This window comes from Silene latifolia, chromosome 11, assembly GCF_048544455.1.
Source record: "Silene latifolia isolate original U9 population chromosome 11, ASM4854445v1, whole genome shotgun sequence".
NCBI classification, from domain to species: domain Eukaryota; kingdom Viridiplantae; phylum Streptophyta; class Magnoliopsida; order Caryophyllales; family Caryophyllaceae; genus Silene; species Silene latifolia.
This window is the reverse complement of record NC_133536.1, coordinates 4,098,800-4,149,669: the sequence shown is the minus strand read 5'-3', so window position 1 is coordinate 4,149,669 and position 50,870 is coordinate 4,098,800. Positions and strand designations below refer to the sequence as shown.

General features: G+C 37.8%; 2 long non-coding RNA genes across 2 annotated transcripts; one reads left to right on the top strand and one right to left on the bottom strand.

Moving 5' to 3' along the window:
- The first annotated feature begins 25,767 nt into the window (after window positions 1-25,767).
- On the top strand, window positions 25,768-27,822 carry LOC141612640 (uncharacterized). Its single transcript, XR_012529126.1, has 3 exons — window positions 25,768-25,926; window positions 26,572-26,641; window positions 27,481-27,822. It is a non-coding gene; the product is annotated as an uncharacterized LOC141612640 (long non-coding RNA).
- A 22,523-nt stretch (window positions 27,823-50,345) lies between these two features.
- LOC141612639 (uncharacterized) lies at window positions 50,346-50,766 on the bottom strand. The gene is made up of 2 exons (XR_012529125.1): window positions 50,684-50,766; window positions 50,346-50,536 (listed from the first exon to the last, which is right to left on the bottom strand). It is a non-coding gene; the product is annotated as an uncharacterized LOC141612639 (long non-coding RNA).
- Between the last annotated feature and the right edge of the window lie 104 nt (window positions 50,767-50,870).

Below are 50,870 nucleotides of genomic sequence, written 5' to 3'. Positions count from 1 at the left end.
TTAATTTTAAGCCTAATTAATTAATTAATTATTTGATGACCTACCTCATTACAATCATGCACTTGTTGATGAAATATACGTTCCTCCATTTTTCTCATTTCTTTACATTTAGATCATGTTTGGTAATCATCAAATTACTTTTAACATAAACAATTTGTAAAAGCATATAGCAAATTATAAATGACACATTTATAACGATAGATTTAACTGTCATATTTTAGTTAGCTGAATTTGTCAGGGTGTTTGATATTCAGTAGATTATTAAGGGATCGTTTGGTTTAACAAGTCGGAATAAAATGGAATAGAGTTTGATAATATGATGGTATGAGGTTCTAAATCCATACTTATTACCTAATATTGTTTGGTTCACCACAACTTATAGAAGGGGGAAATGAAGTTTGAATCCAAGGGGGAGGTGGGTATGGGATTTCAAAGGGTTGTGGTGGAGTTAGAATCCATTGGATATCAATGGATTCTAACTCCATTCCAAAATCACCTAACCAAACACTTGAATGGATTCAATCCGATCCATTCCAAAGTAGCCAACCAACATCGTCTAAGATTAATCGGTCGTTCTCTTTATTAGTAAAAAACTAGTTTTACCCCTTAAGATAGTGGGGCTAATTTGTTTTTAGATTCCCTTAAATGCAGCATCCAATAAGAAGTTAAGAAAAGAATTCCCTTTTATACTATGTAAATGATGTAATTTTTTCTTTTTTTGAATATGTCAACGAATATGGGGGTAAAAGTAGCATGTTGTAAAACAACATATTAAATTTAAATGTGTTGTTTCATTATGATTATTCAAAATTAGGTTAAGTTTGCTTCCTGGTTACCGAGTATTAGTTTGTGATTTATGTGTTTTCTAATTTTTGGTTGATAAAGTAGTTATATATTGTGATTCCTGTAGCTTAGTTAGGACTAACCATGATTCGAGATCATGAGATAGTTTACGAGCAAAACTTCTCCATATATTTTACTATCTTCTCATCTTTTAATCTATCAGCTACTTGGATTATTATTATACTTGCTTTATAGCAAAGTTACCGCGTATATTAAAAATTGAACGGAGGGAGCACTGATAACCATTTTTATTCTCATTTCCATCCGCACATTAAAACAACAATTGAAAAAAAAAAAGCAAACTAGAAACAAAAGTAAAAAGCTGGAAAATAAAGTGAAATCAAAGTATATATAAAGAGCAGTAGTAGGTAGGGCAAGGTACTTAGTACTCCCTCCGTACCACACCAAAGGTAACACTTACTATAAACGGACGTACCACATCAAAGGTAACATTCCTTATTTGGCCCACAACATTACCAAATTATCCTTATACCCATTTGATATTTATACAAAATGTCATTACATACCCCACCTACCAACCCACAATTAAACCCACAATTACATACCCCACCTATTTTTCCCCTCTTTACCCTTACTTTTTCCACCTTTTCTTAAATACTCCATTTTTCCCTACGTTACCTTTGGTGTGGTACGGAGGGAGTATTTTGGTACGTAGTTTAGGTTTAAGGTTTAGGTTTCGAAGGAGCAGGGTCTCCGAAAGGCAAAAGGTTGAGGAAGGAAAAAGGAAAGGAGTTTAAGGGGTTTTGATTAACTCCTACGGATGCTGATCCCTGGAATGAGTTGCCCTGTTGAATCGCAACCAGCGTCCTTTTGGGCAAGGGCTGGTTGGCGATAACGCCTCCAGGATTGTTGATGGGGTCGACGACAATGTCTGCTGGTTGCTGAACTATTACGGTCGCTGATGAATCACGTTTCCCAAAAATGGTGGCAAACATATCAAAGCATTCGGAAGCAGCAGTTGCGAATGCAAGAATTAGCATTGTTGCCAATACTGCACCCTTTGTTGTTCTCATCATCATCATTGTCGTCGTCGTCGTCTTCTTCTTTTTCGCTTTTGTTTTTGTTTTGTTTTAGGTTGTATTTATTTTTTTTATATTTTTTTTGCAAGCAAGGGAAATGACTTCCTTTCAAACCTTATTGGATCCGCCTAGTCAGAACTATGACGAGTGTCGTTACACCAGAGATCATAAGGAGAGTCCGGCGAGCCCAAACCTCGGGAATACGCGACAGCACGGCAAGTCGGCACCCCGTTTAACAGACCCAAAGGGCCACCGTGCAAATACCTCAGTACTCCCGTCTAGGGCGTCGAACCCGGAATCTCAAGGATTGAGGTGTTGGTACCTTACGGTACCCCCGGGACACCACTAGACCCAAGCCACTTCGGTTGTATTTATTGTTTATACGTTCATGTGTATATACTACAAATATACCCTTTTGACCAACTCTATGGACATTTTAATTATTTTCTTTTTTTTAAAAAAATTAGATTATTATTATTATCTCGAATTAATATTTGCCACCCAATATTTGATCTCAATTGATTTTAAGCGTTATTAATTAACTAGTTTTAAACCCGTGCAAAATTGCACGGGCATGCTTTATCTAAATTGTGATTTTATTTAGTTTTTTAACAAAATTGTTATTACTCTGTATATATTAAGATTTATATAATTCACTACGTAAAAGAGTGAAGTATGATGGTAACTGATTATCAATCACCCTTCTTTTTTGTCAGAAAATATTGTATTATTTAATATTTTTCGTAAATGTTGTGCAAAATAAAATGGGAATATAAAAAAATGAAGGAAATAGTAAATTGTACTTCTTTCATTACAATCATTTCTATACATTTGTCGAATATATGTGAGTTATATTTTAATCAAATGTATAGAATTGATTGGAATAGAGGAAATAAAAGATAACAAACTCTATTATACGACTACAATTGGTTCCCTTAGGACGACGGGTATATCCGTCTTAAAAGTAAACAGGGAAAATATTACATCACTTACCTAGATAAGATAATTATTCTGCTAGTATCTATGAACTTTTCTTTTGTTTTATGCTAATTATTTGACCCGTCTTAAACTTAAGACAGATTGACCCGTCTTAAATGAAAATTTGTGCAAACACACACCTCCTCACAAATTAATAGAGCCACGTCATAACGTCCATGGACCATAGGTCCATCATTATTTCACTTGAAGTACTTAGCTCTGGCCCATACCTCTCGCCTACTTCTTCTTTCAGTCTTTTTTTTTATCACTTTCGCTTCCCTTATCTCGGCTCTTCATATCCATCCTTCTCCCTTTACCCATCATCTAAATCCCTAAATTCATAGCCATCTTTCCCATTTATTTATCTTTTAGTTTTTGAAATCGAGTAACCTAATACAAAAAGGAGATTGTGTTTGTATGGCTCAGAAGTTTAATTTTTGGTTTGTAATAATAAATTTAGATTTAGTTTACAATTGTTTTTACTATAAATGGTATTGGTATAATTTCTATACAAATTATTTATTGATATTTGTAATCTACAACATTTTTACGTAATTCACTATATTTACGATTATACTTCTAAAAATTTAAATATTTTTTAAATCTCATATTTTTTAAATTATTTTATAATGTTGCTCCTTTAAAATTCAAATTGTTCCTTTGTTATTTTATATAATGTTGATAATGTTGATTAACGTTTCATAGCATCTAAACATTAATTAAACATGAAGGTTAATTTTTCAGAAATTAAATAAAGATAAATTTATTTGGGTCCCAGGTCAAATGATGATGTGGGTTAATGAGGAGGGGTTAAATGTTTTTGTATTTATAAAGATAAGATTATTTGATGACATACCTCATTATTGCAATTTTTATTCTTAGGACGTGGATACAATTACTTATCATGTTTTTTCCATTTTGAATTGCATTGGGTCGCGTTTGATGAGGAAATTTACATTCCTTCGTTCCTATCATTTCCTTACATTTAGGTGGCGTTTGATAATCGACAGACTACTTTTTAGCATATAAACAGTTTGTATAACGATAAATTTATAACGATAAATTTGACGATAAAAATCCCATCCCGTATCATTTTGCGACCTACATTTAATTAGTATATATAGTAAAGGGCAAAATTATAACGATAAATTTAACCAGCATATTTTAGCCAGCTGGATTTTTTTTTTAGGTTTTTGATAATCAGTAGAGAAGATTGATCGATCATTCTCTTCACTACTACAGATACAGGCTATAACAACGGTCAAAAACCGTTGTTATATAAAAAAGCGGACGTTGTTAAAGCGTCCGTTGTAGAAGGTTTTAACAACGGTTAGTTTTCTTACGGAAACCGTTGTTAAAACTATTAACAACGGTTTTAAATATAAAAACCCGTTGTGGAAAGTGTGACTCAATTTTGGGGGGAAAGTTATAACAACGGGTTTTAATATACAAAACTGTTGTTATAACTAAAGACAACGGGTTGTTTGTAAATAACCGTTGTTGTTTGTTCTTAAAAAATAATAAAAAATTAAATTAAATATTACTAGCTATAAATATTAAAGCATCCTTTACCAACATATTAAAGCATCCTTTACTAACATTCATTAATTGAAACAACATGGCAATGAACCCTAATTTTATCAACAACGAAGAATGGCTTACACAAACGATTGAAGATGATGGGAAGGTTCTCGTAGGGCTTCCGCCGATCAACACCCATTAATCAAAGCATCCCTTGAACATCAACGGAATTATTGGATTAAGAGGCGTGAAGCGGTCCGGCTTGTCAACAAAGCCTCATCATCATCATCATCTTCATACCCTAGTCGACTGTTTGCAACTTGGTCGCAGCCAGAGATATGTTGAGTTGTACTCTTCCAACCTTATCTCCACATGCAAGTCGTGTCCTTGCATATATTCAATCTGTTATTGCAAAATATGAAGCGCGGTATACCAGAGTGGCGTGATTGGTGGCAGGTTGAGAAGCGCTTTTTACGCTTAACCGGGGTTGTTCCGGCTTATTATACATCTTTTGATTTCTGATAATTGCTGTAATGTATTTGGTTTAAAATTAAATGAAATGATCATTTTCAAAGTGTTGAGTTATGCTTGTTTGATTTGCTTCCATTTTTTCAATTCCATAGATCTATCAGTCATCATCAAGATCTGATTATGGCACAACTTCCTAACATATATGGCACAACTTCCTAACATATATATTAATTAAAAAACAACTCAACCCACACATTAGTATAAATACATTGCATTATCTCAACTAACATGCATTTCCATTATCTCAATATATTCTCCAAACCCTAATCGCTAAAACATGCTCGATCCGTATCAAGGACGCCAAAGAAGATGGAAATGAAATAATTAGAAACACATACATGGAAATGAAATAATTAGCAGATCTTTGAACGGAACCTAATGGTCGATAAAAACACATACATTGAAATGAAATAATTAGAACAATAAAATAATGACGATGAAACAAAACGATAATTACGAACGTACGTAAAGAGACGATGAAATCAACGGTGACGGCGAGAAGATAAAGCGGCGATGAGAAAGAGAGAAAGAGACGATGAGAAAGTGTGTGTTTTGTGTTTGTGTTTGGCTGTTGGGTTTGTGTTTGTGTATTAAGGTTTGTGTTTTGTGGCTGCAGCAGACTTGTGTTTGTGTGGTTTATAGTATGGAAGGTATTGACAACGGTTATTAAACAACAACCGTTGTGAAATATGTTTTAACAACGGTTGTAGAAAACACCCGTTGTCAAATATGTTTTAACAACGGGTTTCAAAAGTAACCGTTGTGATTACTTTACACTAACTTTGCGCCAATTTTGCGCCAAATTATTAACAACGGTTGTTCATGTGTGACCCGTTGTTAAAACGAATAACAACGGTTTTTATAACCATACCCGTTGTAATTGATTTTAGTAAAATTCGCGCCATACATTCTACAACGTCTATTGTGATTTTCGTGAATAATCGTTGTTAAAGGGGCGTTGTAGTTGCCTGGATTTGTAGTAGTGCTTGTTTGCAAAATGAAATAAATTTTCCTCTTTATAATATGTCAATGTCAAAGAATAATATGCTAGCTGTAAATAATATATTGAACTGAAATATGTTGTTTCATTATCCAGTTTACCAACCAGTCAAAATGTAATACTTCGTATTAATTAGTCAAACATGTCGAAAATCTTGTATGCCAAAAATTCCCTGGGCCTGATATTTCCGCACTATGTTCAGGATACACTTCTATCCTGGCCTGACAATTGAGATGAAAGTGTCAGAGTAGCTCTAGGCTGGCACCATGCAGGAGAGGGCAACGATCAAGTAAGAAGATATTATTTGGCCAAGATAATTATGGAGAATATTCCGGCGGCTTTATTACACCAATTAAGAGACAATTATAGAGATTATGTCATAAAGGTCAAACATTAATCCGGGTAATGAAGAGCATTGAAGGTGAAATTAATGGCGTCATTAAGAGGAAATATTACGCCTTAATTGTGGAGATTATTCAGCAAATACGAAACTACTATATAAGGAGGAGCCAAGATCATTCCAACAGACATACTATCACTTTACAAGCAACACAACTACAATCCTTAGACAAAATACTCTATATTGTATCTACTTACGTTACTATTCTCCATACACATAGTGAAACTCTCCTGGCTTGGTGTCCGTGGTTTTTTTTCCCAATTAAAGAGTTTTCCACGTACAAAATCTATTGTCTTACTTGCTTATTTTATTTACTTTATTTTACATACATTTTAAGGTTTATCCTGCCCTACAGTTTTAAACAAGGTAGCCGAGCTAGTTAACCCTGCAATAAACTCTACCCTGGCCCGATTCAGCCTTGCGCAGAATCCACCCAAAACATTTTCCAAAACATGTTGTTTACCAAACAAGACCTTACGTCTCGTTTTACCAAGGCAAAAAAGATGAGAGAGAGATGCTATAAGAACCTCAAATTTGTTAGCTTCTAATATTAGCTGATGCAAAATTTCGAATATTTTTTAATGTACCAAGTGTTGGGAAAAACTCATATTTCCCTCTTTGTGTAATTACGGGGAAAATAAATAAATAGTGAATAAAATAATTAGACAAAGACACAATATAATTTTTGGTTACGCGGAAAAACCAATTAGGTAAACAACCGCGGGACGAGTACTCCAATTCTTCCACTATAATATTGTAGTAGGCGTACAAGTCGTCACCTTAATTAGATGGATATCTCTCACTATTAATAGTGGCTTTCTTCTCTCTCAAATGAGGATAACTCTCACAATAATAATACTAATTATTGTGGATTAATAATATATGTTTTTGTACCGAAGATGTCTTAGTCTAGTGGTTAAGACGGAGGTATCCTGGACAATAGGTCTCAGGTTCGATTCCCCCTCCCCCTATTATAATGCGACTAAGTGCGCGCTTCGTTGAACCAAAAAAAAAAAAAATATATGTTTTTGTATTTATAGCTGATGATGGAGAGTAACTTCTACCTCCTTAAAAGCCAAAAGTGAATGTTTCTCATACATTCATTTAGTGGAGGAGTTTTTATTAGCAATTGATAAATTGAACGCATCTTGCCATTCAATGAATGAGTAACATCTTGAGTTTACTTAATGTGTATTCCTTCAAAGCAACAACTAACATCAATTAACAATATAAATTCACAGTAGACATTTTACGTACATTTAGGAATAATAAACACCAATTATTATGGCCTTTAGTTTGGGCGCACACATTAAGGCAACAACTGGAAAAAAAAAAACATCTTGAAAACGAAGTACATAGCTTGAAAAGTGAAATCAAATTATAAAGAGCAGTAGTAGCTAGGGTAAGGTACGTCGTAGTTTGGTACGTACGTATTAGTTTAGGGTTTAGGGTTTAGAAGAAGCGGGGTCAACGGCTACACGGCCATGTTGATAGTAGAGGTCGACGACAAACGGCTCAAGGATATTAGGGGTCGACAACAACGGCTCCAGGATAGCCTCCAGGATAGACGACTCCAGGATAGACGACTCCAGGATAGCCTCCAGGATAGCCCTGATAGTAAGGGTCGGCGACGACAACGGCTCCAGAATAGGCAACTTGGGGCTGCTGCTGAACTTTTACGGGCGCTGGATTATCACGTCTCCCAAAAATAGAGTCCAAAATACCTCCGATAAAGCATTCGGATGGAGTAGTTGTGAAAGCAAGAATTAGCATTGTTGCCAATACTGCACCCTTTGTTGTTCTCGTCATCATCATCTTCTTCTTCTTCTTCTTCGCTTTTGTTTTTGTTTTGTTTTAGGTTGTATTTATTGTTTATACGTTCATGTGTATATATACTACAAATATACCCTTTCCACCAACTCTACGGACATTTTTATTATGTTCCTTTTTTTTAAAAAAAAAAAAATTAGATTATTATTATTATTATCTCGAATTAATATTTGCCACCCAATTTGATCTGAATTTATTGATTTTAAGCGTTATTAATTATTTGATGACATACCTCATTATTGCAATTTTTATTCTTAGGACATGGATACAATTACTTGTCATGATCTTTCCAGTTTGAATTGCATTGAATTGGGTTAGTAGTTTTGTCAAACAAAGGAAAAAATAAATCTCATCCCGTATCATCTTGCAACCTACTTGGCACTTGATGATGAAATATACATTCCTTCGTTCTTATCATTTCCTTACATTAAGGTCGCGCGCGTTTGATAATTAATCGACAGACTATTTTTAGCATAAACAGTTTGTAAAACGATAAATTCGATGATAAAAATCCCATCCCGTATCATTTTGCGACCTACATTTAGCATATATAGTAAAGGGCAAAATTATAACGATAAATTTAACCAGCATATTTTAGCCAGGTGGATTTTTTTGGGTTTTTGTTAAACGATATAATTGTGTGTGTTATTGATTACTAGCCTTAACACGGCTTATATAGAATACAACGATGATATGGGTTGGGCCTCATAATACAATCCAATAGTATATTCCTAATACCCCCTCAAGCTGGAGCATGAAGGTCGAGAATGCCCAGCTTGCGGAGAAGATAAGCAAATTGTGGAACACCCAAAGCTTTTGTAAAAATATCAGCCAGCTGCTCGGTAGTGGACACATGTTCTGGACGTATCAAGCCATCAGTGATCGCGTCCCGAATGAAGTGACAATCAATCTCGATATGTTTCGTGCGCTCATGAAAAACTGGATTGCGCGCCAAATCTAACGCGGATTTGCTGTCCGAGAAAACAGAAATGGGTGCCACGAAGGAGACGCCGAGGCTAGTAAGAAGGCCTTTGAGCCATTTCAACTCACAAACTAATTGAGCCATAGAGCGATATTCTGCCTCAGCTGAGGAGAGAGATACCGTCTGCTGTTTTTTGGTTTTCCATGATATGGGAGAATCTCCAAGTGTCACAAACCAGCCTGTAATGGACCGTCTGGAGGTAGGACATCCTCCCCAATCAGAATCACACCACCCACGAAGAGATAACACGCTATCAGCCCTGAGCAAAATTCCTTGCCCCGGACTACCCTTTAGATAACGAACAACACGATGGGCGGCCTGCATGTGTTCACGGCGTGGATCACTTAAGAAGCGGGATAAGATGTGCACAGCATAGGATAAATCAGGGCGTGTCACTGCAAGATAAACTAGGCGACCAATGAGCCGTCTATAAGACTCGGCGTCATCACATGGAGGGCCAGAAGCCAAGCCAAGGCGATGGTTCTGCTCGATTGGGGTGGCCACGGGCTTAGAGCCTAGAAGACCCGTTTCAGCAATAATATCGAGTGCATATTTTCTTTGACTAAGGAAGATACCGGCTTTGCTGCGGGAGACCTCTAAACCGAGAAAATACTTGAGTTTACCGAGGTCCTTCATATGAAAACACGCACCCAAATAAGATTTGAATTTGGCAATTTCAGCTGTATCATTACCCGCAATAACGAGATCGTCGACATAAATGAGCACGAATAAACGGACCGAACCACGGGAAAAAGAGAATAAAGAGTAGTCAGAGTAAGAGTGAACGAACCCAAAATTCTTCAAGGCCGTGGTTAATTCCTTGATTCGTTTTATATTCTAACACTCCCCCTCACACGAAGGCCCTTTTTTTCTTTTTGGGCTTGAAGTGTGGGTGCAGGCGGGATTCCCTGGCCTGTTCTGATTATCCACTTTAGAATAGAGGGGGTGGGATTCGAACCCGTGACCTTTTGGTCACCAGGCTCTGATACCATGTTAAACGATATAATTGTGTGTGTTATTGAATACTAGCCTTAACACGGCTTATATAGAATACAACGATGATATGGGTTGGGCCTCATAATACAATCCAATAGTATATTCCTAATAGTTTTTGATAATCAATAGAGAAGATTGATCGATCATTCTCTTGTTTGTAAAATTATGTAAATTTTCCTTTTATTATAATATGTCAATGTCAAAGAATAAATGTTGGTAAAAGCAATATGTTGTAAATCATATGTTTGTACTCTCTTAACTTTGTTGCTTTAATTTAATTTAATGTCCCACTTTTGCCCAAAAAAAAGTAAATAATATAATGACCTGAAATATGTTGTTTCATTATGCAATAGTCTACCAATCAGTCAAAACGTAATACTTCGTATTAATTAGTAAAATATGTCGAAAATTTTGTGTTGAGTTTATTGATCCGGTACTTAAGAGGGGGAGGGGGTGAATTAAGTACCCTTTTTAAAAATTAAAGCGAAATTAAAGCAAAAGGTCGTTCACGAATTTCCTTCGGAAACAAATACGAAGCTAATTGAGAAGTTTGGTGATTTGTTCAAACAATCGAGTTGTCTTTGTATTGTTCGTTTGAGTGAATGCGTGAATTAAAAAGGAAAAACAAATAAAAACAAAAGCAAACGAGATAAAGAAAGCAAGAGACACGCGATTTTTAACGTGGTTCGACCTACTCTCTAAAGGTCTACGTCCACCCTCTCTCTTATTATTATTTCCTTTATAACCAAACTCGATTACAAAGAAAACCCCCACAATCAACCCCGATCGTGCGACTCGAGTACAACCCCGTACCCCAAAAACACTCTCTCACAAAAGAAAGATTACAACTTGCTTTGTCTCCTTATATGGTTCAACAATTTAGAACGATGGAGAACAAATATAGTCTTATGAATGTAAGAACTTAAGCACACAAGGATGGTTCACAAGACACACAAATTATTTTGCAAAAAGGATTTTGTCAAAAAGGCACGTGAAAATTATTTTGCAAAAAGCTGTAGATGTCAAATGTCAAGCTCTCAATTTCGGTGGTTACCAATGACTGATTCGCTGGAAATTATATAGGAGATTGGTTTGGTAACAAACCCTATATTTTTGGTAAAGAGATAAAGCAAATAAAATCTTTTAGAATAAAATATTTCCAAAAAACAATTTGACTTTTCTTGCAAGATAAATATTCCAACTGATTTCAAAAGATAAATTTTCTCTTCAAAGCAACCAGAAGGTTCTTAAAATATCTTAGCCAAATTTTGTTGTAAAACATTTTATTCGAAATCCTTCTTTGCCAAATAAAATCAATCACGTGTTCTTCATTCAGTGTTGTGAACCATTTCGAATCGAGCAGATGCACAGAATCGTTCGAGAACATACGAGTGAGCTTAAGAACCACAACCTTACATTAATGCTAGACAAAGACGGACATATGAACTTGATAGCTTCCATCATCTTTGATCAACATAGTCCAGACCTGCAACATCAAAAATCTTGCCAAAACAATAGTTGAGAAGAAGCAAAGGATTGGGAACTTGTCATCATCAAGAACAATAGCTCAACAAATTCCCCCTTTGATGATGGCAAGTTCCTTAAAAGAAATTTCCCCCTCAACAAAAGCATAAAAACATTTGACAGTACAAGACAAAGTAGAATTAGAGAACATTCACAGGAAAAGCATAAAGAGATCAGTCTAACATAAACCATAAACCATAAGTCTAGAAAAGCATAAAGAGATCCTCACACATAGAGCAAGGTCTAATTCTAAGCAGCTACTAGTGCAAAATGTCCCTAAATCTTTCCCCCTCTTGACATCATCAAAAGGAGAAAGAGGCGCAAAAAGTAGTGACAACATAACTACAGTCAGAGAAACCTAGGGCAGCTACCGGACACAGTCCAAAGACATCATGATAACAAGTACAGACCATCTAAGAGAGCATCAAAACGTATCCAGCAAGAAAAGATGACAAAATGGATAAGGCAAAGGGTAAGCAAGGCGCGGCTAGGGGTTGAGCAAGGCGAGGATCTTGTCAAGTTTGGCATGAATGGAGGCATGGCTAGCTTCCAATTTAGTGACCCGGGCATCAATAGCAGCAAGACCACCGTCAACCTTCTCTGAGTGACTAACCACTGCATCCGTGAGAGTATTGACACGGGAATTCACAACCTCAAGACCCCGTACAAGACAAAGATCGTTAACATCAACGTCCGCCGGATACCCTCCAATGGCAACCAAGTGATCACCAACTTCCTTCAACTGCATTTGTCTTAACAGACCATTTTTCATTTCATCTCTTATATCCACCCCAAAACTATGTTCAGTTAACAGACCCATTTCTTGAAAGACATACGAAAGCCACATCCCATATGGTAGTGGATGCGGCTCCGTGGTGGTTTGCACGGACTCAGCAACAGACCGAATATGATGAAACATGATAGACGGAAGGTTTAAAGGTAATTGCAGAAACAAGTGATACATGATCAGCAGATCCGAGAGCAAGCAATCGCCGCGGGACTCATTTCGAGGGGTAATGGTGCGGCGGACACGATTGAACACAAATTTACGCTCAACGGACAAATTGCGGGGATGGATTCGGCATTATCGAGGTGACACTTTTATCAAAAAATTGCGGGACTTCGGTTTAGAGACATAATCAAGTCCAGGCCAAGTATTTTTTTATCAATCGACCAAATCCCGGTTCCCAACGTGGAACATGTTAGCTAGATCTTTAGTGTGAAGAATCAAAGTTTGACCATTAATAGTGGCAGTAAGCATTTTACAAGACGAGTTAAGCGCCGCATGACATCGATAAAATTGAAGAATTTCAGGAATATAGACAGGACAAGTCATACCAAATAGGGGAACCCAATTCTGAATTTCAAGAGCAGCGAGAAAGAACCCGACGGACGCCTTGTCAGTTAACCAATCAGTAGGGTAGTACCGTCCAGACATGATCGGATAAGTAAACAGACGGTGACAAATAGCTGCTTCATCCTCCTCGAGCCCGAGAGAATCAATAACCCTAGAAATGCGGTCACGATTGATAGTGGAAAACACGGATACATTAAGACTCGAACTCGGCTCATCGGTCCCCATATCACCATCGACATCCGCACCGGCCCGTTTCCGCTTTAGGGTCCCTTTAACACCAGCAACTTTGCCCTGAGAATAGAACCGTATCTTTTCCATCTCTTTATCATGCACGCCTTCCCAAGTATCTTCCGATTGCTCTCCATCGTGTTCAATAATCGGACTTGGGGATGGAACAACACTTTTCCGGCCCTTTCTAATCAAAACCCCTTTTCCCTTTCGAGTTGTAGCAGCAGAGACAACAGCCGTGTCGTCCAACACGCTCGCAGCAGCGAGTAGGTCCTCAGAGACGGTTGCATGTGATTTTGTAGACCGGGTTGGAATGGATTTGGGTGGAAGCAAGGGTTTAGATTTGACATTGGGTGATTTTGTGGTGGTTTTGGGAGAGGTATCGGGTGATAGGGTTGTTTCCGGCGAGGGTTCGGGTTCGGGTTCGGTTTCTTTGTGGCGGGTTTTTGATCGGGTGGTGGTGGAAGCTGGGACGATGGGTTTGGGATCGGCCTTTTCAATGGTGGCCGAGTGCTTGGGTTTGGTGGGTTTTTTCGCCATTGAGGAGATGAAGGTGGGTGGTTGTTTGGAGGATTGATGAAGGGAGGTGGTTGTTTATTGATGGAAGGTGGAGGAGTTAGGATGGGAATTAATTGAGGGTTTTGTGTTTTAGGAGTTAGGTGGGGTACGGTTTGAGGGTTTTATGTGGACGGGGTTGGATAGTGGGTGGGCTGGACTTTTTTTTTGTTTGATCGTGGGAAGTGGGTGGGCTTTTAGTTGTGGTTTAAATTTTGCCATAAACTGCTTGCATGAATACGAATAATAGCATCTCAGAAATAGATCAACTTATTACTAGTCTAGATGAAAACACCAACTAGAGTAAGTAGACTGCACTAAGTTCAATAACTGTAAGATACATTGTCAAAACAAAACGCCTGAATCTCAATTCTAGTCAATCATTTAGGGGATCAATTTACGGACCATAGAGACTATGAGCTACTATTCAAGAGACCCAATTCTAATCGGATTTTCTCAAATTGTTCTCTAGCCAAAGGTTTAGTGAAAATATCCGACAACTGATCTTCTGTTTTACAAAATTTTAAGCTTATGTTCCCTTTTTCCACATTATCGCGAAGAAAATGATGATGAATGTCAATATGTTTTGTCTTGGAGTGCTGGACGGGATTTTTGGAAATATTAATAGCGCTAGTGTTATCACAAAGAATGGGTACACAATTAATGAACATACCGTAATCCCGCAGCTGTTGTCTTACCCATAGTATTTGAGCACAACATTGAGCAAAGCGTGACAACATATTCACTCTCGGTACCGTAGATAGAGCAACCGTATTTTGTTTCTTGGAAGCCCAAGAGATAAGACACGGTCCTACAAAGGTGGCAATACCAGATGTGCTCTTTCTTTCTACTGAGCAACCTGCATAATCTGCATCTGAATAACCCGTGAGAGTGAAATTGCAGTCCATAGGATACCATAAGTATAAGTCCTGGGTACCAATCAAATACCGAAGAATGCGTTTACCAATTTTGTTAGGTGTGATTCTTTGGGATTTGATTGAAACCGGGCACACAAGCATACACTATAAAGAATATCCGGACGACTAGCTGTGAGATATAAAAGAGAGCCTATCATACCTCGATACACCTTTTCATCTACACTTTTACCTTTTTCATCTCTGTCAAGTTTGAGTGTAGAACACATAGGTGTAGGAAATGGATTAGCTGTAGTCATACCAAATTTCTTTAGCATCTCCTTGATGTACTTTCTTTGATGGATCATTATGCCATGTGTGGTTTGCTTTATCTGAAGACCCAAAAAGAATCCTAGCTCGCCCATCATGCTCATCTCGAACTCCGATTGCATAAGATTGGAAAAATATGCACATAAAACATCATTAGTTGCTCCAAAAATGATATCATCTACATAAATTTGAACAACTAATAAGTCCTCCTTCATAGGTTTTAAAAATAGTGTTTTGTCAACTGAACCTCTTTGAAAACCATTTTCAATAAGGAACTTTGATAGTCTATCATACCAAGACCTAGGTGCTTGTTTAAGACCATAAAGTGCCTTATCTAATTTATAAACATGATTAGGAAAATTACTATCTAAAAAACCGGGAGGTTGTTCAACATACACTTCCTCTTGCAAATAGCCATTAAGAAACGCGGTCTTAACGTCCATTTGAAAGAGTTTGATACCCATATGAGCGGCAAAAGCAATAAGAAGACGAATGGCTTCAAGTCTCGCCACTGGAGCAAATGTTTCATCGTAATCAATCCCCTCCTGTTGATTGTATCCTTGCACGACAAGTCTAGCCTTGTTTCTCACAATCACACCTGCATCATCCAATTTGTTTCAAAATACCCATTTCGTTCCTATGACGGAACGATCTCTTGGACGTGGTTCCAAGTGCCACACCTTGCTTCGTTCAAATTGGTTAAGCTCCTCCTGCATAGCAATAACCCAATCAGGATCAGTTAAAGCAACATTTATGTTAGATGGTTCTAATTCTGATAAAAATGAATAATGGGCACAAAAATTTCTTAAAGAAGATCTAGTTTTGACTCCCTCATGAATGTCAGTCAAAATGTTATCCATTGGATGTGAACTTTGATGCTTCCAACGTCGAGGAACAAATGTTTCTGTTTCTGGTGTAGATTGAACAGTACTGGGTTCTGTTTGATTTTGCTCGTCATACGTAGCTTCAGATTGAACGGTACTGGGTCCTGTTCGATTCTGCTCAACATTTGTATTTGTCTTTCTCGGCGTATTTGAGCTACTGGATGCCTGATTTGTCTCATTAGACCGTGCAATTGTCTGTTCAGAGACGCCTGAACTTGGTGATTTTCCAGGACTGGACAGTTCTGTGTTCTGTTCATTTCCCCCTGGATTCGTGGATTGTTCTGCACCTGTTCCTTCCAACGACGAGGGATTCTCCTCTAGTTCAGGTGGATCATCTCTTATAAATCCAATCTCAAAGTCATCATCATCCTGCAATTCAGCGTTAAGCACATTAGTTTCATCGAAAATTACATGTACACTTTCCTCAAAACACATAGTTCTTTTATTGTAGACTTTATAGGCCTTGCTTTCGTTTGAATATCCAATGAAAACCGCCTCATCGCTTCTTGGATCAAATTTACCCAAATTATTTTTGCCATTGTTGTGAACATAACATTTTGATCCAAAACAGCGGAAGTGTGAAATGTTTGGCTTTCGCCCATATAGAAGCTCATAAGGCGTTTTCTTGTGGATAGATCTAATAGCAACACGATTACGAATATAACAAGCTGTGTTCACAGCTTCGGCCCAAAAGTTTCTAGGCAGCTCGCTACAAAGTAACATGGATCTTGTCATATCCTCCAAAGTTCTATTCATTCTTTCCACTACACCATTTTGTTGCGGTGTTCTAGGAGCAGAAAAGTTATGATCAATGCCATGTTCCCTGCAAAAGGATATAAACGAATCATTCTCAAATTCTCTTCCATGATCGGTTCTAATGGAGATCAGTTTGTGACCGAGTTTGTTTTGGAGTTTCTTAATCAAAACTTGGAATTCTTCAAAAGTTTCACTTTTAGCATGCAAAAATAAAGTCCAAACAAACCGTGAATAATCATCCACTAGAACACATACATAAAGACTTCCACCTCGGCTTCTAATCCTCATCGGACCACACAAATCCATGTGAATGAGTTCTAGAGGCTGGGTGGTGCTAACAACCCTTTTAGATTTGAAAGAACTTCGGACATGTTTGCATCGAGCACAAACATCACAGACTCCATCAATTTCAAACTTCATCGAAGGTAGACCTTCCACTAAATCGAGTTTGCAAAGTTTGTTTAGAGATGAGAAGCCAACATGTCCAAACCTCTTATGCCATAAATTAGGATCATTTTGCAGTACCGACAAACATTTAATGGTTTCTCTAGGAATGCTTCCTAAATCAGCCACATAAATGTTATTAACTCTCTTACCTTGAAGAACAATTTCATTCGTACTTTCTTTGATTACATAACAAAGGTTTGCATGAAATTCAACTTTATTTCCTTTGTCACATAATTGAGAAATACTAATCAAATTGTGTTTGAGACCCTTTACAAGCAGCACATCATCAATGGAATGTGAAAGAGACTTACCGACTTTACCAATACCAATTACTTCACCTTTTTTGTTGTCTCCAAATGTCACATTTCCACCGTCGTAGGCCGATAATGAGAGGAATTGGTTTCTATTACCTGTCATGTGTCGTGAACATCCGCTATCAAGATACCAACGGCTGCCTCCTCTCATATGGCCCTGCAAAGAAGAATTAGTTAGATGATTTAGGAACCCAAACAAGTTTGGGTCCCTTCTTATGACGACGATATCCAAAACATCTTTTCTAATCCACATTTTCTTAACGACTCTTATGTTTCGATCCAAATGACCTAAGCGTTTTTTACACGCATTAAATACGTGACCTGTGTGTCCACAAAATTTGCAAATAGTGTATTCAGGTAGACCCACGTACTTAGGTTTGCGAAAGTCTCTCTCGATGGGTTTAGATCTTTTAATCTCAACAGTACTGGCGTCAGTCTGAATTGAACAGTCGGGAGGAGTGTTTACTTTCTGTTCAGGGATCCAGACAGTGCGATATTGAGAACCGCCCTGTCTTAAATCAGAACGTGAGTCATAGCCTAATCCAAGTTTATTGTTGTTCTTAGATTGATTGACTAGAAAATCTAGGACGGTAGTACTACCTTCCCATTTAGCAACTACATTTCTTGCATTACTTAAATCAATTTCAAGATTGTTGTGACTACGAGCAAATTTTTATTCTTAGCAAGAAGAGAATTATAGTCGTTATTAAGTCTATCAAACTTAGAACAAATTTCAGAGTAAGAGGTTGAACTAGTAGTATGCAATTTTTTAATCTCATCTAGTTCATTTGTTAAGACGTGGATTTTGTTAACAAGAGACTCATTTTTGAGTGAGATCGATTGAAACGATCGATCGATTGTCATTTCGTATATTCTTCAGATTTTGTCTTAGCTCTATATTCTCCTCCGCAATACTTTCAATTTCAGATTGTATGGCCTCAAGACGCTTGTTTTGTTCATAACTTGTATCCAAAGTCTCATCTAATAATTTTATAATTTGATTTCTAGACAAGGTCCTAATTTGAACTTTAAGATTTGAAAGACTTACCTCATCATCTGATTCACTATCTGATGCTTCTGAATTAGCCATTAGACATCTTAGAGAGTCGTCGTCTCTTCTTCGTTGTGATCTAGGCTTGTAGGTAGATCGTAGGCAGAATTTCTCTTCTTTCTCATTTTCAGAGGGTTCCTCGTCCTCTGAGTCGGACTCACCCCATACAGCAGCTATCATTGCACGTTTGTACTCCTGCTTAGACTTTTCACGCTTATCCTTAGCTTTTTCTTCTTCCCATTTAGGGCAATTTCGGATCTGATGATCCCGTTCACCGCACTTGAAACATCCCATTCTAGAAGTAGAACGAGATGAGGAAGATGAGGAAACAGATTTATTTGGTTTATAACTTTCGAACTTTCCTTGATTTTGCTTTCTAATGATTTTGGCAATTCGTTTAGAGCAAAGAAGGCAACTTCCTCCTCAAGATCATTTTCATTATCACTTGAGACGGCATTCAAGGCCAGACCCTTAGCTTTGGGTTTCTCTTCGGCATCATTGTCAAGTGTTATTTCGTGTGCCATAAGAGATCCCATTAGAGCTTCATAGGTAAGAGTGGCTAAGTCTCTACACTCTTCAATGGCCGTGACTTTTTGTCGCCATTTCCTGGTAAGACTTCTTAAAATTTTACGGACAATGTCCTCAGTTTCGAATTGTCTACCAAGATTTGAAAGTTCGTTAGTTATACTTGAAAAACGTGAAGACATGCTTTTTATGGGTTCATCCTCGTGCATTCTAAAGTTTTCATATTGTTGCATTAAGAGATCAATACGTTGTTTCTTTACTTGCACGGTCCCCTCATAGGCTAATGATAGGCTATCCCAAATTTGTTTAGCCGTTTTACATCCCGCATTCGGTTTCGTTTGATTCACCAATTCCGGATTGCGGGAGTGATATAGCCCTAGCATTCTTCTCCGCCTTTTTGTAATCATCGGATGTGTAGTCCTTGGGCGCTTTTACACTAGACACACCATTTGCATTGGTGGTAGTGATAGCTAGGGGACCATTTTCGATGATTACCCAACATTCATAATCTGTTCCTTGTATGAAATGCATCATACGATTTTTCCACCAGCCATAGTCCGTGCCATCAAAGACGGGACATTTGATGATTTGGAATTCATGATAAAATAAAGTACAAAAGAATAAACTCAAAAAGGATCAAACTCTTTCTTTGTAAGGCAATCAAGAGCACGAGGCTCGATACCAATTGTTGAGTTTATTGATCCGGTACTTAAGAGGGGAGGGGGTGAATTAAGTACCCTTTTTAAAAATTAAAGCGAAATTAAAGCAAAAGGTCGTTCACGAATTTCCTTCGGAAACAATACACAAAGCTAATTGAAGCAGTCTCGGTGGATTGTTCAAACAATCAGTTGTCTTTGTATTGTTCGTTTGAGTGAATGCGTGAATTAAAAGGAAAAACAAATAAAAACAAAAGCAAACGAGATAAAGAAAGCAAGAGACACGCGATTTTTAACGTGGTTCGACCTACTCTCTAAAGGTCTACGTCCACCCTCTCTCTTATTATTATTTCCTTTATAACCAAACTCGATTACAAAGAAAACCCCACGATCAACCCCGATCGTGCGACTCGAGTACAACCCCGTACCCCAAAAACACTCTCTCACAAAAGAAAGATTACAACTTGCTTTGTCTCCTTATATGGTTCAACAATTTAGAACGATGGAGAACAAATATAGTCTTATGAATGTAAGAACTTAAGCACACAAGGATGGTTCACAAGACACACAAATTATTTTGCAAAAAGGATTTTGTCAAAAAGGTACGTGAAAATTATTTTGCAAAAAGCTGTAGATGTCAAATGTCAAGCTCTCAATTTCGGTGGTTACCAAATGATCGATTCGCTGAAATTATATAGGAGATTGGTTTGGTAACAAACCCTATATTTTTGGTAAAGAGATAAAGCAAATAAAATCTTTTAGAATAAAATATTTCCAAAAAACAATTTGACTTTTCTTGCAAGATAAATATTCCAACTGATTTCAAAAGATAAATTTTCTCTTCAAAGCAACCAGAAGGTTCTTAAAATATCTTAGCCAAATTTTGTTCAGAAAACATTTTATTCGAAATCCTTCTTTGCCAAATAAAATCAGTCACGTGTTCTTCATTCGATGTTGTGAACCATTACAATCGAACGATCTGCAGAATCGCTCGGAACATACGAGTGAGCTTAAGAACCACAACCTTACATTAATGCTAGACAAAGACGGACATATGAACTTGATAGCTTCCATCATCTTTGATCAACATAGTCCAGACCTGCAACATCAAAAATCTTGCCAAAACAATAGTTGAGAAGAAACAAAGGATTGGGAACTTGTCATCATCAAGAACAATAGCTCAACATTTTGTATGCTAAAAATTCTCCAAAACATGTTGTTTACCAAACAAGACCTTTCGTCTCGTACCAAGGCAAAAAAGATGAGAGAGAGATGCTATAAGAAACTCAAATTTGTTAGCTTCTAATATTAGCTGATGCAAAATTTCGAATATTTTTTAATGTACCAAGCAACAACTATAAATTCACCGTAGACATTATTTTACGTATGTGAATTATGGTTCGAAGAAGCATGGAAGCCTTATATTAACCTTGGAAGCTCATCACTGACTTTTAAATGGATCAACATGCTAATCTTTGTGTAATTGTGTCGTCCATACACAATTAAATTAATTAGTTTTATGCAATGGAAATTGTTATTCAACCATACAACGAAAGCATGATTATTTTACGTAGGATTTTCATAGAGGTACCGAGATTGGACAAACGGGCCGGTTGAGTGAAGTGCAGGTCAGGTCATTTCGAGTTTACAAGAAATGGGACGGATAGGGGGGTTGTTAATGCTTCGATGTGCGACCATAAAAGAAAAGATAGGTGGAAGAATGAGATGAAGTTGTGCTGAATGTGTGCTCCACATTATTATTATCTCTCAAAATTTGCCGCCCAATTTATATGATACGGAGTATGATTTTAATTTTTAAACCTTAATTATTAATTCGATGACGACGACCTACATTATTGTTGGGTTGTTGCCATCTAATTAAAACGACGTGAGTCCAATTACTTATATATCCTGCTCCTTCCATTTTGAATGGTTGTGAATTTTGTTGATGAGACACAGTATTGTATCATCCTGTTCCTTACAAAATTACGGCCTTATTTGGTAAACAGCGGATTAATTTCAACATAAGCATATTGTAAAAGCAGATTATAAATGGCAGATTTTATCAGAAGGTTTGACTAGCATATTATAATTAGCAGAATTAATGTGAGTGTTTGGTAATTGGCAAATTACGATTAGTAGATTGTTAGTTTTCTTTGTAAAATGGAGAAAATTTTCCTATTTTACAATATACTAACCAATATGCTGGGGGTAAGCAGCATATTGTAAAACAGCATACTGACCCCAAATATGTTGTTTCAATATGCTATTTACCAAACATTAAAATTAGCATATTGATTGGTCAAACATGCTAAAACCCTTGAATATGCTAAAAATTGGCCAATATGCCGTTTACCAAACAGCGCCATAACCTACCGAAAATGTCTTAATTTAGTTGTTAAGACAGACCATAGAAAGAAGGATGCGGAAATTAGAAATAAGGAAAATTCAAGGGAAGCAAAGTAAATTATTACTCCGTATTTACTCGTATATATTTAAGCCGTTGCATATCTTCATCAAACATGGCAACAATCTAAAGTTTCCATCCTTGTTTATTTTACAGCTGTTGCTCTTGATTTATTCCGTAAACATGTTATAGCCTTAGGCTTGTTTGGTTGCCCATTAAAATCATGGGATCTTAAACTTCCTAGGAAATGTAAAACCATGATGTTGTTTGGTTGCCAAAATCATGGGAAGTAGAACTTCCCACATGAATCTACTTCCTCCATTATGTGGGAAGTCACTCACCAAGCCCCCCTTGGTCATTGGAACTTCCCACATGAATTAACTTCCCACATGCAAACCAAACACTTTTTGGAATTCACATGAATTGGAAATTCATGTGAACTTGAAGTTCCCGGGAACTTGAAGTTCCCGGGAACTTTAGTTCCCTTATGTCAACCAAACAAGTCCAGTACTGTGTATATAAACTCATACATCCGATGTAATTAGACACAGTTTCGACTTTCAATAATACAATATACGATTTACTCTATATACGTTTTCTAATATATTTCGACCTTACATTTGCATCAGGTTTCACTAAATTTCTCACATGATAACGAGTTTGATTTGTAATCCAAAGATGAGATTTCAGTTATTCCATCTTTTATTTCTCATGCTTAATATAATTGTTACTCAGTATATGTATACTATATTATTCATGTAAACTATTTATTATTAGGATAGAGGGAGTAGTATCAAAGCTCATGACTGACTTTAAATCAACATGCTGATCTTTGTGAATTGTGATGTTACGTAGTATTTTTCATAGAGGTATCTAGTCCGGGCCAAATAGGTAAAGTTCGGGTCAGGTAATTTAACTATAATATATCTTAGAGATATATTTGATACTCCGTGACTAATCACAATATTTTTCATTTTGTGATTCTTAATCAAGTAATCATGCATATATGTTGAGAATTGTAAAACCATCATTTTATTTTCTAAAACATTCCAATTGCTATCAAAAAGTTATCGAAAAAGACACGGCCTGCCGTGTATATTAAAAGTAAAATAAAAGGAGTACTATAACGACTTTTATTGAGTTACGGCCATTAATCAATTGGGCGCGCACATTAAGAGAACTAAAAAAAAAGAAAAAAAAAAAAAAAAAAACCTTGAAAACGAAAGTTTGGTACGTCGTAGTTTGGTACGTACGTATTAGTTTAGGGTTTAGGGTTTAAAAGAAGCGGGCTCAACGGCTACACGGCCATGTTGAATTGTTGATAGTAGGGGTTGACAACAAACGGCTCCAGGATATTAGGGGTTGACAACAACGGCTCCAGGATAGTAAGGGTCGGCGATAGTAGCTCCAGGATAGGCGACGGCTCCAGGATAGGCGACGACTCCAGGATAGCCTCCAGGATAGGCGACGGCTGCAGAATAGGCAACTTGGGGCTGCTGCTGAACGATTACGGACGCTGGACTATCACGTCTCTCCGATAAAGCATTCAGAAGGAGCAGTTGCGAAAGCAAGAATTAGCATTGTTGCTAATACTGCACCCTTTGTTGTTCTCGTCATCATCATCGTCTTCTTCTTCTTCTTCGCTTTTGTTTTTGTTTTCGTTTTATTTTAGCTTGTATTTATGATTTATGCATACACTTACCTTGTACGTTCATGCGTATATATACACTTTAATTATGTTTTTTTTTTTAAATTAGATTAGTAGTTAAATTAGTTGGTGTAGTGCTCAATTTGTGCTCCAAATTATTATCTCTAATTATTATTATTTGCTACCTAATTTGATCTGAATTAATTTTAAGCTTTACTAATTTTGATGACCTACCTCATTGCAGTTTTATTCCAAGGAGGTGGGTACAATTACTTATCATGTTCTTTCCATCTTGAGTTGCATTGTGGGTTAATTATTAGTTTTGTCAACGAAAACAAAAACCTCATCCCTTAGTAATATACCTTCCTTCAGTCTTATTCCAAAAATAATTAACTTATTGCATAATATCGATATGATTCCGATTCCAACATCCCCTCAAACTCATGGTAATTTGTCAAAATTTTCATGGGTTTGCACATGAGAGATCGGTTTTCGTCGAACGGGAACGTCGCAACTTTTTGGACCAGTCAAAATTCAAAGGAAACGAGAACGTCGATTTTTTTCGAATTCGTTGAATGTCGTTGTCGGGAACGTCACAGTTTTTCGAACCTGACCCAAATTATCAATCGGTAGAGAACGTCATTCTTTTCGAACTTTTCAAAATTCTATAAAACACAACCTAAACGAGAACGTCGCATCTTTTCGAACTCGTTAAGGTTTTCCGGACCCATCAAAATATCAAACGATGATCAATATTTCCGAATTCGTTGAATTTGCATTGTCAAGAACGTTGCAATTTTTCGAACCTGACAAATTAAAATCATTCGGTGGACAACGTATTTGGAGAATCTCCAATGAAACAGTAGAACATAAAAAGATCATGTTCTGCCTCAGAATTTACAAATCGGGGAAAAATAAAGAAAAGTATACAAGACCCACGTAAGGTCTTGATACGAATGGATAGCAACATCGAAACGGCACCAAATTAAGTACCATGAAAGCTGCTCAAACATCTACCATCAGAAAGTTCGATTTTTTTTTCTTTTTTTTTAAAAAAAATTTTCGGCTAAAGAAAATTGTATAATCGATAATGGAATCCCGCCGGTGGACATATAGATTTAACGTCCACCGGCGGGTTAGCGGAAATTATGTTGGCCTCAAGAACCGAGAGGCTCTCTGATACATACCATATTAGAAATAGAGAGGGGAGAAAGCATAAAGCTAATCGTAGTATTATTGATGATAATCGTTCTTGTCCCCAACCATTACAATGGTTTGCATTTTATAGTACTTCTAAGATCTGAACATAATAGTATCTTTTAATAATGGTAAAGATAATTAACTTATGACATAATATTGATATGATTTCGATTATGCTATAATGCAATATACCGTAATATTCTCCAACAATTACTCCCTTAAAATGCACTTTTCTCAAAAATTGCTTCAAAACACCAACTTAATTTACTTATCCCGTCATTTTATGAACTTATTTCGTTTGTGTCTTAGTCAATTTATACTTTGATACGTATAACAATGGAGAATAAGTTCAAAAACAAACATAATAATAAGTCAACCTAAATTGGAGTTTTGAAGCAATTTTGGATAAAAGTACATATTAAAGGAGTAATTTTATTCCCTCTGTCCCGATCATTTGTTGTTCTTTTCCATATTAGGGTGTCTTAGTGAGTTGTTGTCCTTTCTATTTTAAGAATGAACTTGATAAGCAATTTGACCATTCACACTCAATTTGTTCCACTTATTATTTAGTAATTGGGCAATTTTCTCTTTCCTTGGTCTTTGTACCAAAATCAAAGGATCCACTACAAGAATATGGGGCAAAAGCATCATCAATAAGAAACCATCTAAGTATCTAAATGGTTTCTTTACTCAAAAAAACCATTCAATAAAGAAAAATGGTCTCTTTAAAATAACAAAGAAATCATTGTAGTATAGAAATGGTTTCTTATATTAAAATAAGCATTAAAAAAACTTCCAGCATGTTTCTACTCACTTCCCTCTCAAAATAAATATCTCAACAACTCTATTTAAAAAAAAATAAAAAAGTAAAACATATACCCAGAATAGAACTAAGAGCCATAACCTAAAATTCTCATCTTCTTTCATCAATTTAGATCTAAATCCTTCTCACACAATCTCTCACCACCACGGCCCTGCTAGGACAACTCCACAGTCCTTCTAGGACAACGCCACATCCCTGCTACGATAATGCCACAGCTCTCCGCCAGTGAAATCTCTAGCATAAGAGGTATTTTCTTTCTCTTATCTTATTCGAACTAATTGTATATGAAATTATTGTTGTTGGTTACATTTTGATTGATATGGGTAAGTAACAAAAAAATCTAAAGTAAGCAGGTGTCTTTTGGAATTAGGGTTCATATATAATTGGGGCTTTTGTATGAAAAAAGATTATGGTAATGTGTTGTTCTGTTTATTTGATTTTCTTAGGTATGAATGATGTTAAATTGAGGGATTTATGAAGTTGTCAATTTAAAAGGTTCTGAAAATTAGCCAGAATATAGTTCCTTCAAGTAAAGTAGCTACCATTCTAAGCTAATGATTACTATGTACCTCTACCATGTACAATATACAATTAAGTTATTAACTAATTTAAGAATCTGTACAGACTACAGACCTGAGTTTGTATAAGGGGATTTTATCAAACACTACCTACTGTATACCTTAGTTTTAGAAATACTTGTTAACATCTTGTTCATTGCATTTTACTTTCTAAATTTATCAAAATTTTGTCACACTACCAAAATGCTAACTTCTGACCAATTTGGTCAATATTCTTGCACAGACTTGCCAGAATAACTTTTAGGCCTGATTACTACGTCACTCTTTTGGGAGTGAGGATTTACTCCATGAAATGATTGTGGTGTTTTTTTAGGTTAGGATCTGTTTTAAGGAGGAAGAAGAAGGTTAAGAGGAGTAATGGTCAGATCCTCGCTACCAATGAGGTAATCTATATTTGTTTTATGTTACCGGTTTGTTCGCATCTTACTTGGAAATGAAAGTGATTGGTACTTATAACTCACGGGTCATGACTTGCTGGTTATATCCCTAAAAATCACTCTCAAGTAAGGTAACTCAGATGTACGTTCACTTTCAGATTTTCGAGTAGTTATGAGTAACTAGGTTGGTCACTAGAGAGTCTCATTCAAGAATTTGGCATAATAGATGAGGATATGGGTTACTGACTTTTTGCTTAGTAACTTACAATCTTACATAGAACAACTGATGTCGACTTGATTCTAAAACCATCAAAATTTGTTTCCTTGTTCGTTAACCATTTCACTTGTATGTGCATGTCCCATGACTTCTGCTGCAAGTAGTAAAGGCGGTTTTTTGTTCGCTTAGCCCTTAGTTCTTTATATTGGGTTTGGGTGTTTTAAATCGGGTTATTAAAGGATTTACCAAGTTCATCAGAACTATGGCTGCGTAATGTCATTTTAAGATTCGAGTTGTTCTGAGCGGGGCCAATATAATATTGTTTCTCAACCAGCTAGCAACTACCGACTCTGGTGAGGCCATTTTGCCATGTCTAGCTGATCTTTTTATGAAGAAGGGTGAATAATGAATTTGGTAAATTGTGAGTTCTATGCTTTAACTTTCTCAACCAGCAAGTACTGTAATGGGTAGGAGGGGAAAAGTCTCTTAGTTCAATGCGTAATATACTAAGTTTGAGTTTTCACCCTTTGACTATGTTTTTTGCATACTTTCCGAAGTTCATAAATGTTACTCATATGTCACATTATATCTATTATTGAGATCATTTTGGTGGTGTACTTTTAAACAGTTCAGCGGGCTATAGAGAGACATGGAGTTCATGTTTTAGATATTGTGTCGTGACATCCGGTAAGCCCCTTCTCTTTTGCTCCCCACCCTCACCTAGATATTGTTTTTGTAATAATGTCCTGGACAATCACTTGACTCGTTAGATTGTAGATTTTATGTTTGTTGTTGTATGCTTGAAACAATTGCAAACAATTCCGGACGAGGTATTACTTCTAACTTGCATCTTTGCTTTAACTACACTCTGTCCAAGGTAAATAAATATTTAGTAATGGGTTGCTTTAGTTATGGGTTGTTTGTAACCCCAAAAAAAAAGTTACGGGCTGTTGTAGTTGTGCTTGTGGTAATGTGTTGTATTAGTTATACTATGATTGTTGTGCGGGTGAAGTGCTCAGATTGTTGTGCGGGTGTAGTGCTCAGATTGTTGTTGTGGGAGCAGATCATATATATATATATATATATATATATATATATATATATATATATATATATATATATATATATATATATATATATATATATATATATATATATATATTGATGTTGCATTATGTTTCATTAGAGTTGATTTGAAACCGTTATTTTTGGGTAGAAGCGGTGTCAATTTCAAAGTATCTTACAAAGAGATTGATTTGTGTTCAATGACTAGGTACGCTTTGTGAGGTCCTTTGGTATCAGGCGTAAGGGAAAGATCGCCTTCTGCCTGCTACGTGACTGTAGGAGGCGAAAAGGCTATGCAGCTCCTTAATGTGGTTTGAAGGTCAAGGAGTATGAGCTACTTAGAAGGAACTTCAGTGACACTGGCTGCTTTGGTTTTGGTATCCAAAGTGATTTTTTTTTGGTAAATTAGTCATATTTTTTTTGTATTAATGACACAAAATATTGTTTGCTTTAAGCGATTGTAAAAACGAATACACTTTTTATTATTATATATATGTATTTTTTTTAAAATCAGCTTTGGTATGTGTGCCATGTTCAACGAAACACGAGTATACGATACGGCCAATCAACTCATTATGGCCCCATAAATAACAATGACCTGTAAGCAGCTCAATCAAAAAAAATATAATAATAAAAAAATCAAAGAAACCATACTTCTCTAATTCTTGGTTTTAGGAAAGAAACCATCTATCTTTGTTGTTTCATTTGTAATTGTGAAGTAAGAAACCATTTTTATCACTTTAATGGTCTCTTTTTCAGTGGACAAAGAAACCATTTATTTAGAAAAGATGATTTCTAACTTTTTTTCAAAGAAACCATTTTTTTTTTGCATGGTCTCTTACCCTAAGAGACCTTTGTCTCTTTGCCATTTATTCTAGTAGTGGGACAACAAATGACCGGGACAGAGGGAGTATATAAGGGGTAATTTTAAAAAACTAGATTTTAAAAGAGAGTAATTTTCTTCTTTATATACAAGTATCGGACCATAGGCAAGGGTGATCTAATCTAATATGGTTTCTTTATATACAAGTATCTAAAAGTCTAAAACCTTTCAACTATTCTATTGACCAAGCTAATTATTATGTTGCCTATTATCTATTACGTATACTTCATAATTAACTACTTTAATAATAACTCCATATATTCGTGAATGCCGTCTAATTAGTATGTAATCTTTTGAGTCGGAATAATTATTACTTGTTCGCAGTGTCGAGCCAGGATTTAAACCTTTCAACATTAATTTGGGAATCAAACTGGAAAAAAAAATATCTAAAACGAAAGTAAATAGCTGGAAAAGTGAAATCAAAGTATAAAGAGCGATAGTAGCTAGGGCAAGAGTAGCTAGGGCAAGCTACTTAGTATTATGGTACATACAACATACGTATGTAGTTTAGGGTTTAAGGTTTAAGGTTTAGGTTTAGTAGAAGCAGCAGGGTCAACCACTACGCCAGGATAGTAGGGGTCGGCGACTACAACGGCTCCAGGATAGTTAGGGTCGAAGGCAACGCCTCCAGGATAGCTGGGGTTGACGTTAACGGCTGGTGGCTGCTGCTGAACTATTACGGGCCCTGGTGGATCACGTCTCCTAAAAACAGCGTCATAAACATTTCCGATAAAGCATTCAGAAGGAGCAGTTGCGAATGCAAGAATTAGCATTGTTGCTAATACTACACCCTTTGTTGTTCTTGTCATCGTCATCATCATCATCATTCATCATCATCGTCTTCTTCTTCTTCTTGGTCGCTTTGTTTTTGTTTTATTTCAGGTTGTATTTATGGTTTATGCATACACTTACCTTGTACGTTCATGTATATATACACTTTAATTATATTCCTTTTTTGGGTTTTTAAATTATATTAGGAAAATGCGTTTTTGGAGTTTTCCCCCACAGAATTAGTTAATTGGAGTAGTGCTCAATTTGTGCTCCAAATTATTATCTCTAATTATTTGCTATCTAATTTAATCAGTATTAATTGAAAAATGAGTTACCGTCACCAGATGGCATCCAATGTCAGTGTCACCCTCTCACATTCAATAAATGAAAATCCCCAAAATAATAGATACATCCCATAGAATAAGTGAGGACCCTAATAATAAGGAGTGCATGTGAGAGGGTGGCGCCGCGCCACCCGGTGATATGCCTTATTAAATTGATGACCTACCTACCTTATTGCAATCTTATTCTAAATTTCTAAGGACGTGGATACAATCATACAATCACTTCTCATGTTCTTTACATTTTGAATTGCATTGGTTTAATTATTAGTTTTGTCAAAGAAAATAAAAACTTCATTTCGTATAATCTTGCGACCTACTTGTCACTTGCCGATGAAATATACCCTCCTTCATTCTTATCATTTCTTAAGATTTAGGTCGTGTTTAATAATCCGTGCTTCGGTAGATCACTTTTAACAAGTTTGTAAAAACATATAGGGAGTATTAAACAAATTATAACGACAGATTTGAGCAGCAAATTTCAATAAGCTCAATTAGTTAGGGTGTTTGATAATCAACAGATAGATTAATCGATCGTTCTCTTTATTTGTAAAATGATGTAAATTTTTCTTTTTTGTTTAGGATGTGATGTGTGTGATGGAATGAAGATCCTATTGTTTGGGAGTCATGAGGAAGAAAGGGAATGTTTGAACTTTGAAGGGTTTAAGAGAGCAAGAGTAGGATGGTTGGTTAAGGCTTTAAGGGTATTTAAAGGACTATTTTCGTTTTACTAATCACGGTTGTCGACATTGAATACCTCGTTTACACCCAAAAAGAATACTTCCTATTTATATTGATTTATTAGGATTAAGTGGTGTATAATTTAGGATAATAATAATAATAATAATAATAACAATCATGAATTGGGTCTAGTTTGAACAGCACATCTTTGGGTCATATCATATCGTGGTTCTAATTTCATACAATTTGTTTACCTTGACACGTTAAATAAAACTAGTTTTGGTAGTTTCATAATGATTTGTCGTGTTATCAAGAATAGCTTCGTGTCAATCAAGGACAATTAGAACGAAGAGAATAAATGTCTCTTATCAAAATGATTTAACAATAAACTTATATTAAAAGAAAATTATTGGTATCACTTCATACGTAAAGGATTAAGTAAAACAATTCGTTCTACACAAGTTTTTGTGTAGAACGAATTGAAAGTACTCTTAGAACAGGATTAAGTAAAACAATTCATCCCTACCCCCTAACGCCCTAATATCAAATCATGTCTCCGCCAATAAGGATCTCCCAAAACAAAATCGATCACCTCTACTTTCATCCATATATATGTTGAGAATTGTAAAACCATCATTTTATTTTCTAAAACATTCCACATAAACATTACACAGGAGTTTTCAATAACAAGCTTAACCTTTGAGAATTAATAGAGTAATAATAAGTACGTATGTCGTGTTGTTCAATCATTTATTGTCAATTTTGGGGATTTTGGCTTTAGACTATTGATCTACCAAAATGATGTATACTTTAATATCTTCATATGTACGTGATGCCGTCCAATTTGCTATAAAAAAGTTATCAAAAAAGATACGGCTTATAGCAAAGTTACCGCGTATATTAAAAGTAAAATGGAGGAAATACTATAACGACATTTATTCGATTTATGGCCATTAATCAATTGGGTGTGCACATTAAGACAACTGGAAAAAAAAAAAAAAAAAAAAAAAAATTGAAAACGAAAGTAAATAGCTTATAGCTGGAAAAGTGAAATCAAATTATAAAGTACGTCGTACTTTGGTACGTACGTATTAGTTTAGGGTTTAGAAGAAGCGGGGTCAACGGCTACACGGCCATGTTGAATTGTTGATAGTAGGGGTCGACGACAAACGGCTCCAGGATATTAGGGGTTGACAACAACGGCTCCAGGATAGCCTCCAGGATAGACGACTCCAGGATAGCCTCCAGGATAGCCCTGATAGTAAGGGTCGGCGACGACAACGGCTCCAGAATAGGCAACTTGGGGCTGCTGCTGAACTTTTACGGGCGCTGGATTATCACGTCTCCCAAAAATAGAGTCCAAAATACCTCCGATAGCCAATTAGAAATGACTAGAGAGAGGATGAGTGAGTTTCTAGAGAAATAAACACAAAATAAACACAAAAATGAGTGATAAACATAAAACCACCTTTGCAATAGCGGACCACCACATACCACCATCAACGCAACCGGATCACCACAAACACCTGAAATCCTTTCCCCCACTTGCCGCCACTCCCACCATCAACACCTCTTCTGGAAGCTCTTCGCACAATGGCCTCCCCCACAAATCCACCCCATTTAACGACCCTAACCCGCAAACCCACCCAATCACCAACCAAAATCTAGATAAAACCGCCCCCTCCTCATCATCTACCACCCGGACCTCTTATAGATCCGCCCTTACCAACTCCCTCCTTGATCCCCAAATCAATCAAACACCTTCACAAAAATTCCCCATCTTCTCACCCACTCCGGGCAAGACTACCATCAGACGTGAACCCGCCATCGATCTACCACCTCAAGTTCTAACATCAATCCGCGCCAAATGGGAAAACACCCTAATCATCAAATTGACCGGGAAATCTATCGATTCTTCACACCTTGCTACTTCTATCAGAAATCTCTGGAACTGCAAGAGTAAGTTACATTTAATTGGGCTCGGGAAAGGGTTTTACTCGTGTAAGATCGAATCGGTCTCTGACCTTACCCGAATCAAGGAGAATGGACCTTGGTTTGTTCAAGGTAATTACCTCCATGTCCAACCATGGACTCCAAACTTCCAACCTTCAACGGCATCCATTACCTCTATACCCACTTGGTTAATTCTGCCCGAATTACCTATCGAGTACCACCGCGCTGATATTCTTAAAGCCATCGGAAATTCAATTGGAACTTTCATTAAGCATGATCCAAATGGCCTGTTCAGGAATAACGCGCGGTTTGCCAGGATTTCTGTCCATTTGGATCAGTCCAAGCCGATACCGGATTCCGTCTGGCTGGGTAAGTTCAGGCAAGATATTAAACTGGCGGACAAACAAATCTACTGCCAAATTTGTCATGGGTTTTGCAAAGGACTCTGTCTGAGTACTGCAGAAAATGGAAACGTCCCTCTTTCCCCAAAGTCCGGGACTCACGTGACACCTAAGGCTACTTCTGCATTTGATTGTGACGGGCCACTGTCCTGTTCTGAAAGTTGGAGCATAGTACCATACAAAGTCCAAGGTATGGCCCCTTTATCCAGTACTTTACCTCCCCTTGCCCCCACTTTTTCAAAACTTTGCCCTCCCTTTGACAAGGTCCCCTCTGACCTCAATAAAAGTATTCCTTTTCCCAACCCAAAACTGTACATTGACCAAATTTTTAAACTACCTCCTATATCTTCCCTCCTTTCCCAGACCATCCCCCTCTTCCCCACTGTTAAAAAACCTCAACCAGAGCCTCAACCCCTCGAAAATGACAAATCAAATCTCCACTCCTCACCAAAACACACCATACCTAGCCATAACCATCCCCTCCTCCTATCTCCCACCAGCCCCGCTTTTCCAACTCGGTCATCACCAAACCCGAACCTCCCTAAAACTCCTCCTTTTTCCCCTGGATGCGACACCCGAGGCCTACTTCCAACCCCCAACTCTCACGTTACCCGAACTCGAAATCAACAACAACACCTACACCCAAGAACATCGCCTCGTCTCGCCTCAAGCAACCGTCCCCAATCTTCGAGCCATACTCGTAAACCCGCTAAACCCTCCTCTGTCTTGCCTCAACATTTGCCTCATCAACACCAACTCAATGTCGGGTTGCCTCCATCCGGCTCATCTCCTGGACCTCTCGGACCTACCAACCTTACCACCGGTCCTGATTTGCTACCTGACATGGTTCCTCAAGGAGTGGCATACACTCTACCCCGGTCTGGTGGTACCGCCGGAGCTGCAATTCCTCTTGGACCCTACACCCATTTTGCCTCGATTGAGGAAAATCTATCTATTGAGTTCAACCTCGAAGGACCTTCGAACTGCGAGCTTTTCGAATTCTGTAGTGGGATTTCGAACAGCAACTCGTCTGCTTGCTCTGGACGTGTGGGTCAGCTGGGATTGTGTCCCGGGGAGGAATTATCGCAAGCTTCTCCTGACCATTTCCGGAGTGATTCCCAGTCTGCCCAACAACAACCAAAACCTCGTGCCAGGCGTGGCAGAGGCCGAGGGTCCTCAACCCGGCTTGGGTAATCTGGCCACCCCTTTCCTCCTCCCATCCCAAATGAATATTTTATATTGGAATTGCCGCGGCATTGCTCGACCTTCCTTCCGGACGCATTTATCCTACCTTATCAATGCTCACAACCCGACTGTTGTTATCCTTTCTGAGACCCGAGTTCGCTCACCCAACTCCCTGGTCATTGTGCGTAGGCTTCCTTTTGACTCTTTTGAAATCTTGGACCCGGTGGGGTTCACTGGCGGCATCATCATCCTTTGGAATGCGGGAAAGGCTAACGTCTCTCTCCTAAATAAAACTGACCAACTGATCAATGTGGTGGTCCAGGTACCTATTACTTCCTTTACTTTCTTATTATCTGCAATCTATGCTAGTCCAAAATTTAGACTCCGGAAAATTTTGTGGCTGGATCTCATAAGTTCTTCGACCAACCTTGACCTCCCCTGGGTTTGCTTAGGTGATTTCAACGAAGTTACTAGTAGTGCTGATAAAGTCGGGGGCCGGGGTGTTAAGATGAACAGAGTTAACCTCTTCAAGTCTTCACTTGATTCGTGCAATCTGATAGACATTGGCTTTTCGGGACCGAAATTCACTTGGACTAATAGACGTCGTACTAATCCCATTCTTGAGCGCCTGGACCGGGTTTGGGTTAACCAGGGTTGGTTGGATCAGTACCCGAACTCCCATAACTATCACCTGACCCGCCTTTCCTCTGATCACTGCCCCATCTTGCTTAAGACAACTCTTCCCCCTCACCCTACTTTTAAAGCCTTCAAATTTGAGACTTTTTGGACGTGTGAACCGTCCTTTTACCCCCTCGTTGCCAACACCTGGCCCTCTCTCTCGGAGGGCATTCCTGCCAAACTCTCTAACCTGAGTCTAACCATCTCTGACTGGGCTAATGCGATCTTTGGAAACCCTCCTAATAGAAAACGTAGACTCTCCTCCCGTCTCCTCGGGGTCCAGCGCAGCCTGTGCACCAACCCATCTTCGGACTTCCTCCTAAACCTTAATGATTCCCTCACCAAAGAACTTGACTGCATCCTCGACCTCGAACACTTTTATTGGAAAGACCGCTCCCGAATCAACTGGTTAACCGACGGTGACCGCAATACTTCTTTCTTTCAAAAATCTGTCACCATTAGAAGAAGCTACAACCGCATCCTCTCTCTTACTGATTCTGTTGGCCATGTTATCTCAGGACACGATGCTTTGAATTCTCACATCACCAACTACTTCCTTAATCTCTTCTCTTCTGGCAAAGATGTTGTCTATCTTACTCACCCTGATCACCAATCCCATCCTGGCCCCCCCTTCATCACTAGCTTCCATGCCCCTTCTGTGGAAGAAATCCGTTCTGCTCTGTTTTCCCTTGGTTCCAGTAAGGCCCCTGGGCCTGATGGTTTCCATGCTGGCTTTTTCAAGAGATGCTGGGACATTATCAAAGCTGACCTTATCACCTTCATCCAAAACATCTTCAACTCTAAAACCATTCCCGCTGCCATTAACTTGACTTCCATCTCCCTCATCCCTAAGATTCCCTCCCCTCAATCTATTACCAACTTCCGACCCATCAGCCTCTGCAACACCACTTACAAGATTGTTACGAAGATCATTGTTAACCGGATCAAGCCCTTCTTACACTCTCTGATTTCTCCTAATCAAGGGAGCTCCATTCCCGGGAGAGGAACCGATTCTAACTTCATCATTGCCTCTGAGATCCTTCACTCCATGCATGTTTCTAAAAGTAAGATTGGTTGGTTTGCTCTTAAGCTTGATCTTGAGAAAGCTTTTGACAGACTTGAGTGGGATTTCGTCCGTGCCTGCCTTATCTCTGTCAACATCGACCCTGAAACTATCTCTCTCATTATGAGTTGCATTTCCACGACCTCTGCCTTTGTGACCTTTAATGGCACACCCCTTGATACCTTCTCCCCCTCTCGAGGTATTAGGCAAGGTGACCCTCTCTCCCCTTACCTCTTTATTATTTGCATGGAAGCCCTTTCGCGTCTCATTCACCAAGCCTGCAATGACAATGAGTGGACCCCGTTTCCCCTAGGGAAAGGTGGTGTCTCCTTCTCGCATCTCCTCTTTGCCGATGATATCCTGGTCTTCGGTAGAACTTCCGAAAGAAATTTGTGCTCTCTCCAAGACACCATCCTCTCTTTCTGTTCTAACTCGGGTCAAAAGATCAACTGCACTAAAAGTAAAATCATTTTCTCGAAGCACACTCCCCCTTCTGAGGCTGCCTTATTCGAGAACGCTCTTGATATTAAGAGAACTAACAACCTTGGCACCTATCTTGGTTTTCCTCTCCTGGGTAGGAAACCTAAGCGTTCTGACCTTCAGTTCATCTTGGATAACATCCAGTCGAAACTTGCCACTTGGAAATCTAGGTTTCTTTCTAGAGCTGGTAGGTTATGTTTGATAAAATCCACCATTAATGCTATCCCCAATCATGCGATGCAATGCATTCGCCTCCCTTCCTCCATCCTCCGTGACATTGATAAGATCACTAGGAGTTTCCTCTGGTCGAGCCAGTCTGCAAATAAACTCCATCTTGCAAATTGGGACCTTGTCACCCTCCCCCTCTCCCTTGGTGGCCTCGGAATCAAAGCCGCTGAGCCTCTTAATGATGCCCTCTCAACTAAACTTTGTTCTAATATACTCCTAAACCGCTCCTCCCCTGCTGCTCAAGCCATCCACAGTAAATACTGCACCCCCACCCGCCGCTCCTTCTCTAATGGCTCCCACATCTGGAAGAACATTGGCAAGGGGTGGAGTTTTCTTAAAGGCCATCTCACTTGGTCAATTGGAGACGGCTCCACCATCAGACTTTGGGATGACCCGTGGCTTGACCTCGGTCCCCTAAGGGGTCTCGTTCTGGGCCCCCTTGGCTCTTCCTCTACTAACGCCAAACTCTGTTCCATTATCACCAATGGAGCCTGGGACCTTACCTCCTTGGACTTCGTCCTCCCTGATCACATCAAGATCAGCATTCTTTCCACCCCCATCCCAGTTACCACTAGGCTGGATACCCTCTCCACCTCCCTTGCCCCCAAAGGCAAGTTCTCTATCAGTGACGCTTATGCCTCCCTCTGCCACCCTCCTCTCGCCCCCACCCTTTCCCCTCCCTTCCCTGACAACCTCATCTGGCTTTGGGATCTCCCTACCCAACCTCGCATTAAAGTCTTCCTCTGGCTTTTGTGGTGGAACAAACTACCACACAAAGCTTCCCTTTTCGGGAAAAACATTTTACCCTCTTCTTCCTGCTCCTTGTGTCCTAACCCTTCTATCCCTGAGACCTCTATTCATGCTCTTCGAGATTGTAGTTTTGCCTCTCACTCTTGGTCTACCCTTAATGCCCCTGATTCCTTCTTCACTGCCGACCTCCATTCTTTGGATTTATGATAACCGCACCTCCAAACCCCGTAGTTGGATTACCCTTTTCACTTTCGTCCTTTGGCGCCTTTGGTTGCGCCGCTGCGAGTTAACCTTCTCCCCCTCCGCCTCTACCCCCTCCTCCCCATCCTCCTTCTGCGCCTTGGTTGCTTCCCAATCCTTTGCCTGGACCTGTGCCTCTAACCGTCCTCTCTCTGCCCCTGTTATTTGCTCCACCCACCTTGATGCCTTTAGCTACCCTTTGAGCTGGGCCCCTCCGCCGCTTGGTTGGCTTAAAACCAACGTTGACGCGGCTTTCTCCCCCTCTTCCTCTCGTTACTAGTCCGGGGTGTGTTATCGAGACGGTTTTGTTCTGGGTTTTAGGTTGGTCCACCCGCTCCTTTGGTCATAACCCCTACCTGTGTGAGGTCCTTGCCATTCGGGAAGGGATTTTACGCTCTAGAATCCTTGTGAATAACGTTTTGATTGCCTCTGACTGTCTGGATGCGGTTACTTCCATTTTGGGCGCCTCTGCCCCCTGTGGGCCCTTTACTAACATTATTCTTGAGTGTAGGACCCTCTTGCAGGACTACCCGCATTTGAAGCTTGTTTTTGAGAAGAGATCGGCCAACCGGGTTGCTGATGCCATCGCCCACTATTCCATTAGAGACATTAGTATTTCTTCGGGTTGTTTTGAGTGGGATCACACCCCTCCTTTTGTTTTAGAACTCTGTACTTTAGACTCTGTTTTGGCCTGCGTGCCTCTTTCCCCGGACCCGCCCCCGTGATGTACCTTTGAACTCTGTTTGTTTGGTTTTATTTTATTTATATAATGCTCCCTTTTATCCAAAAAAAAAAAAAATACCTCCGATAAAGCATTCGGAAGGAGCAGTTGCGAAAACAAGAATTAGCATTGTTGCCAATACTGCACCCTTTGTTGTTCTCGTCATCTTCTTCGCTTTTGTTTTTGTTTTTGTTTTATTTTAGCTTGTATTTATGATTTATGCATACACTTACATTGTACGTTCATGTGTATATATACACTTTAATTATGTTTTTTTTTAAAAAAAAATTAGATTAGTAGTTAAATTAGTTGGAGTAGTGCTCAATTTGTGCTCCAAATTATTATCTCTAATTATTATTTGCTACCTAATTTGATTGGAATTAATTTTAAGCTTTACTGATTTTGATGACCTACCTCATTAGTCATTGCAATCTTATTCTAAGGACGTGGGTACAATTACTTATCATGTTCTTTCCATCTTCAGTTGCATTGGGTTAATGGAGTATTAGTTTTGTCAACGAAAACAAAAACCTCGTCCCTTAATAAATATACCTTCCTTCATTCTTATCATTTCTTTGCATTTAGGTCGTATTTGATAATCGGCGGATTAGTTTTCTTTGAGTGAGAAGATTTCTCGTTCTTTCAATTATGTCACATCTTCTAAGCAGCTTTGGGACGAGTTGAATGAACGCTATAATCAATCAAATGCTCCACACTTGGACAAGCTACGCAAGGAAATGTCTCATATTTCTCAAGGTAATGATTCCGTCGCTGAATATTATGCACGCTTGAAATCTGCTTGGGAAGATCTTCGTTCAGTTTATCCTTTGCCTGATTGTTCCTGTAATACGATTGCTGCTTGTACTTGTCAACTGTTGAAGCGAATTGTTGAGCGTGATAACAAAAGCAATTTAATTGATTTTCTTATGGGCCTTGATAACAAATATGATCAAATTCGAGGTCATATTCTGGCTTTGGATCCTTTACCTTCTGTGAATCAAGCGTTTGCGAAGGTTCATCAGACTGAGATACAGAAGCAGATTACTGAGGTTGATTCCAAAGTTGATTTGGACGGTGTTACTATGGCTGCTACACGGCAGTATTCTATTAAGTCTTACAGTGCTCCTTCCTCAAGTGGCTTTGTTCCTGATCAGTCACAAACTCCTATTGCTGGTCAAGATGCTGCAAACACTTGGAGGAGGGATGGCAAAAAGCCAAAGGTTGTTTACTATTGTGAACGCTGTCAGAAATATGGTCATTCTCTTGCATATTGCTGGTTTGGTACTCAAGGCAGAGGCAGGGGCTGAGGCAGGTCCTCAGGTTCTCACATGTCTGCTGCTGGTAGAGGTTATGCTGCTAATGTAGAAGAGGTTCCCTATGAAGATGATACACCTTGCGAGATTTCAACTGAAAATCAGAATTCTCAGTCTCCTGCTATGGGTACTCCTGATCCTTCTTTTGTCCAGGCAGTTGCCAAGGCATTGTTCAAGATGCAGACTCAGAGTGCTAATGATCAGCCTATGGCTAATTTTGCAGGTATATCTTTAGCCTCTACTGTACTGCACACACCACATTTTTCTGATCATTCTTGGATTATAGATTCTGGGGCTTCTAATCATATGACCTATGATTTTGGTCAATTATTAACACACAGGCAGTTAAGCAAACAAATTGCCATCACTTTACCAGATGGAAAAGTCAAAATGGTTAAATATGTAGGGGAAATTCAATTGACAGAGAAACTCACACTTACTGATGTGTTTTATCTTCCTGATTTTAGGCATAATCTTCTCTCTTTAGGAAGACTGTTGTCTCATAATGGTTTACATGCTAACTTCACTCCTACTGGCTGTACTATTCAGGACCCTTCCACTGAGGAGGTGATCTGTACTGGCCGAAGAAATGCTGGCATTTACCAGTTACATACGAGTCCAGGACTCAATAATGTTGTTACAGATAAATGTAGTACTACTCTTTTATCTGCTGCTGTCAGTTGTGATGACATCTTGTTGTTGCATAGCAGGCTAGGTCATCCCTCTTTGAATGCTTTACAACATGTACTACCTAGTTCTGTTTCAAATAAAAGGAATTTTCATTGTGACACTTGTTTGCTTGCTAAACACCATAAGTCTCCCTTTCCTGTCAGTACCTCTTTTACTACTTTTCCTTTTGAATTGGTGCATATGGATTTATGGGGCCCATATAGACACAAGTCTTTGGGTGGCCATTCTTATTTTTTCACTATAGTAGATGATTTTACAAGAGTCACATGGACCGTTTTACTTAAGGACAAGGTAGCTCTTTCTGCTACCTTGGTCCATTTCATAGCCTATGTGAAGAATCACTTTGGCACTACCATTAAGCATATTAGAAGTGACAATGGGAGTGAAATTCTCCAGCATGAATGCAATCAATTATTCTCTGAACAAGGGATAGTTCATCAGAGATCTATACCTGGTAATCCTCAACAAAATGGCAAAGTTGAGAGAAAACATCGTCATCTACTTGAAACTGTCAGAGCATTGAGGATACAAGGTTCTTTGCCTAAGAGGTTTTGGGGTGAGCTTGTGCTGGCAGCAACTCACTTAATTAATCTCATGCCCACTGCAAATTTACAGTGGAAGACCCCCCATGAAGCATTGTTTGGGAAAGTGTCTGATTACACACACTTAAGGACCATTGGGTGCTTGGGTTATGCGGCACATAAGGGACCAGACAAGCTTGAGCAGAGAGCTTTTAGATGTGTCATGCTAGGGTACCCATTTGGGCAAAAGGGGTATCGTTTATATGATTTGGATAATCACAAGATTATTCTTAGCAGAGATGTAGTTTTCAAGGAGACTGTTTTCCCTTATACTCCTGGCTATGAGTTGTCTAAGGCACCTTAATTTCTTAAGGGACCTCAGACCTTGCAGCATTTAAATGGTGTTGACCATTTATCTTCAGATGAAAGTCCTACAACTGCCACTGATATCTCCCAAATAAATACTACTTCAAATAATACAAATGCCTCAAGCAATAATACCACAGAAATCCCACATTCTACCAATCCATTACCCACTGTCACAAATAATACAGTCCCTACAAATAACACCCTACATAACAATGTCACTGATTCTTATACTTCTCATAACAACATCTCAAAAAAATCTCTTCGCCAAAGACAGCTGTCCAACAAGTTGCGTGGTTTTATTTGCAAAGGTCTACCTCCCTCCTTGTTGCAGGATACTGTACCTGATGCTATACCTGGTACCACCAGTGTTGACAACAATCTTATTGCTGCAGCCATCAATTTAGATGGGTATTCTGCAGATTTTCAGCAATCTTTCAAAAACACAATGCCTCTCTATGAACCATCTACATATGCTCAGGCAGTGAAGGATCCCAACTGGCAGAGTGCTATGAATAAAGAGTTAATGGCTCTGGAACAAAATGAGACCTGGATTCTCACACCTTTACCTCCTGGACAGAAAGCTATAGGAGCTAAATGGGTGTTTAAAATCAAATTCAACCCCAATGGCACTGTGGAACGTTATAAGGCTAGACTTGTGGCTAAAGGTTACAACCAAATCGAAGGGAAGGATTATAAGCATACATTTAGTCCAGTTGCCAAGTTAACCACTGTCAGGATCATTATTGCTTTAGCAGCTGCAAAAGGTTGGAATCTCTACCAACTTGATATCAACAACGCATTCCTCCATGCTTTTTTAGACGAAGAGGTATATATGATCAAGCCAGAGGGGTATACTGCAGGGAATAAAGATGATGTATGCCTCTTAAAGAGGTCCCTCTATGGACTTAAACAAGCATCTCGTCAATGGAATGTGGAGTTATCTAAGTTCCTGGTCAAGCAAGGGTATGTTCAAGCTAAATCAGACTATTCCTTGTTTTTTAGAAGTGGTGCTAATGGTAGTTTTACCATCATTGTGGTCTATGTGGATCACTTACTAGTCACGGGAAATGATGAACTGCAAATATCTTCCATCAAACAGTTGCTTGACAAGGCATTTACTATCAAGGATTTGGGGGCTTTGAGGTACTTCTTAGGCATTGAGGTAGCAAGATCCTCTTCAGGAATCCTCCTCAATCAGCGCAAGTATATCTTAGACATCCTCAGGGACAGTAAAATGGAGGATTGCACACCAGCCAAATTTCCCTTACCCAGGGGTTTGCGGCTTACCACAGATGAAGGGGATTTACTGCAGCAAGCTGATATCTACAGGAGGCTAATAGGCCGACTGTTGTACCTTAATCTCACACGCCCAGATGTCTCTTACAGTGTACAACAGTTGAGTCAATTTTTATCTCAACCAAGACGTCCACATCTTCAAGCAACATTGCACTTGATTAGATACTTGAAAGGCACTATCAATTTAGGCCTTTTTTATCCCTCTGCTACTGATTTCAGTCACTGGGTATTGTGATGCCGACTGGGGCACCTGTGCATAAACAGGCCGTTCTTTGACAGGGTATTGCGTCTTTCTTGGTCCCTCTCTTATATCTTGGAAGACAAAAAAGCAGGCCACGGTTAGCAAAACCTCTGCTGAGTCTGAATATCGCAGCATGAGCCAGACTTCCAGTGAATTGGTTTGGATCAATGAACTCTTGCACGAATTACATGTTCATGTATCCTTACCCATTACACTTCACTGCGATAACAAAACTGCCCAACATATTGCGGCCAACCCCGTCTTTCATGAACGGACCAAACACCTCAAGCTTGATTGCCATTACATTAGAGAACGCATACAAGAGGGTCTGATCAAAACCGCGCATATCTCTAGCCATTCTCAACTTGCTGATGTCTTCACCAAAGCATTGGGAGAACAACAACATTTTCACTTTGTCTCCAAGTTGGGACTTCTTGATTCTTCCCCAAGTCCCACTTGAGGGGGGGGGGGATGTTGGAGATATTATAGTTTGCTGACATCAGCCTAACTGATTCTGTTGTACACCTAACAAACTTACATTGACAGCTGTATAGTTAACAACCTCTTGTATATAAGGCATCCTGTAAATATCCAAACTAATTATTCATTTGTGAAATATAAACTCACATTTATTTTGTCTGTGTGTTGAGAGCTAAGCTCAAACTCCATTAATGGAGGTTTACACTTTTATCACTCTCAAACTCCATTAATGGAGGTTTACAACCTCTAGGTACCTCTATGAAAATCCTACCTAAAATAATCATGCTTTCGTTGTATGGTTGAATAACAATTTCCATTGCATAAAACTAATTAATTTAATTGTATGGACGACACAATTACACAAAGATTAGCATGTTGATCCATTTAAAAGTCAGTGATGAGCTTCCAAGGTTAATATAAGGCTTCCATGCTTCTTCGAACCATAATTCACATACGTAAAATGTCTACTCTGAATTTATATTGTTAATTGATGATGTTAGTTGTTGCTTGGTACATTAAAAAATATTCCAAATTTTGCATCAGCTAATATTAGAAGCTAACAAATTTGAGTTTCTTATAGCATCTCTCTCTCATCTTTTTATCTTTTTTGCCTTGGTACGATACGAAAGGTCTTGTTTGGTAAACAACATGTTTTGGAGAATTTTTGGCATACAAAATTTTCGACATGTTTGACTAATTAATACGAAGTATTACATTTTGACCTATTGGTAAACTATTGGATAATGAAAATTAGGGCTGTTCACTCAGGGGTCCGGACCAAAGACCAGACCGGACCGGACCATTTGGTCCGGACCGGACCGTTTACTCTACTTTGGTCCCGGACCATTTGGTCCGGACCGGACCGTTTACTCTACTTTGGTCTTCGGTCTGGTCCTGGACCAAACCGAATGGACCGCGGACCGGACCATGGAGCGAACTTATATAAGAAAAGAATCTTTAAAATTGAAATATTATTGATTTTATTTTCTAACTTTGTTAACACGTATTATAAGATGTGTAATTATGTACTTAAATTGTCTTCTTTACAAGCTGGACATTCTTGATCTCCATGCTCCAGCTTGTTATAAAGGGGAGGGGGGGAGGGTGTTAGACGTAATATTGTATTTAACAATAGTATCGTACTCATATTAGGAATATGCCTTATATTAATACGGGAATATTAAGGAAACCCTTGTACTATATATACTTGGCTTATTCTAATGAGAGGATCAAACTTTCAGTTACTATTCTCTCAACACGTGGTGTGGCCGTGTTGGCTATACGACATAGCAGCGGAGCGGTCGTGTTAGTCGCATGACATGGGGCTGGGTTTGTCGTGTAAGATGCACGAAATATCAGCGGTCTCCTCGTGTGGTCAACACGACACTCCCTTGATGTCGTTGTTTTGTTTGCACAAATCTCCCATTGATGTTGTCGCCATCTCCACACGAAATATAAGTGGTTTATCTTACTCGGACTGAAAGTGCTCTTTTCGTATTACCTTGAATTCTGCTCTTTTCCGGACTGAAATGGACTTTGCTTTTGGTGGGATGCATGTGATAATTCTTATTAGAATTATAATTCTTGGGAAATCTAATAAGAATTACAATTAGTCTCATTATTAACTCACTTCGTAGTACTTGAGAAATCTCTAGTATTATCAAGGATGTGAATTTAGACCTTCATTTCTTCGATGAAGTGATATTTAAACATTACTTTCGTGAAGCCAACAAGGTTGCTGACTTCATGGCTTCTATTAGACATTCATGTCCAACTCTTTCGAGGTGGTTTGAAAGCCGGTGGCTTCAACTAACCTCTCTCATTCGAAAGGATGAGATAAGTTGGTCCTACCCTAGAGAATCAACCTAGTTTTCTTACCTAGTTACCTTATCAAAAAAAATACAATCCATAAAGGTAGAGTATAGACAATTTTATAAAATGAAGAGAATCCACTCTCATTCGCATAGCTAGGCGACATAGTTTAGAAGAGATAGTTGTGTTGGCGGTCAACCTGGCAAAATTGACCCGGTTTAAATAAACCGATCTGAACCCGAATATGACCCGAAAATCTGAATTGACCCAATCCCATTCAACTCGACCCGCTTGTTTATTATCGTATATACTGACTATTATCCTCAAATAACTTAATTAATAGTGACCTGAAAATGACCCGAACCCGGGTTTGAATTTTTGTCAGTGGCGATGGTTTGGGTTGGATGCATTACTTTACCCATTTAACTTGTGGGATTTGTGCCTTGAATTGAACCTATTAGTCGTTGCTTCGAACAACTATGATGGGTGTCTCATTGCTCGGTCAATGAGTCGAGTCCAGGGGTGAAACGCCCTAAACGGTATATGTTATATGTTTTCACTTCTCAAAATTTAATAATACGTATATTAATTAAAAGCTGTTGTAGAGACTATTGATCTGAAATTGTTGTAGCGGTAATTGTGTGGACTTTATTCCTGTGAGACCCAGGTTCGAGTTCTTTTTACCACATACAATGGAGTATATAATGATTTGATTGACAACTGAAATAAGAAAATTTTATTAATGGAGTGGCCGCTTTAAATAAAGAAAAACAGATCGAAAATATGATAAAAATGAGGCAAAGAAATCATGCCTCTACAACACAACAACAAAGGAAAAGAGTAGTCCCAATAACAATAAACTGAAGAGATATAAAAAAGTAAATAAATGAACGTAACAAGCTTTTAAGGACGGAGTTGATCGAGCATATATAATATGAGGGACATCGGTCTTCCATGTTAATGTAAGTATGTAATTTCTTCACAAAATGCCCTCAATTCTTCTACTTTGATTAACCACATGTGCCACTGAAAAAACTCGAGCATTTTAGTTTTCCACAACAATGCCCATTAAATGCTGAACATCCTTCTCCTTTTGTACGGCAATTGCTTCCGCGGGGATCTGTCATTTTGGTGGAGATATGTCGAGATATCCACATAAAGTAATACAATTAGACATCATAATTAAAAAAAAAAAAAAAAAAAAAATACTAGACGATTTATATATATACATGTTTGCAATTAAATGAATTATGATACGAATGTTTGGTTGCTTACCGCGTACGCATTCTCCTCCCAAAAGATCATCAGAATTGTTACAAATATACCCCGTACAGCAACGATTAAAAGCTTTGATGCCACACTTTTCTCCAAGATCCAAACATCCAAACGCTTTTCCGCCTACTCAAATCATTAAGAGCAAATAAATAAACTATACGGAGTATATATATAATCGTCTTTAAAAAGCCCGAGTTTATTTACTTATACAATAGTGTTAAAACTAGTTAAAATAAAGTGCGCTTAACAAAGAGAATAATAATAATTACCTAATGCTGCAATGAGAAAAATTGCCAAGAGAGTATTTTTGTAAGAAATGAGTTTGCTCGCCATTTTCGATTTAGTAATATAATTAAGGAGTAACAAAATTACAATTTGTTTTGTAAAAGAGTGTATGAATTTAGTTAAGTATGTCCTTCATCCCCATTTTGCCACTATTTATAGTTTTATAAAACTATATACAATAATAGTTACAACTGTTTGGTTGCTTATTAAATATATATGAATTATGAATTATGAGCTTACATTATTCATTTTCTATGATTATTCCGTTGCCCAACGAATTAACAACCGTAGCAAGCTAGCATATACGAAGTAGTACAAAGGAATTGTTCAATTATTAGGATATACATTCCCGATAATATATATATATATATATTCACCGCCCAATCGATATAACTATAACATTATTAGGGTTCGGCTCGACTCGTTATCACTCATCAATTATCACCTCGTTGACTTGGCTATATAACTACAGTTCTGTTTAACTAAGTGGTGTTAGTCCAGTGGTAGCTGGGTTAAACCTTGAAGTTTGCAGAAATGCAGGAGTTGAGAGATCCCAGGTTCGACTACTAGCTGGGGCGATGATCACTTGGCCACTGCAGCCCCTGAAGGGGTGACTTACATGGTCCATGTGGTGGTGCGGGAATGCATCGGCCCGAGAGGGACTCAACCTCCTCGTCATCAAAAAAAAAAAAAAAAACTACAGTTCCGTCCATATTATTATTATTATTATTATTATTATTATTATTATTATTATTATTATTATTATTTTGATCCATAGAAAATATAGCACGTGCATGAGTGCATCTGATCACGATGGCACGTCCTTGAACAAAATTAGGTTAAAAAATTACGTTATCTATCAAGCCACTATGACAACTTGTATGTTAACTGAATAATGTTTTTTAGCAAGTCAACTACCTTTGTTCTGGGATGCTTATTGTTTGTCCGTCCATTTTAGCTATGCCTCGAATGATTTCAATTGACTAATTTTAAACTTAACTAGTCTTAAACCCGTGCAAATTACACGTAAATGCTCTTTAGAAGATTGTTATTAAGAAAATGTAGATATTAAGTTGATTAACGAAGTACTATTTAACTACCTCCTTTGAAATTTAACTATCTTTTAGAAATAATGTATTAAAGTAGTTTTAAACCCGTGTAAATTGCACGAAAATGCTCGTTAGGGGATTGTTATTAAGAAAATGTAGATATTCAAGATTAAGTTATATACTATTTAACTATCTTATTTGAAATTTAATTATCAGTAAAGTAGTACTTTTTGTTTAACATTTCTAGTTTGATAGGTAACATTTTAAGAGTGGTTACTTTTTATCTGAAGGTAATCATATTTAGACCCGTCAAAATTTATGACCGTCACAAGAGAGACTAACTAATTATATATACGGAGTACAGAACTTTTACGTAGAATATTAGGGAATTGGGCCAATGTAACTACTTATGAATTAGGCCTATCCACCAAAAACTTGGACCAACTCACTAAAACCTAATCACTAATCACGTCTACCTAACCCTTAATACTTTTTTTTTTTTTGGTAAAGAGGAGCGGAAATACATCCATCAAACGAAGAGAGTAGCTAAAACAGACACACCAACAAAAAACAAAACAGAAAACTACGACGAGTAAAAGGGAACTATGCGAGGCCAAGAAACGGCTCCAATATCCTGTTCCATTAGGCGGAATAGCTGATCCGGCACATTATCAAGATCATATGTGATCAATTTATGCCCTTGCGAGACTCCTGTATTAGCCAACCAATCTGCACACGAATTAGCTTCACGATAAATATGGTGTAATTCCACTCTCCAAGGATTATCTCGTATGAAAGCTTGACAAATATTGATCAAATGAGAGTGCGCCGTTGGGAACGTAACTTTTGCATCCATCAGAGCACGAACGGTCTTAGAGTCCTTTTGTATGATTAAATTAGTGAAGCGTTTTTCCAGAGCAAAAATTAATCCCCTTCTCAAAGCCATGATCTCCGCCCGAGTTACCGTCGCTATGCCAAGCTTCTCCGCAAAAGCAAAAACTAGCTGACCAGCCGAATTCCGAAAGACTCCACCTGCACCTGAAAGTCACGGGTTACCCTTTGACGCACCATCGATATTAAGAGTAATCCAGTTCGTTGGTGGAGCAACCCACGTCACAAAATCTCATGATATCGACTAACCTTTGGAATAATAGTTGACCTAACCCTTAATACCTTAAACCAAGCCTTTCTCATCTTTCTCTCCTCAATAGCCATCACCCTCTCCCCCTTCAATTCATGCTAAAAAAAATAAATGCGATATGAAGTGCTCAACATGTATGCATGGGATTAGAAGGCAAGGTTTGATTGTTAACTTTTCTTTTTAAATTGAAAGTAATCAACAGATTCAGTCATTTTTTGTCTTCAAAATAAATTTTTAATTAAAAAAACTTGTCAAACAATTGGAAGAATTTTTTATTTGTATTCAAATCCTTGTAATTGGTTTCATTTACGTTTTAAGTATTTTTAAAATTTACTGCATATTGCTAATTTATTAAAGAAATTTGTAATTTATTCACTTTCTTAAACTATAATTTAATTATCGAATTTTTTTCTTATTTATAAATTTGTCCTCATTAAACTGCCATTTATTACGTTTTCAGTACTTTTTCTCATGGGATAATCTACACTTATAAATTTAATTTGATTTGTAATTTATTTTTATTTAGTTATTATTTTTTTATGTTTTAGATTAATGAGTATTATTTTTTTTCTCAATAAAATTGACATTACTACTCAACAAAAATTTAGTTTTAAATCATCGCTCAACAGAAGGTGAGTATTTTAGTTCTATTTTCTATCTAGTTTAAAATACCGGAAAAAAATAAATAAAGTTGCTTTTATTTTTACACTATGTAATTTCTCTACTGGTTATAATATCGAAAATCCTCAAGTAATTGTTTTTCATTAGGTTTTCACAATAATTAATTGCATAATTTTAGAATGAAGTACAATGAACAATGAATTTGCTGTCTAATTAATTCACAAATAGAACATGGCCCTAAAAATCAGCAAACTTAAAACTGTCTTAGACATATTGACTTTCAACCACAAAGCGCCACGTAGGCTCTGTGGTTGTTGCTTTAATAGATAGGATAGTTCATCTTATTAGAATGTGGATTCGTCGAAAGATTATCATTCATATTATTCGTTAGAATTGCACATGGGCCTGGCACTACTACATTTAGATTCTATAGCAACACTTTGCTATTGTTGCATAATGTCATATAAATGTTGCAATAGAGTTTATGCAACACTTAATCAAGTGCTATATCAGGTCTTGTTGCATTAGGTCATTGCAACGCTTAATGCAACACTTTTTAATCTGAAGCAACACTTTTGAAAAGTGTTGCATTGGTCATGTTTATGCAACGCTTTTTCAATTGCAAAGGCAACATTTTTTATCTTCTAATGCAACATTTCTTATGTAAAAAAAGCAACACTTTCTGAACTAATGCAATACTTTACATGTTGATAAGCAACACTTATATCAAATTAACGCAACATTTTTATTTTGGAAACGCAACACTCGTTACGTCCCAAAAGAACACTTATAATAAACAAATGCAACACTAATTTATTCAAAAACAACACTTAATAAAGTGCAACGACATAAGGACTTGTAAGGCACGCAACAATTGTAATTCTCTCTAATTGTGCATTCAATTAATTCAGTCTCAAAAATATATGTCAATTACATTTCAAAAAAGGATCAAAAGTAGAATTTCGATCGCAAATGTTCAATTATTTAACTAAAACAAATATAACAAATGTTTAAATAGAACAAATAATAATTCTTAACGACTATTTGAAAGCTACTAATTATAAGTCTTCATTCTTGTATTGTGAGCATATATATGTTGCCAACCGGACAAAAAATCAACCCGTCATCATTGTTAATACCTCAAATGCAACCTGTAACATAAAAAATAGAACATTATTAGATTTGAGGATTCAAAGGCTCAATAGGCATAGATGATACGTCACACTTAATTATCACGAAATAATAAATAATGCATTAAAGAACAACTAATTAACAAGAACGTGCAGAAAATAGAGTACGTGATTGTACACAAGGTGTAGCCTATGTGAAACGTTTGAGTTTGATCTGCAAAGGTAGGCCTGTCCAGCCATAATAATCACACCAAAGACTTAGAGACCCTCTGTTCTCGATAGCCAGGCCATTTTTCTACCTTCACAAGATAAGCATACTAACCTGCCTTACTCTAATAATTCTGCATCATAAGTT